We start from the raw sequence: 72,089 nt of genomic DNA, 5'->3' as shown, positions 1-72,089 counted from the left end.
TTAGAAACACTTTAGGGGTTTTAAAGTCATCAGCTGATGGTTGAATTAATTCAATTCAATTCAATTTTATTTATATAGCACTTTTCACAATTGTTAATTGTTGCAAAGCAGCTTTACATGAGTAGATGTAGAGGAGAACACTGAAAATCAATACATAGTATAAGAAGTAGAATAAAGCGGCTATGGATAAACCGTGTAAGCGAGCGTATTAATAATGTAACGTATACAGTAAAGTGCTAAGTTAAGCCAAAGTTGGCTGACTCTCCCTGGGACTAAAAAACCCCCTTAGGAGAAAACCCACTGGGAAAAAATCCTAGAAGGACAAAAAACCCTAGGGAGAGATAAATATATATATATATATATATATATATGTATATATAGACACGGTAGGGATAGGAAGCGGGTAAGCAGATTAAACTGGTTCAGCCGGTGGTCGTTGGTCGCGCATCGGCTGGGCATTACGTTGAAGGACAGCCAGTAGATAAATGGTGCGATGACCTTCACAGCAACAGGAACTTGGTCTGTTTGTCTCATTGTCCTCGGGGTCGAGGATGAGACAGGGAGAGAAAAACAGAAATCTTATTAGCATAGGGGCCATTCGCATGTAATGCAAGTGTCATACATTATAGTGGTTTAAGTCAGCTCGGTTCAAGACAGGCTAACTATTGCGGCAAGAGTAAATTACCCATATGAGGTATGTGAGTGCTTTGTTCCAGACAAAATAACTACTGCGGGGAAAAGTACATTTATTGGACATTCTATGTGAATGCTTTGTTAAAGAAGAATGTCTTAAGTTTAGATTTAAATTGCTCGACTGTGTCTGATGCTCGAACATTTTTTGGTAAATCATTCCAGAGCTTAGGGGCCAAGTAGGAAAAGGATCTACCACCTTTAGACACTTTTGATATTCTAGGGATAATTAAGTAACCAGAATTTTGTGATCGCAATTACATGATTTCTGTCTGACACATGTGAAAATGCATCAGTCTGAATTCTGCGTATTGTGCGTATTGTAAAAAGAAGAAATAGTTGTATGAGAAAATACTAATGCAAGTATTGTGTTAACATGTACATGTAAACACATTAAAAAATTTGTATGATAAACAACAAATTCTTGGAATTGTCTGTGTGTTTTCTGGAAAAAAAATATTTTAATCTCTGCAATGCTATTTGAATGTCCAGCCTCGGATTGTAAACAAAATTTTAATATAAATCAGTCCTACAATCTTCAACTTGAAGAGACAGATTTTACATAAAAGCCTATTCATCATGATTTGTGTACGAAATCAAAACCAAAATGTAGAGATTGATCTTGTGAGCTTCAGTCCTGACTGTTGATGTATGAATGTTCTTCTGTCATTATGCATACAAATTGTTCTTTTTAAATGTGTTGGTCTGATTCAGCATGTTCTTTCTACAATTAACAAATGCAGACCTTCTCTAAGGAAAGCATGCTTTCTATTTGCTTCAAGCCAAAACACAAAGTTCCAAAAAAGTCAAATCTGTAGTTTGGTTGAATCATTAGTAAACATAATCTCAAATGTTACAGCACTTTCAGGGCAGACGTTGTTCGAGCAAAAGTAAAAATGAAAATTTTAAAATGAAATACAACCATCTTTCATTGTGTTTATGTAGGTGTAGTTATGTTGTGACAACCAGAAAAGTTAAATTCATGTTTTTGTTGCCACATAACTTTCTGACATTGCCGGAATTTGGACACTGCTGACATGATACTACATTCTGTAAGACACATGCAATAATCCTCAAGAAATGCTTTCAACACAAATCAGTAGAAAATAACAAAGGGTTTAAGTGAAATATATCAAATATGTAAACATTGGTTATGAAGAACGATATGTTATTTTGAATGTCTTAAACGATATGGCGCATCGCAGCCACCACACTTGGCAGGAGTTACTTTCTGCTCCTTATGTGGGTGGCTAGCATTGAAGTCGCTCCCATCAGATGCTTTTATCTGAGGGCAGAGCTGCATGTTTCAGACTTCACCGGTGTTTCATCAACTGGCCCACTGCACCTTCATGGGCTTGACAGCAGAACCAGCGTCCTGGAACTGCTCCCTCTGCCATTCAGGAGTTCACCAATCAGCTCTGCCCCCTTCTGCCAGCCTGGTTTAGCCACTGCTCACTCCTCTTTAACCACAGCCATCTGGATGCTGTCTTTGCCTGCTTGGATGTATTGTTCACCAGATTATCACGGGTTGCCCCCTAACCTCTAGCATCCCCAGTGTTTTCAAAGTGACTGTCCCGGAAAACCCCCTGCAACCCACCTCCACCGATAAATTCCAGGCTCTCCAACCCCTCTGCTGGCTCTCATAAATGAGGGGACTGGTACTTCCCTAGCTTGCGTTCATGTGCCTTCTATTAGGGCGTTCAGCTCTATTAGGGCCACCTGCATTGTTTCTTGAGACCAGAGTCTGATATCTGGTCGGAGACTGGTGACAGCAATCTTCTCTTGGAACTTGAGTTGCCATCCAAGATCAACTTTCATTTCCCAGTCCTCTGCTGTACCAAGGATCCCTAAGCATTTGTCCTCCTTGCCTGCCTTCTCCCCAGGCCTGAGGAAGCCAATGAAGTGGGGGCCATTGTCTTGGGCCTTGGTTATTTTCCGCTTCCTATCCTTCTCCACTCCATCGACCAGTTGCGCCAGCACCTGGTCATGGCACCACCTGAACCTCACTTCAGTCAGGCCTGCCCGACAGGATGACAGAATGTGCTTCAGGTTTGTTCATCTCTCACACAGCACACAGAAGGGATCCTCTGTCAGTCTCCATCTTTGGAGGTTTGTTGGTGTTGGCAGCACATTGTACATGGAGCTATAGATGAACTAACTTTATCTGATGCCCCTCCATGTTCCAGATGTCCTTCCAACTGAGGGATCTTCCTCTGACACCTTCCCACCGAGTCCAGCTGCCTTGCTGTTTCATGGCTACTGCCCTGGCTTGTCTACTTTCTCACTCCACAGCCCGAATCTCTTTCTGCACCATCTCTTTCCAGTCCTTTGCCCTCACCTCCATCCAGCTTGCTCGGGTGATGAATCCCAGGCCCAGCCTCCCCTGAGTCACTGTGCCAATAATGTCTACATGTTGTAAGCACCCCTTTGCTTCCCCCAGAGCTCCGCTAGCTTTCCACTTCTGCCCCATCTTTATTACAATATTCGTCTGTTGCACAGCCTGATCATTACTGTCACTCGACATTATTGCCAGACGAACTTTGGCTGTCTTAAATTCCCTTACGACTGATGTAATTGGCAACTGCAGTTTGCTCCCGGAGCTATATAGCCCTATAGAGCAAAAGCATTTGGGGACAGACAGCCACCTCCTTAGAAAGTTTAAGCAGGGGCCTAGTGGTTCATGTAGGTTGTCTACAAACCGGAAGGGACCAAGTGTCGAGGTGTCCTTGAGCAAGACACCTAACCCCAGCTGCTCCCGACGAGCTGGCTGGCGCCTTGCATGGCTGACACCGCCGTCGGTGTATGAATGTGTGAGTGAATGGGTGAATGTGAGGCTAATTGTAAAGCGCTTTGGATGGCCATAGGTCTGTTAAAAGCGCTATATAAATGCAGTCCATTTACCATTTACCATTTTATAATTCTCCTTTCCAAAGCCTCTACTATTGTCAAGGGAACCTCGTACGCAAGCAGAGGCCATGTTGATAGCCCCATATCTTGTACTTGCCGGGCAGGCCACTCCTCTTCAGGGCTTTCAGTCACTTCTCGCGGTTCGAGGCCCGTCACACTGTAGTCGTGCCCCATAGCGTCTTGTACCCAACAGTAGCGTGCCAGGCACCATTGCAGAGGTGGGCTCGGGCGTGGTTACCTTGTGCTCAGGCGCATAATGTGCAATTGATCGCAAATCAGCTAAAAGGATTGTGCGACCACTCACCTTGATCCTCCTTCATAAAAGCCTTCTGATGTGCGCAGCAGGGTTGCGTAAATGTCTGATCTGCGTCAGATCAACTTATATAGGCATGTGAGAGGGCTGTGTGTCATTGTGCCCCAAATGACTCAGAATTCGTTCCCTAGCTCTGGAGGCAGTGAATCAGTCTATTGTGTATGCAGGTTCAGGCACTGGTAAGGACTTCTAGCTCACTTCATATTAGAACATTGTTCACTTATTTTCCTGTGACATGGGTGCTTAAGCGCGTTGTGATCATTCACATCTGTTATTCATCAACAAGTGTAAAAACCAACATCTCTCAGACACATGTTAAAGTATATAATGAAAACATTTTCATTATTCTCGTACATATCCATGCATAAATTTGGACGAATATTACATTTAAATATTAAGTAGATTGTGGTCCCTTCCTGTCTAGCAATGCGTGTTTATATTAAAACTAAAACATTTGTCTTTATAAAAGGTAATTAAGTTGGCTTCTGCAATTTGTGGTTGGAGAGCTTTAGAAAAGGTCAAGTGACTTCCGGTAAGGGAACATAGGGACCATCAATGCTCAGTGGTTTTTGCGTTGTATTGTGGGAATTTTTGTGGAACACATGTTCCAGTGCACTGGAGGGATTTTGCGATTGAGAAAGCCCTTAAAATGTCTGACTCCCTGACTACTGAACAAAGGAGCGGTTTGATACACAACCCATGACCGGTCAAACAGCCAATCCCGTTTCCTTCGATAAAGCACTTATGCTTACAGCACATGCACAGGCACCTAAGAACAGCTGGGTGTTTTTTGTTATGGTACCTCATATGTACAGAGTTTGTTCAAACTTATACAGCTCACAACAATTAAAGCAATAAAAGAAATATTAAGAAAAATCTGGGTGTATGAAAATCGATAAGTAGTAAATTATTCTGTAAAGTGGAACAGTCATTCCGGATCGGCTGCTTCTGGCTCTCGCACACATTCATCTAACCCGCCAAACTACTGTAAAGTGTAAATTGCAGACTGTATTTAACTCAAAATTGTCTCCTCTTACTTTTAAAAACACCAAAATAAGAGGAGCAATGATGAACAATCGCCACAAACTTTGTGTAAAAAAATTACAGATCCCACACTGTCTGTATGCTCTTGATGGAAAGCACATCCATAGAGACAGCAACTTACCAGAAACGGTTATAAAGCAGGTTAGCTGTTCTTCCGATGGCAGCTTGATGCTTATTTATATTTGTTTTGGTACTTAGGACAACTTTGTTTTGCCCATTTTGACCTGAAGAAAGTTTTGGACCAGGGTCTCTTAAATGTTCCTTCTCCAGAAAAACTTTTCATTTTTGATGTTGTGTTTTTGGCAGATGACACAAACCCATTGAAAACAAATCTCTTGAAACAGTGATAAAAATACACTGAAATATGTAGCAAATGGCTCGGAGTCAGATTGGGGCCATTTGGCATCTGGATTTCAACAGCCCTAAAATTGTGATAATTAGATAACCCTGTCTCCTCTATCACCTATCAAGGCTGTAAAGTGGGCGACAATTAAAACAAATGCCGTCGTAAAAGGAGGTTCAAAGGAGTTACATCAGAGCCGATGGAATGACGACCGCCAGAGACACAGCAGGGGGCACAGACTATATGTCTGTGATGAAACCACATTTAAAGATCACAATGAGCTGTTTAAATGTATATATATTTTATATCCCTTTACTGCATGATCGTGTATGTGTGATGTAACTGTGTGTTAACACTTTAGTTAGATTTTGTTCACTGTAGCATGGTTCATATCTTAGGTATGAAATTATTATTCAACGTGATCTCAAACCCATGTCTTGTCTAGTATCAAATTAATCCACTCTTTATTTCCTAATCATTTCTATGTATCATATTACCATAAGCCGCATCAATGTCATTTAATATCGATTTGAAGAGTTATGGAAACAAACTTTTATCATTTGGCATTTACGCAAATGTGATGTCTGAAAGAACAAAGGCTTGTTTCCCGCGCGATCGAACACTTCGCACATTGGTCATTTCACCTAAAATGGGCTGGGCGCGTGAAAGGTCAAAACGGCCTATCGTCCAAGCTCAGTTGCTCAGTTGCTCAGCGCTCAGCGCTCAATAGCTCAATTCGCCAGCGCAGTTTGGAAACTCGCTGAGACTCACCCAGAGTCCCTCGGATTCATCATATTTTCTCTGAGCCCTGTCCTACTCTTCGGGACAGTAATTTCCTGGCTTGCACTTTGCACTTCGAGTTCGGACAATTTACGCGGAACACTCCGCCATACGGAACAACCAAACGGACTTACGAGCACACCTGGATTATCTCTCTCTCTCTCTCTCTGCTCGCACCCGCGCGCACCAGAAACTTCGTATTACATCACAAAGAGCCAAATGCAAGTATTAACCTTGTTCTACTCGCTGATGTTTAAGCTTTACCCCTTATGAAAATTAAGGCGATCCTTAGAAATTTTCCGATGGTTTGTGCAGATGTTAAGCAATAGTGTTTTTGCCAATCTTTTACTCTCTCTCTAGCTTTTCAGTCTTTTCTTTCTCATCTATGTTTTATGTTATTGTATATGCGTATGTTTAGTTAGTCGTTGTGTGTACTTCGTTTTGTAGTCAATAAACCGGTTTTGCATTTTCACAATTGAATTGTTTCTGTGTTCAATGCTCACGAAATTAAAGTCACTATTTCTGCCTTTTGATCCAGCTACACGCTGCGAGTAGCACTGTATATCAGTAAGAAGGTTAATTTTAAAGGCCATGAAATTAACATTTCTTAGACGTTAATATACGATTATGGATATATGTCTTCGGTGGACGAACATATTAATTAATTGTTATTATTAATTCTGCTACGCCAGGTAAAACCTGATAAACTTGTATAATTAATTACAGTTAGTTATACATAATATTCCCTTTTGAGCTAAAATCTAAGATTCCCTTGGGAATCCCCGTAGTATTACAGTCGGAGGTTTAGTGTTTCAAATAACTTTATTCCCCTCCTCCCGCTGAATCGCTACAAATATTTGAACTGCAGCACATAAACTTACTCTCAAACATTTTTCATGAGATTATATACAGTACTTGTATGAGTTTCAGATAAATTAGCTTTTTCTGTCATGTTTATCTTCTCACAGCATGATGATCCTGCTCATATCCTGATCTGTAGTTTGATTGTTTGTTTGTGTTTACAGTAAACAAACGCCATCTTGCATTGTATTGTAACAGCTACAGTAAACTGTTACCTGTGTTCCCTACTGTGATAGTTGAAATTTTACTCCCTGTCATTAGAGGGCACTAGGGAGTCATTATAGAGAGATTTCTCTAGGTTAGAGAGTAAAAGGAAGGAGGAAATGTGAGTGAAGATACCGATCGTTGGGGGGTAGCCCTGCGTTCCAGTTAGTTTTTTTATGAACTTCCCTCGCTAACTTCCCTCAGTCTCGTTCACTCGGATGTACGTCATTGCTTACGTTGTACGAGTGCCCACTACTGCTAGAACACTTGAAGTGGGTTCAAATGGATCGCCCTAAGCCCTTGATCACATGGAAAGTGGAGACCGCCCCTCCATGTGCAAAGCGCGAGTTGCTGAAGTGACGTCACAATCGTGTTGCATTGTGGGATATGAAGCTGCATGAAGTATACATATGAAGCAGACTCGCTCCCTCGGTCAAAATCGAGGGAGCGAGGGTCTGTCCATACAAACTTCCCTCGTCCACTTGACGAAGTGGAACGCACTTCAAAATTGTGACAGGGATTCCCCCGAGGGGAAGTGCTTAGGGAAGTTCGCGAGTGTGTGTCTAAAACTGGAGTGGATCGCACCCTAGGTCGGACGGGCGCGCTGCTTCAAAACAAACCGCGGATATATGGTAAAATCTTTATCAGGACGTCAGTTCAATCAACGTGAATGGTCAAATGATCCAGAAAGTAAGAAACGATTGGATGTGGACAGTCAATTAAGAGGATTAACTAAAATGGAAAAGAAGAAAGAAAGGAAGAAAATTGTGGCGAGTCGGCTCAGCTATACTGTGAATGAACCTGAGTTTAAGTTTTTGGGAGGGTTGTTTTGATTCCAAAATGAATTGGAGTGAGCATATTGATAATATTGTAAACGAATGCAAAAAGGTGTTAAATGTTATGAGGTGTTTAACCTGATCAGCATGGGGAGCAAGCACAGGTGCATTTAAAGGCACATATATATAGCATTGATTAGATGAGTGTTATATTATGGGAGCATCTATAATATCTTTACAAAAGTTAGAGGTTATACAAGCGCAAGGCTGAGAATGTGTTGTGGTGCAATTAAGTCGACTCCTGTTGATGCTCTTCATGTGGAAATGGGGGAAATACCAATGTGTTTCCGACAGGAGCAGTTTATGATTAATTATTGGGCAAATTTAAAAGGACATACAGAGGCTAGAAACCCAGCCACCAAGGTATTTCTCCCTTGTTGGGAGAGTGAGAGAGTCAAAAATAAATGTTTTGCTTGGATTGCAGTGGATATAGCAAGGAAAATGTGATTTGATCGGGTAGCATGCATCCCTACAGTCCCATTGACAGTAACTGCTCCATGGTTATTTCCATATGTTTTTGTTGACTTCTATCTATTTGAAAATAGTCATCTTTTTAAAGATACAGGAAATCTGCCAAGTATAGTGGAGGAAAGAATTTGTTTGTTTGTTTTTGCTGTGTCTAGAGGTTTTTTTGGTAACACTTTACAATAACAGTACATGAATAATCATGTACTAATACATAAATTAATAATCAGTTTAATATGAACAAATGATGAGTTAAGCTATTTACTAATCAATAACTAACCGTAACTATGTCATGAGTCATATGAATTCATGCATGAATTACACCCACCTTAACTACACATTAATACATGTTTGTTAGTTAATGCATTAACTAACACTTTGCGTACTCCATATCAAACAAGCTCTCTAGAAGAACGAAAATAACTTTTGTTAATGCAAAATGTTTAGGTTTGTAATGCAAAACTGTTTATATATTTGCTCCTGCAGCTGAGCTAAAAACATTGAATGGCACTGGATTTCTTGCAACATTTACAGTTAACCTTAATCATTAAATGTGCAATTATGGATTAATAATTAAAATTAGTTCCACTGCTGCTATTAAGAGTGACAGACGCTATTCTTTCAAAATTTAAATCAGTGTTAGCCTACAGACGATGGTTATTGTGTGAACTGGCTCGTCTTAATATCAAAATGCACATACAGTATTTGTTTTGTTCTTCTTTTAAGCCATTATTACCCCTTCCAAATGTCTGCCTAATTTTCACATTTGCTCCTCTCCTTTAAAACCACCAAAAATTTGGATTTTGATGAGCTGAATTTGTATAGAATGTGTAATTGATAACTTTTTAACAGTTTACCCCTCCAAGCAAAGTCATTGTGTAGGGCCTACACAATAATACATTAACAAGTCATGAATTTATGTTAGTTTATGAGTAGTTAACGATGAGTTAATAATGATGTGCCCCTTCAAGTAAAGTCATGACCTAATCATACATTAACAAATCATGAATTTTTGTTAGTTCATGAGTAGTTAACGATGAGTTAGTAATGATGTGCCCCCTCAAGTAAAGTCATGACCTAATCATACATTAACAAATCATGAATTTATGTTAGTTTATGAGTAGTTAACGATGAGTTAGTAATGATGTGCCCCCTCAAGTAAAGTCATGACCTAATCATACCATAACAAATCATGAATTTATGTTAGTTTATGAGTAGTTAACGATGAGTTAGTAATGATGTGCCCTCTTAGTAAAGTCATGTATAGGTGGGCATCTATACATCTGCGGGCCAGAAAAATTCACATACTTTTTTTAACTTGCGTTAATTGGGAAGATAAAATGACTGTGTTTTTTCCGTCAGTTTTGTACATTTTAGATGGAATTACGTTATTCAATCTAACTGTATTACAATCGGCCGTCTCTCAAACAGAAGGCTGCATCCTCCGGAGGTCGGATATGCAGGCTGCATACGTCATTAAGCTTGGTTTATTTCAATTAAATAAGCATAACATTCGCAAGTCATAAGCATATTACAACGATTTACGATTAACTATTTAAGCATTGAGCATTTACTTAGCTAAACGCCCGTGGCTTACCTAAGCACTGGTTCTGAAACAGAGGACCCAGAAGCAAAAAATATCAACACTGCTTTATTGAAAATCAACTTAAACAGTCCAGTCGGGCCGTCGAGTCCCGAGCCACCAAGAGCGAGTTAACTTTAGTGTTGCTGGTGTACACCGTTTTTATTTAGAAGTCTTTTCTTTACCGCAGTGATCCACACGTTCACACACGAATCTGCTACTCAGTGCAATCTAACCTACCGCACTCTCTTCAAACCCGCCTCTTCCGCTCTAGATGACAGCAGCGATTGGTGGACGGAAAGCAAGACATTACCGTAATAAACCATATATTGCCAAAAAGTGCAATTTGTTTTCTTTAGGAGCAATTCTAATTTTTTGATAGTTCAAATGGTTGAAGAATTACGGTTTGAATGAAAAAACATAATGTATTTCCATGAATCTGATTGGGTGGGCAAGCTGTCAATCCACCCGTAGATCCGCCCCTGGCTGAACGCTGATCCTGATACAATGCGAAAAATTAATTAAACAATAATTAAAATAACATAAAGATAACATTTTAATAGCTTTCACAAATAAACTGGTATGATTGACGGTTTGATGGTCTTTATATGAAAACTATACATTTGGCATTGTGACTTTGGTTAGCATGTTTGTCATTTCTGAGGAATAGTCAGAATGATTTTAACTGAAATATTTTGACAGCGCCAAAAGCAGCAGACCACAAGTGTAACGAGCGGACAGCCTGTTGTAGGCCGTAACGTTTACATCCACCTTCCTTTTGATTTTGCAATCTACATTGACAAGCACACAAAAATAGAGAACAATTATCTTACATAATAAAATACTTTAACTACCTGCTATCTTGGTATTGTGAGCACATGAATTTGAAAAATATCTTTTGTTTCTAAAATTATAAGTGGAACATTATATGCATCTTTATTTGACCTCAAACAAAGCATCAGACCCTGCAAACCGTTGGGAACCACTGTTCTAGAACATGTTTGATTTCGGTTACCCAAAGTGTTAATTAATGCATTAACTAACAAACATGTATTAATGTGTAGTTAAGGTGGCTGTAATTCATGCATGAATTCATATGACTCATGACATAGTTATGGTTAGTTATTGATTAGTACATGGCTTAACTTATCATTACTTCATATTAAAGTAATTATTAATTTATGTATTAGTACATGATTATTCATGTACTGTTATTGTAAAGTGTTACCGTTTTTTTATCTACTTGATTTTGAGGACATCTCATCAACGTTTTGATTTGTGTTTTTTTCAAATAGGGATTATATATAAGGTCCTTTACAAACTTTGGATTAACATACTGTATGACTGGGAACTACAATCTCATTCTCACAACATCTTAAACATCTACACTGGAGTGAAGACCAAGGACATTTGTGGTAACTCAGGACTGTAACGTTGGTTGGACATTCATGAGTACTTGTTTTTAATGGTGAAAAGGTTCACAATTGCTGTATGTATTGTTGTCGAGACATTTGTAAAAATTCATATTTGACAACAAGGGAAATGCAATGTTGTATTAAGTGGTGATTGATCCCTCCTCATTTTTTATGTGACTCCTGACTTAATTGCTACAGTATAACGATAACTAACACTAACTATAACGATTACTATATTTGAGTCCACATCTCCTGACGCTTTTGATAACTATATGCAAAGCATTAACCTTTAATGGCATTAACTAAAATTGAATATTTCCTTTAGTAAAAACGTTTGTAATTGTTCATATGTCATTAAATGTGTAAAAAGTTGTTCTTGATGCATTTACAGCAGCTTTATAACCAGCAGATGTCCTCAACACACTGCGTTTCTCATATATCTAAACAGTGAAGTTTGTGTAATCTAATATCTTACCTTTACAGAACAAAAGTGATAAATAAATAATACTGAATAAAAAATAATGTTTTAGTCGTCACTATGATTTGTTAGAAGTATTTATTTGTTGTGTATACATACTTTCAATTTATTTTAGCACAAATATCTCCACCAAACAAATGAAAGTTGTTGAGTGCTTAATGGCTGCTACTATTAGTTATTAATTTAAACTGTTAAAATCATTTAAATTTACCCGTTATAACCCGCAATTAGTTAAACATTGATGTACTGAAAAAGTGTAGAATTTTTTTTGAAAATAAAGTTTAGATTTGTTTATGCATAGCAGAAGTCAAAGTTCCCCAGTTTACTGAAATGCAACCACAGTTTTATATTTATATAAATATATAGACTAATTATTTAAAAAGGTTAAAGGTCATAACAATATGATACATTACTGTACAGATGTGCTAGTAAATGTTATAAATTAGAAGGAAGTTTCCTTTCCTCAGCAAGCGTAACTAAACCCCTTGGTATTTAACCCAGGAGAACCCAAGAAAATTTTGTGTAGCAGCAATTAACATTGGCCAAATTTGACCCTGTGGGTTCTCCACGGTTAACAAAAACAATGCTGAACTCACAGCGTATGCCCAAATTTATGAGATGGTCCTCACTGCAGAACACAACATCCAGAGAGCGAGGTTGGATCTAGATCCAACTCCTCCCACTTTATATTTGCTCCGCCAAATGAACCAGTATATTCGTGTTGTTGCAGCCTGCAATTAGTTGCAACCTGTGGTCGCCAACGTTTGCTCTTATCAATTTAAGTCTATGTTTGATTAATAATATAGTCGAGAAAGATTCATAATTTAGTAATTATTGATCACAGTTAAGTGTAAGGGGCACGTTCCCGACAGGGTGAAATCACCGGTGACCCGGTTGGCTGTACATTATCCCACTTATTACAGGGCTATTTCTATATGAGTAAATATAAAAACACAATTTTATTTGATATCTTTTATTAGCACATTTGTAAGAGAAGTAAACCTACTGCAAGTGAAATATGTTAAAATACGCGTTAAAACAAGTTCAAAGTTCATACAAGATAAACACTCAATTTATATATTCATAGGTATTAAACTGTGCATGGTAAGATTACTCATAGTAGCCGAAATGTTTTACTCCAAAACATTATACCAAAAAAAACCCTACATTTGACCTTAAAGGCACTAGTTTTACAAACAGTGTAAATTGATTATAATGCTTCAGATCTATATGGGTCCACTATACAGATGTACAAGATTAGTGTTGAAGTTAATGCAACAATAAGGTATTGATACAGTATTAGTTCTGAACACCTACAGTATTGTTAAAAAAAAGAATCACAGAAGGAAAGTTGAAATAAAATAAAAGTTAGCAACAGAAACACAACAACCACAGGCAGTCTAAGTTAAACATCAACTGTAAATAACCCACCACATGAAGACTAACTCACTCAAGATCTCTGAAGATTCAACACCATAACCAGCTTCACTTATTTCTGTTATGTCAAAGCTCTCATTAAGAATGATTAGTTAAGACTTATTATTTGCATTTTGTTAGTTGGAAGTCACCAGTATGTCAAATAATAACAATGTAATCTTCATTCGCTTTTTCTCCAGCACTATCTTCATGTTTCAGCTACATTTTCTTTTAGTATAAAATTGTGTTTGTGGAGTCGTTTAATCCTCCTCTGGTGAGATCTTGAGAGATTTACTGTGATGAGCTTTTATTTGAAGCTGTGTGATATTAGTTTAAGTTGTGTTTCTTGTTTTTTAGAAAGTGAAAACACAAAGTTAAAAACAATATAATATTGTAACAGTGATTAAGTGCCATTACTATTTTGATGACATTTTAACATTTGAGTATTTGCTGGTTCATTGTATAGTGTTGACACATTTTTTCATTGGTTGCTTGCTATCTTGGTAATCTTGCTTATCTGGGTTATATTTTGGTGAGAAAACATTTCCATCTGGTTGCAGTCTCCAAGATAATTTTGTGTTCTCCATCCCATTATCCTTCAGTTTCTGCTTTATCTGAAGAATAAAATCAATCATTATTACTGATTTCTGCTGTTAGACAATGACAATAACTCTGTCTAGATAAACAACACTACTGACACTTTACACTAGTACGCTACAAAATAAAGCCTAACACAAAAATGAATAACTTATTATTTTAACAACACATTGAGACTGAATAAGAGACACCTACTGAAAGAGTAACTGGTCAATTAGCTTTCCTATCAAGTAATCAGATGATAACTGACTGGTTATTCAGATTTATCTTAATATTTAAAACATTTGCTGGAAATTGATGCACATCTTTAGTCATATTTCAGTCATTCATAGTCCTTTTTTCATTGCTTGAGTCATTACATACAAAAAATGTTGAACTAGTTGAACCCCGAAAATGTCTCCTAAATTGAACATTTTCTGAAATGATGTGGCCAGCCAGCGAGGAATGTCTGGATTTGCAAGAATGGTTACAGTACTATATGTGTTGTTTGTTCAGTGTTTACAGTTGTGCACAGCTCTACCCAAAGGGAGTTTATGTTTGTTGTAAATAAGGGTGTATTTTTTCTTTTGCACAATGCTGTGAACAAATTAGAATTGCAAACAACATATGCTGTAAAAATGTGAAACATACAAATTCAGTGTCTTGTACTCAGTTACCTCACTAAATACAGTACTGTGTAACTTTACTGTATTTTTCAAATAGCTGTGCAAATAGTATATAGTGTAGTGCTGTCTTGAGTATTTTCAGGTAGTGTCATCAAGATCGGACTTTTTGCATCGGAAAACATTTATAGAGTAAACTGTCATAATGAAAACATGACAAAGCCATTTGACTCTCTTGTTCATAAACAATGGTGTCAGGACTTTTCATCTTGATGACACTGACACTTTCATTGACATGAATACTTGCTTTTGAGGAATGACCTATCCATTTTGAAGTGACACGCTTTTGCAGATTATGAACAAGACTTTGCAGTTTGTACTAATTGTTTTGAGAACTGCATTAACTTTTGTGCAAATGTAAATAGTGATGCAAATTACATTTGATCATTAGGTGTCTTTCCTGGGTATTCATTTCATGGATGCTTGTGTGCGTTTGTGTGTGTGTGTGTTTTGGATAGTGCAGCATAATAATAAAGGTTACTACTTACCAACTTTAAGATGCTATCCAACACTGCAGGGTCATTCAGATTGTTGTCAGATTTGACCTCCACTCTCACGATCTCTTTCATTGACTCCGCTAAAAACATCACAAGTTGAATTAATTGTTGGCTGCTGAAATGTACAGAAAACAACAATAAACAAGTTAAACAAATCTGTTGATAATTTAATGAGTCTTCATAAAGAGGGGAAACATAAATATACGATGATATGGGTTGGATTAACATAAGGGCTAGATGGGGTTGAAGCTTCAGGGCCCAAGAAAGGAGCGAGCCTGTGAGAAAAGAAAAGCTAAACTTATAGCCAAACATTCAAAACTGAAAACAAGACTGTGATATTGGGTGCATTTATTCTCAAAAAGCAGAGCTCAATTATTGGAGCACAGTCCAGCTTAATCTGCATTATTGTCTGTGGGATGTCCTTAACTAACTAAACCTAAGGGACTCGGTCTCGACTCAGACTTGCTTCCTCAAAGACTCGGTCTTGACTCGGACTCGACTGTATTTGAACAGCAACGGACTCTGTCTCAACTTGGTCTCGACCCTTCAAAGACTCGGTCTTGACTCTGACTCGGAATAGGCGGTCTCGTCCCCATCACTAGTCATTGGCCATTAGCATATATTATAAAACCTAAACTTACTATCCATGCAGATGAAAGGAACGGTTATCACACAATCTTCATCTACTAATAGACCCTTGGAATTTCCAGCACCACAACCTTGGTTCACCCCGGTAAAGTTAGGGTCTCCAGGTCCCCATTTAATGGAGGATGTGGAGAAATTTGATCCATCTGACCACTTCCACGAGTCCCTAAACAGACCAGTCCATGCTTCAGTGATTGAACTTGCTTGCATTATTTGTACGAGTAGGTCATTGTCAGCTTGAGTCCAAATGGTTGCCAGGTCTGTGTAATGTTGTCTGCAGTAGATCTGAGCTTGACGCCAGGTCACCGCATTGTTGATTAAAACAGACCTGTTTGCTCCTGTTTGAGTTTCTATAAAAAATATAAAAAAATCAAAGAATTATATTACATTTTTACACTTTGTACTACTTCATGAAGTAGGTTCATTAGTCTCAAGGTCTGATAAGGTGAATTGTCAGTAATGTGTTCTTTTCTGCTAGTCTAGACCAGTTGTATGTAAACAGATTATTTTAAAGTAGTCGGAACGTAATTAAAGTATTTTTTTTTTTTATTAAAACGACAGGCCTGATGAATGCTTTTTTTCTGATTGGTTAAGAAACGTTTTAACGGTGTTGATTATTTTTCAATAAATGCACACCTGACCTGTTAAATGTCTTAAAATAACCACCAGAGCAATGATTGTGGTAACCGTGGTATAAGAGTAATAACCAGAGTTGTATAGTACTTAAGTATTTTTACTTTCTACATAAAAGTAAATTTTCAATTATCCGTATTTTATTAGTGTTTTTCTTTGGAAAACATACATTCCAAAACATACTATCATAATTTTTACTCCACTACATTTCATAATTTCAAGTTTTTGGTTTATATTTAATATTTAAGTACATTAAACATCTAGTATTTTTTTGTACTTTTACTTAAGTAAAAATTATTTTCGTACTTTTACTCAAGAAAGTAAAAGTACACAATTTTTATGTAATTAGGCATTAAATCAATTTTAATATGCAATATATAATGAATACACAGTATGATTCTATGCTTTAGAATGTAGTGAACGTCTTTTAGTAAAGAAAAGTAAATTTTTTCCCAAGACAAACATTCTGATAAAGCACATATGCTTGGAAAATGTACTAAAATACTTGAGTATTATACACCTCTGGTAATAATACATTTGCATATTTTTTTATGTTTTTTTCAGTTTCATATGTTTATTAATTGTTATGCATGTTGTTTGTTTGTTTTTGTTTTTATTTGTATGTCTCACTGTAAAATCAAATAGTATACCTTACGTTAAAAATGCTAGTATGTTTACTTGTTTTTAACTAAAATGTTGAGTTTACTTAAAATTGCTAATTGTTGTTTAAATGTTAAAATTCACACAACTGAAGCAATTTAAGTAAAGTGACACAAAATATCCAAGACGTTCTATTGAGCATGCGCATTTGATCGCAATTGCCCTCCTCCACACCTGTTTCTAAATGGACATTTACCACAAAATGTATCACATTAAATCTCCAGTTTGTGTTTTTGTTATGGGTTCATCTGAAGTCACCATTTTCGTAATTACTGTTGCCTTTAGTTAGACATTTGTCCCTTGACATTCACTGAACTAACTCTCCTCTTTTAGCAATTGCAACAGTGTTTTAATAAAACCATTAGTTCATTGCTTGATGTAGGAGATAAGCCTGTCAGATCATCTGGGGTTAATTTAATTATTATATTGTACCAAGTTGTTAATTAAACATTTGTTTATAAATAAATGGTAAAGAAAATAAAGCACATAAAAATGCTGCTCATATCGCACTTTTCCAAAATAACACCGCTTTATGGTGTTTTATTGATGCTTAAAGCTCCACTGTGTAGGATCTACTCCCATCTAGCGGTGAAAGTCTATATGACAAGTAACTGAATATTACTTTCTAGCCCCCCCCATTCGGAACGCGTTTTAACTCGTACAGTGGCCCAGCCGTGTCATGCCAAGGTTAACATGGCTTCCAGTAGCTACAAAGCAAAAGCAATGAGAAAAAATGAACAATTTGTAATGTCCTTTGCCTGTGATCCATCAAAGCACACAGATTTATGTTTAACATGAAAAAAGTCTGATTGTCATGATATGTCCGCTTAAAATCACATACAAAAAGCAACCATGACGGGTTTAAATGGACGCGAACTAATATAATGTCAAAGTACAATGCTTATGTTTTAAGTAAACAATACATGTCCGTGTATATGTAAGAGCTTTCTCTCATATTGGTGAAAAAAGATCGCGCAACATTCACAAGCTTGTAAAATGAAACGAAAGACGCCCAGATCACACGCTTTTATCAGAGTATTATGTCAGACATTATGTCAGAGTACAATGCTTATGTTTTAAGTAAACGTTACATGTCCGTGTATATGTAAGAGCTTTCTCTCATATTGGTGAAAAAAGATCGCGCAACTTTCACAAGCTTGTAAAATGAAACGAAAGACGCCCAGATCAGACGCTTTTATCAGAGTATTATGTCAGACATTATGTCAAAGTACAATGCTTATGTTTTAAGTAAACGTTACATGTCCGTGTATATGTAAGAGCTTTCTCTCATATTGGTGAAAAAAGATCGCGCAACTTTCACACGCTTGTAAAATGAAACGAAAGACGCGCAGATCAGACGCTTTTATCAATGAAAGGCTAAAAATAGCGCTGTCACCGTGTGTTTGTGCTAGAGGTCAGAAAAGATGAAAAACATTTATCTCAGTACCTCAGATTACATAAATGGGCGGAGAGACGGCGTGTGTCCGTTCGGACACATTAAACCACATGCATGTTTACACTAACAAGTGTTATGCATAATCATGCTAAAGTTAGCCAAGGAACTATAAAACTTCAAGTTTACAACATGGACTGTATAGATGTAAACGAATATGCTGAATTACCTGTGGAGAATATAGAAAGTAAACTTCAGTGTCCCTTGAGCCCCATCTTGGAAAACTAACTCCAATATTGACTTTGGTCTTTATGTTTTTCCTGTCACGTTGTCGTTTAAAATCCCCGTTTCGCTTCCTTGGCGGCTTGTTTTAATGTCCTCGAGAATATGTCTTCAACAGGCTTTCAAATCAAAGCATTAGATCGCAGGTTCATCACGGTGTGCGGTTGTTGTAAAATCCGAAGGATTCAGCTACGCAGGTCACAGGCTAGATACGTCATCAAGCCTGGTTTATTTAAATCAACTGAGCATTACATTCGCAAGTCATACGCATATTACATCAATTTACAATTAACTAAGAATAATTGTCAGCTTTATAATTGTTAATATTCTGAAATAAGACTGTCTTGATGACGTATACCGCCTACACATGCAACCTACGGAGGCTACAGCTATCGGCCACCTGAGTGTAGAGTGAAAGCGCGAAAGGCGGAGCTTGAATTTCAGGAATGTCCCTCGTCGGCGAATGTATTTCAAAGATGGAGGCACAACATGGATTCAGCCAGAGAGCGCTTCGACGGTATGCATTTTAAATAGCAGATTCCCTTTCAGTCGGTCACTACGACGTCACGTCGTGACCGACGAATTGGGAACTCGCTTAGAGAGACCAATCTGCTTCGAATACTACTAAAACGCCAATGAACTTGGCATTGAGATATTTGCATAATGCTGGCGCCGCCCCGCCAGGTGCGTATATAAGCAGCAGGTGCAAATGAGGAAATTAGCTTTTTATCGCTTCGAAAGCCGGCAGTATCTGCTACTGAGAAGCTACTCTACTCTGGTGGGATTCGATTGCTGAAGTTGGTTGGACTAGCAGTACCACAGCGGACGCTTCGCTTAATTCCACGACTCTACATCTTTATTTTGTTTTGAGTTTAGTGTGTGCGTTGCCTTCCTGTGCGCTCATCAACTAAGCATCTGAGTGAATTTCCCTAAAAGAGTGATACGAGAGAGCTTTGTGCCTTGTTAAAGGCAGCCACTCTCTCGTATATCCGGACATCAGCGTCCTTTTCAGGATGGCTTTTCGTCCGTGCGATCTTGGGTGCGGCAAGTACATGGGTCCGAAGGACGGTCACGAGCGTTGTCTTTCGTGTTTGGGCATCGAGCACGCAGAGGCAGCGTTCGCTGGGGGTAAGTGTTCTCACTGCGAGAACATGTCCCTTGTGGATTTGCGCAGACGGTTGTCTTTCCTCCGGGAAAAACACAACCCTCGTCATGCGAGTGCTGAACGCCGCCACGGTGCGGCTGTGAAGCTCTCAAAAGACGACCTGCGCATCACTGTGCTGAGCCGAGCGGGGGATTCGTCCTCAGGCTCTCAGCCTTCTCGTCCACAGCCGGTTGATGTGCCGATGGAGACTTCAGCGTCGTGTTCTACGATGACTCTAGAATCCATCGTGCCGCCCTCCGGGTCCACCGACGCCGCAGCATCCGAGGGTGGGCCTCCTCCCCCTGACGTGGACCCCGACGCCCTTCCTCCCTCTGGTCGGGTTGGGACGCCGGAGTTCGATCCAGAGATGGTGGCCGTGCTCGCTCGAGCGGCGGAGACCGTAGGGTTAGAGTGGGTTCCCCCCCCTCAGCCCGAACCGTCCCGCCTGGATGATTGGTTCTTTGGAGCTGCCCGGGTTTCACAACCCTCTCCACCGGTGCCTTTCTTCCCCGAGGTGCACGAGGAGCTGACTAGAACCTGGAAGTCGCCGTTTTCCATGAGATTACGGCCGTTTCAGCCCTCCCCCCTCACCTCCCTCACCAGCGGAGCCGCTAAGGGTTATACGGGGATCCCTCCCGTGGAGCGTGCCGTCGCGATGCAGCTGTGTCCGGCACACGCTCCCTCTTGGAAGGACCGCCCAACCCTCCCCTCTCGTGCCTGCAGACAGTCCTCCGGTTTAACGGGCGCTGCCCACCAGGCATGTGGAGAGGCGGCCTCAGCCCGGCACGCAATGGCGTTGCTGCAGGTTCACCAAGCCAAAGCCTTGAGGGATCTGCACGAGGGAGGACACGACTCGCCTGTCCTTTCGGAGCTCCGGGCTGCCACTGACCTGGCTCTTCGCGCTACGAAGGTGACAGCGCAGGCGATTGGTCGTGCCATGTCCACGATGGTGGTCCAGGAACGCCACTTATGGCTATGTCTGGCTGACATGTCGGAAGCGGACAAGAACAAGTTTTTGGACGCTCCAGTGTCACAGGCTGGCCTCTTCGGTGGAGTCCTTTGCCCAGCAGTTCTCCGCCGCCCAGAAGCAGACAGAGGCGATCGCACAGATCATGCCCCGGCGCAAGCGACCTGCATCTCGCCCTCCAGCGCCGGCGGGCCCGTCTGCTCCTCGCCGAGGGCGCCCTGCGGCGGCTGCCTCCGCCCCCCCCACTAGAAGATCTTCCAGGCCACGGAAGGGGAACAGCCGTCGACAACCCGCCCCGCCCGCCCCACCCGCTTCCCGTGGCAAACGGAAGACGAAGCGGCCCTGAGACGGGCGACCTGGGATTGGATGGGATCACTCTACGGGAGACGGTGATGGCATCGCTCCCTCCACCGGTAGAGGGCCGGGTGGAGAATCCTTGGTTTCCTTTTGTTTCTGTTCCGCCGGCTTCTCAGCCGGCACCCACAAAACCACAAAAAGAGTGCATTCCTATTCCTTCTCCAGGTCTTCAGAGGATCGAGAGAGATGTGAGCGGGCATTCACATGCTCTTCCTCCCTCTCCTCTATCGCCAGCGGGTGTTCTGAGGAGTTCCAGCTCTCCGCTGAGGAGACGGGACCACCAGCACCCTCCTCGGAGTCTGTGCTCTCCGCTGAGGAGACCAGACGACCGTCACCCTCAGCGGGCTCAGGTCAGTGTCACACACACACATACTGTAGATACTTATGCTGCCTCAGCAGACGTACCGGCAGTACCACCTGTCCCGCTCAGCCGCCCCACCGCGGGTACCCCGACAGTGCCGTTAATTCCCCTCGTACGGTCCCTGGGGGCGTGGCTTCAGCTTCCCAGCCCGTCTCGTTGGGTTTTACGCACTGTTCGCCTCGGTTACGAAATTCAATTCATCCGGCACACACCCAAATTCTCGGGCATTCGTTTCACCACGGTGAAAGCGTCCGATGCACACGTACTGCGTGCAGAGGTCGAAGTCCTGTTGGCGAAGGACGCGATCGAGCCGGTCCCTCCAACCGAGATGAGATCGGGCTTCTACAGCCCGTATTTTATAGTACCCAAAAAAGGCGGCGGGTTGCGACCGATCTTGGATTTGCGCGTTCTGAACAAATCTCTGCAGAAGAGATCCTTCAGGATGATAACACCGAAGCAAATATTCAATTCAATTCGCCCCCAAGATTGGTTTGCGGCAATAGACCTGAAAGACGCGTACTTTCATGTGTCCATAATCCCTCGTCACAGACCGTTTCTCCGGTTTGCGTTCGAGGGACGGGCATACCAGTACAAAGTTTTACCGTTCGGGCTATCCCTCTCTCCCCGTGTGTTCACGAAAGTAGTGGAGGCGGCGTTAAAACCCCTCAGAGAGAGCGGCGTTCGCATATTGGCTTACCTCGACGATTGGCTTATAATAGCGCATTCTCGACGGACGCTGTGCGAGCACAGAGATTTAACGCTTCGGCATCTCGCCCGTTTGGGTCTTCGGGTCAACTGGGAAAAGAGCAAACTCTGCCCCACGCAGAGGATCTCTTTTCTCGGGATGGAACTGGACTCGATCGATTTATCGGCGCGTTTGACAGAAGAGCGCGTCCAGTCAATTCTGACTTGCCTCGGTTCATTCCGAGGGAAGAATGCGGTCCCGCTGAAACAATTTCAGAAGCTCCTGGGGCATATGGCTGCAGCAGCGGCCGTGACACCGCTCGGACTGCTCCATATGAGACCGCTTCAGCGTTGGCTTCACGATCGAGTCCCGAGGAGAGCGTGGCGCGCCGGCATCCATCGTGTAACCATTACACCTGCGTGTCGCCTAACATTCCCCCCGTGGTCGGACCCCGCGTTTCTCAGGTCCGGTGTGTCCATGAGACAGATCGCTCAGCATGCTGTTGTACACACAGATGCGTCCGACACGGGCTGGGGTGCCACGTACGACGAGCTTACGGCTTCGGGGGTGTGGACAGCACCCCAGTTGCACTGGCATATCAATTGCCGAGAGTTGTGGGCAGTATATCTGGGACTCGTACGCTTCGCTACGGAGCTGCGAGGAAAGGATGTACTAGTACGCACCGACAACACTGCGACCGTTGCGTATATCAACCGTCAAGGCGGTTTGCGCTCCCGTCACCTGTCGCATCTCGCTCGTCATCTCCTCCTTTGGAGTCAGAAGCATCTGAGGTCCCTTCGTGCCATTCACATTCCGGGCTCGCTCAATACAGCAGCGGACGCGCTTTCTCGAGCTGCGCGCCCCGGCGAATGGCGACTCCACCCCCAGACGGTCCAGCTAATTTGGAAGAAGTTCGGTCGTGCGCAGATAGATCTGTTTGCGTCGCCGGACGATACCCACTGTCGCCTGTTTTATTCACTAACCGAGGGCAGCCTCGGCGTGGACGCATTGGCACACAGCTGGCCTCGGGGGATGCGCAAATACGCATTCCCCCCAGTGAGCTTAATCGCACAGACACTGTGCAAGGTCAGGCAGGACGAGGAGAACCTTTTACTGATCGCCCCATATTGGACGAGCAAGAATTGGTTTCCAGAGTTAATGCTCCTCGCGACAGCCCCTCCCTGGCGGATTCCCCTGAGGAAGGACCTTCTTTCTCAAGGAGGGGGCACATTATGGCACCCGCGCCCCGACCTGTGGGATCTCCATGTGTGGTCGTTGAGCGCGCGCAAGGTTTAAGTGATTTACCGCAAGCGGTATCTAACACAATCAACGCGGCACGCGCTCCGTCTACGAGACGGGCTTACGCGTTTAAATGGAACCTTTTCGTCACCTGGTGCTCTTCGCAACGCGAGGACCCCAGAGAATGCCCTATTAACACCGTGCTTTTATATCTTCAACATAGGTTAGACGGTAGGCTGTCACCCTCCACCATTAAAGTTGATATCGCCGCTATTTCTGCTCATCACTCACTTATTAACGGCAGAACAGTTGGCCAGCATGATTTGGTTGTTAGATTTCTAAGAGGCGCTCGTAGGCTAAACCCCTCGCGCCCTCCTTCTATTCCTCCCTGGGACCTGTCCATGGTGCTGAAAGCCCTGCAGGCCCCCCCGTTCGAGCCTTTGCAGTCTGTGAGTCTGAAGCTTTTATCAATGAAAGCTCTGACCCTGCTAGCATTGGCCTCAGTGAAGAGAGTAGGGGATTTACATGCATTCTCTGTTGACGACTCGTGCCTTCAGTTTGGTCCTGCTGCCTCAAGTGTAACATTGAGGCCCAGACCAGGTTACGTGCCCAAAGTTCCCACTACTCCTTTCAGAGATCAAGTGGTGAGCTTGCAAGCGCTGCCTCCGGAGGACGCAGACCCAACCGTGGCTTTGTTGTGCCCCGTACGCGCACTGCGACTCTACGTGGATCGCACGCAAAGCCTCCGGACCTCAGACCAGCTCTTTGTTTGTTATGGTGGCCAGCAGAAAGGGAAAGCTGTCACTAAGCAGAGGATGTCTCATTGGATAGTTGATACTATCGCCCTGGCTTATAATCTGCAGGGTATTCCTTGCCCCTTTAATTTGAGAGCACACTCCACACGGAGCGTTGCCTCATCTTGGGCTCTAGCTCGTGGTTCCTCGCTAACAGACATCTGTAGAGCTGCTGGTTGGGCGACACCTAATACGTTCATTAGATTTTACAGTGTTCGTATCGAGCCTGTATCCTCTCGTGTTCTTTCCTCACCAGGGGGAGCACGGAGAGCAGACTCGCAGGTCGGCTTGCAGCCTCCAACTGATGCTTCATAACTGTGTCAGTATGGAAGGCCTTCAGAGCAAGAATGCGTAATGGTTTGAATTGCTCTTCCTCCGCTGCCTTGGCAGCCTTTGTTGCGGAGCATTGGCTGTCAGCCTTCACTAGCTGCATCCTCGCGAACCTATGTGTTGGCTCGGGCTCCACATTGTGTCCCACCGGGTTCCTTTGTGAGTATTTTTCCGTGGGGTTAATCCTACTAGCCCACGTTTCCCTTAGCAGAGCACTGCTTTGCTTACACAGCCACGGCTGTCATTTTACCTCAACTACGGTTGACTTTCGCCCACCATTAACCCTTAAGACGGGTGGTGGCTTCCGCAGCGTTCCTATCCCGCTCAGGTAGGGCGCTTCCCAGTCGCTGGCACTTCTGTGGGGTTAAAGGAACATCTAGTGCCCGGCCTTCTGCCTTAAAACCTAATTCTCCTTATCCTTAAGTGGAACCGGAGGGCTTTACGCAGACACTGGAAGAGGTCAGCCCCTAGTGGCGTTTTGGTAGGGATTCCCAATTCGTCGGTCACGACGTGACGTCGTAGTGACCGACTGAAAGGGAACGTCTCGGTTACGGATGTAACCCTCGTTCCCTGAAGGAGGGAACGGAGACGTCACGTCCCGTCGCCACAGGTGCTGCCACCTGCTGTTACGGCCGGTCACACTTTCCGGCTTTCTCAGCGAAAAAGAAGCTAATTTCCTCATTTGCACCTGCTGCTTATATACGCACCTGGCGGGGCGGCGCCAGCATTATGCAAATATCTCAATGCCAAGTTCATTGGCGTTTTAGTAGTATTCGAAGCAGATTGGTCTCTCTAAGCGAGTTCCCAATTCGTCGGTCACGACGTGACGTCTCCGTTCCCTCCTTCAGGGATCGAGGGTTACATCCGTAACCGAGACGTTCTACACTTACGAGAATACTTTGATTAGTGGGTGGGAAGTAATTACACATGAATGAGCACATACTTTTGAAAGAAAACATGGGTTTTTGTTAAGAATTAACTCAATAAAGTACACAGTAGAGCTTTAAATGAGACATCATGATTTCTGATACAAATCTCAATGATGGTGAAGATAAATGGTAAGAAAGTTGCACAATTTTGTCAAGTTGCAATGCATGATGGGAGCTATGAATGAGTAAGTTAACCTTAAATTTGCCTTTTTAGTTTGCTTTGGAAAAATATGGGCAATCGGTGTCCTTAGTTTTTTTAAGTAAACTGAACATGTTAGAATTTACAGTGTACGAATGGAAGTTAGCATTGTGCTAAATCCGACATATTTATGTTAACTTTGATTTGTACGTTCATTAATATACATTGTCCCATCTAAATAAAATAAAAAAATATGAAAATAAAGACGATCTGAGAGATAAGAAGCTGGGAGTAAAATCTTCTCGTATGAAAAACTATAGGAGATCCCACAGTATTTATTTTAATGTTTGTTTAATAAATGCTTCCTCTACTCAGAATATTTCCTTTATCAGGTTGTGTTTGTATCATTTCTTACCATTCAAACAAAAAAAAGGATATACCCTCATGCAATTCTTATCTGTCCATCCGAAAACAGCTGATAACATAGAACATTCCTCTCTTCCATCCCAATTGTCTGGTTCTCCAGGACCCCAGTCAGAGTATGTAATGTTCTCATTTTGATGAGACCACCGCCAGCTATGCATGTCATTGTATATTCCAATCCAGGACAGTGAACTCATTGTATTGTATTGCACTATTTCTTGAAGACGTGTCCAGTTTTCATTGCTTTGAACAGTGGCCAGATCAATGTGGTTCTGTCTGCAGTAAGCTTGTGCATTATACCAGTTCTTGATCTGCCGGATCAAAATATACTCGTACTGACATGAGATGCTCTGGGTGAACAGACAAAGTCCTGTTGAGATGAAAGAATAGAAAGAAACAGGGATGTGTTGAATTGAGGGCCAGCTTTAACCCTTGTGTGGTGTTCGGGTCTGTGGGACCTGTTTTTAATGTTTACCAAAAGAAAAATTATGCAATTAATTGTTGTTTCAACCTCAGATTCATTGGCCTTGGCTCATCTTCTATAACGAAAATAAAAATAATCAACTTTATAATGACTGAACACCGTACAACCCCCTACACATTTATATTACATATGTGGTGTTCGGGTCCACTGGACCCGGGGGTAATAAGAGTGTAAAAATTGAATGTGCTATGTAACTTTACTCTGTTTTTCTCCTCTCTGGGACTCTTGTGAGTGCATGAGTGTGTTTGTATACATGTCTGTACATATGTGATGGATGCATGTCAGAGTTTTGTCCTTCTGCACTTGCTGTAGCAGCGCAAGGATACAACATGTTATATATCAAGCATGAACACTTGTCTGCCCCCACTGTCCCAAAAACTTTACCTTTTGTCTAACAGGAACCATTCTACATTTTACCATTATATCCCTTACAAAAAATAACCATGGTTGTATTATAGTAAAAGTGTAGTAATCATGGTAAATTGGTGTATTGATTACCATTTGTAAAACCATGAGTTTACCACAAAACCTATGGTGTGTGTGTGTGTGTGTGTGTGTGTGTGTGTGTGTGTGTGTGTGTGTGTGTGTGTGTGTGTGTGTGTGTGTGTGTGTGTGTGTGTGTGTGTTTGTGTGTGTGTGTATGAGTGTGTATGAGTGTGTGAGAGAGAGTGAGAAATAGAGAAAGTAAAATTTCATATCCAAGCATTTTCATAATTTTAGGTTGTAGCCAATAGCAACACATTGTACTGCAGTGTGTGTGTGGACATAAGATGGACAGGAAGACACAGTATACGTCTATAAAACACAAGAAATGCACATGCAACACAGCTACACAGTAAAAATCTGCTTCTTATGTGTTGTGCAGGCTGTCATGAACAGATTATGTGTTCAGTGTGGATAATGTGTTATGATACCGCATCTTTTCAGATGAGGCTTGTGCTGTATAGACGGACACAAATGTGTACAATTTCAAACTAAGTTCAAAGAATTAAACATAAAAGTGATGAAAAACTTATTTGAGATGAAAAAGTGCTGAAAATACTTATTTTAGAAAAACATCTGGAGGAGAATAGAATTTTCTTCTCTTATTTCATATTATCCCCAAAACGAATAGCACTTTAATCTATAAATAGTCCTCTACCAGTGGTAAATGACAAACATTAACCAAACATTCTGTCTATATTACTTGCAATAAGGCTTAAGTAATCATCTGTAAACAATATTACATAAATTTGTATGACTGCATTGGTTTAAAGATACGAATAATACAGCGGGTCCACTAGACCCACAAACATTTTCTAAGTAACAGAAATATGAACACCACACGAGGGTTAATGGTTATGTGCACTTCCATCTTGTAATTATACAACAACACAGCATCATTACTTATTATTAAAATTTGACAGCAAAATGTCTCTGTTCAGAAGCCTTAACTGAGTCAAATGAATGTTTTGTGTTTTTGCACATTGGTGTGTGAGCCAGAACTGGAACAAGGAGCCACTAACTGAGACAGAAACTGACTTTTATCTTCTAACAATAATGTGTTATCTAAACGTTGTCAAACAAGTAGCTTTCTTCCTGTAAGCTTAAAACTGACAAACTGAATTGTGGATCCGTCAGCATCATGTAACTGGCATTGCTCATGGCAGAAGTTGAACATTTCTCAACTTTTCCATCGCCAATCAGATCATCTAGATAAATAACCTAGTGCAGAGCCAGCCAATTGTTTATGCAAGACTTGTAAAACTTATTTAAGCGTACATGAAACGATATTAAATATCATGAGATGCAATAAAGTCAAATGACCCAAACCTTTCAGCAGCAGTAATCTCTTAAAACAACACTGACCTAAGAACAGCAGCAGATGAATCGATCTTTCCATGATATAATCGATCTGAAACATTGAAGACAACATCATGACAAACACATATGAACACAATGACTGAGCGCACACAAGTCAATAATAACAAGAAAATCTTCATGTTTACCTGAATCAACAGTCACGACTGAACATCAAGCAGTCTTTGTTTCTTCAGTCTTAACGTATTGACTTTTATTTCCTATACGACTTTATGCAAAACCTGTTTCAGTCTGGATATACGTAGACAATTCAGATTTTGTTAGCAATGATGCTTTGCATTCAAATAACAGATTTTACATCCAGAAAGCACAAATACAAATCAAGATATAAAGATCTCGAAAGATCTCAATAAAGATCTCTGTTAAAGAAACAAATAAAAAAACAATAAAACCATTACAGAAAATTCTAATGGTTTCCATTAAAATTCCAATAGGAACCATTAGCTTTAACTATTAAAACCACTACGCTGTAGTGTGTTTTGGGCCATATTCCATTAGAACAAATACAATTCACAATAAAACCAATAGAATTTCTGTGATGGTGTCTCTTGTTTTTTTAGAAGAGTTGAAAAGGAACTAGTAAAAAGACTTGAAAAACATTTCAGGTCATTCTTCATTAAACAGCACATCAGTTCTGAAACCTTAAAATAATAGGTTATCTATCCATTCAATAAGTTTTTAAAACAACGTGCATTATATGGGTAAATATGTCTATAGAAAATACATTTTCAGGGGTAAATGTTACTCCTTAAGTTTTAAAACGCAATTCTAAAGACCTTTATTTCTTTTTTATATAATGTTATGTTTACTGCATGTTACACAAACACCATGGCTCTTACTCTTACACATTTACAGACACAGGTGCAACAGGTTTACATCTGAGGCAAATTCTCAATGTAAATGATATGAATTACAGCCACAGGGAAATAAACAATCCGTAGCTTTAGTTCACAAGAAAAAAAAATGTTTGATCCCTTCATAGCTTGCATCCCAATTTCGAAGGCATCAGGATGCTGAATTTAAAGGCGAGACCACATTTGTCTCCAAATTGGAATGAGACCACTTCTCCATTTATATCATAACATACAGCCACTGGTCATTTTTCTTGAACCGGTTGAGCCCTACGGTCACTCACACATCTGTTCTTTTTTCTTAGTATAACCAGCTAATACCATGCTATAGCGTAAATCAGTGGTTGAGGTTATCCTCCCAAGCCCTATTCCATTCAAAGATCAGAGCTTTTGATGTGTACTTTTTTTGTGTTTTGTGTCTCATAGCGTGTCTAATTAAAACACACTTGGCTAATAAAGTTGCAAGTTGTTTTGAGTTTGGACAGCTCTTACACTTATTTCAGTTAAGGACTAGTCTAATCCCTGTCTGGGAAACCACCCCTAAGGGTTTTAAAGTCATCATCTGATAGTTGAATTATATGATTTCTGTCTGTGAAAATGCATCAGTCTGAATTCTGCGTTTTGTGCGAGTTATGTTACAAAAATGAAGAAATATCAGTTGGATGAGAAAATACTCATGCAAGTATTGTGTTTACATGTAAATATAAACACATAAAACATGCTTTTTTTAATGATAAACATCAAACAAATTTTTGGAATTGTCTGTGTGTTTTCTGGAAAAAAATATTTTAATGTCTGCAATGCTATTTGAATGTACAGCCTCGGATTGTAAACAAAATTTTAATGTAAATCAGTCCTAGAATCTTCAACCTGAAGAGACAGATTTTACATAAAAGCCTATTCATCATGATTTGTGTACGAAATCAAAACCAAAATGTAGACTTTGATCTTGTGAGCTTCAGTCCTGACAGTTGATGCAGGGAAACTAGAATGTTGTTCTGTAATTATTTATTGTTCTTTTTAAATGTGTTGGTCTGATTCAGCATGTTTATTCTACAATTAACAAATGAAGACATTCTGTAAGGAAAGCATGCTTTCTATTTGCTTTAAGCCAAAACTCAAAGTTCCAAAAAGTCAAATCTGTAGTTTGGTTGAATCATTAGTAAACATGGTCTCAAATGTTACAGCACTTTCAGGGCAGACGTTGGCCATTGGTTATAAAGAACCCTATGTTATTTTGAATGTCTTAAACAATATGGCGTATCGCAGCCACCACACTTGGCAGGAGTTATGTCCTGCTCCTTATGTGGGTGGCTAGCATTGAAGTCGCTCCCCTCAGACACCTTTATCTAAGGGCAGAGCTGCATGTTTCAGACCTGCTATCTTCACTGGGTTTTCAAGTGGGCTACTCACCAGTGTTTCATCAACTGGCCCACGACACCTTCATGGGCTTGACAGGGGAACCAGCATCCTGGCACTGCTCCCTCTGCCATTCAGGACTTCACTACTCAGCTCTGCCCCCTGTCCCCTCTGCCAGCCTGGTTAAGCCACACACAAATCTCTTTCTGCACCATCTCCATCCAGCTTGCTCCCGGTGATGACTCCCAGGCCCAGCCTGGCCACAGGAGCCTTGAAAGGATGCTGTGTTGATAGCCCCATACCTTGTTCTTGCTGGGCAGGCCACTCCTCTTCAGGGCTTTCAGCCATTCTTCGGCTTGGTTGAGCACCTCCTTCATGCTTGCTTTGTCAGTCAGATCAGCTCTGGACCTGGCTTCTCTGTGACTGTTGCCATGGTATCTTCACCAATCTTATACCGGAAGTGTTCCTGTACATGGCCCCACTTTAGGACCAAGCTTCTTGATTTCGAGGGTTTGAACTCCATCCTAGCTCCTGTGGTGAGTCCCATTCGGACTGGTTGCCATGACACAGGAAGGGCATGAGGGCCTCTGTGTGACTTTCCCCAATTGCTCTGCTCCTGGGAATTCTGGAGAGGGTCCGGTAGCACAGGCACAGCTGTTGCTCGTAGCCCCGTGTTGGCCAACCTGAATGTGGTTTTCGGACCTGTTCTCCCACCAAGACGGCTCCCCATTTCAGGGGCCGATCTGGGGGGATCAGTAGTCTCAGGCGAGGGGCACTGTGTTTTCCCCTGCCTTGAGTTTTTGGGTCTGGCCTCTGAGGAGGACAGACTAATAGAAACGGGTCTCTCAATCGTGGTTGTGCAGACTATTTTACATTCCAGAGCTCCCCCATCAGGAAATTATACGCATTTAAATGAAGACGTTTTATTACATAGTGCCAAGAGCGCTTATATGATCCGGTTAACTGCCCCTTTGGTACAGTTCTGTAGTTTTTATAGGATCATTTTTCAGCAGGGCTGTCTCCTTTGACCATTAAGACTTATGTGGCAGTTATATCTGCCTTAGTGGTTGGCCCCTCATTGAGTAGAGATCTATTCATGCTTTTCCTGTGTGGCACTCGGAGGCTGAGGCCTGTGAGTCAATTTAGGATCCCTGTGTGTGATCTGTCTGTAGTCCAGAAGGTCTTATCAGGTGGCACAATTTGAGCCATTGATACTATTTTAAAAAGTTTCTTACTCTGGAAACTATATTTCTCCAAGCTATTACCTCCCTTTAGAGGGTAGGAGTTGAATTGTCTCTCTCGGTTTCACTTAAATGCCTCGAGTTCGCTCCAGGCATTGTGAAGGCTTTCTACCCTAGGTCGGGTTACGTGCCTAAGGTTCGGAATAATATTCCACACCCCATAATATCGCAGGCTTTCAGCCCCCCACCTTTGAAGGATTTAGCCAGAGGGCGCTTAATTTGCTATGCCCAGTGCGTGCACCGGACATATATGTGCATAGTACTGCCCGGTTCAGGTGAACAGAGCAGGTATTTACATGCTTCGGTTTGCCCGGAATGGGTTCCTGGTCACCAAGCAGACTTTAAGTAGATGGATAGTTGAGGCTATCCCATGTGCTTATGAAGCCCCTTGACGGGCCATTCCTTTAAGCGTTAGAGCACTTTCAACTCAAGGTATGGCAACATATAGGGCCCTGTGGGCAGGGGCCTCAATCCAGGATATATGTGGTGCGGCATGCAGGTCCTCACTGCTCACTTTTAAAACTCAACTCTACTCCTGGGGATTGTGTATTTTGGTACTTGCAGACAGGCACTTAGTTGTCTGGTGGATTGGGTATAACGTTTCCCATAGCATCAGCTCTGACGCAGCGTTAAAGTTCCCTCGAAAGGAAACGTCTCTGGTTACGTACCTAACCCTTGTTTCCTGAGAATGGAACGAGATGCTGCGTCTCCCTGGTCATACTTCCGGTGTGCCTGTACAACCGCTTCAGCATATGCCAGATGAAGTGGACATTCCTTTCTTCAGTATTTATGCTCTCTGGCTTCCGTATAATTCAATTCAATTCAATTTTATTTATATAGCGCTTTTCACAAAAGTCAATTGTTTCAAAGCAGCTTTACATAAATAGAAGCAGTGAAAAGCACAGAAAACGACAGATAGCACAACAGAATACATGATAGCATGAGCAGTTAAATTTGCTGCGGCTATGACTCAATATTATAATTGCACGTATTACTAAAGCAACGTATAGAAGAGGAAGCTAGGTAAAGCCCAAAAAGGCTGCCTCCCCGGGGTGAAAAACCCCCTAGGAGAAAAAAAAAACCCGGGCTTTTATCCGAGGAAAAATAAGTCCTAGGAGGGAAAAACCCTTGGGAGAACGGAAATGGAGATTTAGCGGAGATTAAGCGGTTCTGCCGGTGATCGTTGGTCAGGTATCAGCTGGGCATAACGTTGAAGGACGGCCAGTAGATCAGAGGTGTGCCGACTTTCACATCTACCGGGACTGGGTCTGTTTGTCTCGTCCTCGGGTCAAGGACGAGACAGGGAGAGAAAAACAAAATCGTATTAGCGTAGCGGCCGTTCATATGTATTGAAGTGTCACACAGTGATGTGGTTTAACTCAGCTTAGTTCCAGACAGACTAAATATTGCGGCATAATTATGTTATCCACAGTTGAGGATTTAGCAAATTGGGGGCCCAATGCGAGGGTATATATGGTAAATAAGGGTCACCTTCCGATCTTTAAGAGAAAATGAAACCTGACGACCCGTTTGACTAAGGCCTAAAGCCCCACTGTCGTCGTTAATGCAGGTTCAGTGGCAAACGGGTCTATATTGTATACCATTTACAGGACCAGGAGAAAACGCCAAAACCATCGCAACCCGACCATACGTGTTAACCCGTTTGACTAAGGCCGGAAGCCCCACTGTCGTCGTTAATGCAGGTTCAGTGGCAAACGGGTCTGTATGGCATACTATTCATAAGACTTACGATAGCGCCAAAATCGCAACCCGACCATACATACCAACCCGTTTGACTAAGGCTTGAGGCCCCACTGTCGTCGTTAAATGCAGGTTCAGTGGCAAACGGGTCTGTATGGCATACTATTCACAAGACACACGAAAGCGCGAAAAACGCAACCCGACCATACATACCAACCCGTTTGACTAAGGCTGGAGGCCCCACTGTCGTCGTTAATGCAGGTTCAGTGGCAAACAGGTCTGTATGGCATACTATTCATAAGACACACGAAAGCGCGAAAAACGCAACCCGACCATACATACCAACCCGTTTGACTAAGGCTGGAGGCCCCACTGTCGTCGTTAATGCAGGTTCAGTGGCAAACGGGTCTGTATGGCATACTATTCACAAGACACACGAAAGCACCAAAATCGCAACCCGACCATACGTGCCAAACCGTTTGACTAAGGCCGGAAGCCCCACTGTCGTCGTTAATGCAGGTTCAGTGGCAAACGGTGGCAAACTATTTAATGCAATTCATTTTAAGTGTTCATGCAGAAAAGGTTTTTATTTATTTATTTGGTTGGTCTGTGTTATGACCGTGAGTGCTTTGTTCCGTGAAAATAACTATTGCGAGTTAAGAACCTTTACTAGACAAATTATGCGAATGCTTTGTTGAAGAGAAAAGTTTTAAGTCTAGATTTAAAATGATCGACTGTGTCTGATTCTCGGACATCGGTTGGTAAATCATTCCAGAGCTTAGGGGCTAAGTAGGAAAAGGATCTTCCACTTTTAGACACTTTTGATAGTCTAGGGATAATCAATAGGCCAGAATTTTGCGACCGTACACTCTTAAAAAAAATGGTTCTATATCAAACCAGAAATGGTTCTATCACCCGCTTCATATATGGAACCCCCAAATGGTTCAATATAGAACCACTTTAATGGGTTCATTAAAAAGAACCCCAAATGGTTCTTTGAATCAAAGTTAGATGGTTCTATTTAGAACCATTAAAGGTTCTTTATAATTATGAGTAATTTATTATTGATAAGAAATTATAACCGATCCAGAAAATTATAAAAGTTTACTATTTATTAATTGTATTATACAGAAATATAAATCTATAAAAATTACTTAAAATCACATCTCTTTATTCTGTATTAGACAGCAAAACATTTAGTTTACATTTAAAATGTCTCATTTCATTCAACCATTTACTTATTTAATTATTTCCATTAAGCATTTTCACTTTTTAATAAACATACATGTGATATATATATATATATATTAAAATTGCATCTCTGTATTAAACAGCTAAACTCTTAATTACACTATACATTCAAAAATTTTGTTCAAGTTATTTCCCTTACGCATTTTCTGTTTTTATAAACAAAGATACTGTACAGTATATGCAGTACTCATTTTTAGTAACTTTTACATGTGTCTGAAATGATGAAAAGAAATCACAATGCATTTAAAGACAATTCATGAACAATCTATTAAATAGAATGACAATTTACACAAGTTGATTGTACATTTGTTTTGTACAGGTATTTAAATTTAAGCATACATTTTATAAATTAAAGTCACTGTGTGCTTAATGGCAAAAGGGTATTGAACATTGAAGAGAAAAAAACCCGCAAACAGTCATTCCACAGCCTGTGATGTCAATGTCTTCCACATATTATGTTCACATTGTCCATTATAAAGTTGATACTTTCAGCTTTGAGAGGATCAGGAGAGCCGTTGAACACTATGGTTGGTGTGGGACCTTTGGGTTCCTGTAAAACAAACATTTCACCTTTTAAGTGCTTTTTACCAATTAACAGAAGCCATCAAATACACTTAAAATTACCCCATAATAACACAAATAAAGTATGACAACTAGGGAAGCGACACTCAAGAACCAACAAGACTCATAATAATTGATGTGGAGCTGTATGCTATTTAAGGGTAAACAGAGTAATATTTTTATATTTGCATTGAATGTTACTTTAAATTAAGTGCCTCAAATGCTAATGAAATTACAGAAGACTATACTTACACTATTTACACATTAAAGGAAGCTGGGATTTTCTTAAAATAATGCTTGCAATAACATAAGTGCAGCATTCCTCACCAGACCTACAAAGATAAAAATTATTGTACATTAGGTACAGAAATCAATTACAGGGACATTTTACTCAAAAAAGAAAACTCATTCACTCACTCGTTATTTCAAACGTCCACGGCTTTCTTTCTTCAGCAGAACACAAAAAGATTTTGAAGAATGTCTGTAACCGAACAACGCTGGTAGCAATTTAATGGTCACAAAACCAATGCAGGTCAATGGGCACCATTGTTGTTCGATTACCATACTTTTTTTAAATATCTTCTGTTGTGTTCTGCTGAAGAAAGTGACGACAATTTTCATTTGTGGGTAAACTTTAACTCTTTCTCAGCCAGCGTCTCTTTATTAACAAGTTAACTCTTCAACTGCAAGGAAAAAGTTTATACTAACATTATTTTCATATTTTCACTTATACAATTTATAGGTGCTAGAACCTTTACATTGACAATGCAAATAAGGCTACTTTACACTGGGCAAAGAACAAGCATATGATGTAGTTACCTTCTGTGGTTTCCTCTGCTGTTCCAATGAGATTGGCGTAGAGATGTTTTTTACTTCATTCTTTTGCACTCCTGATGATGGTTGGGGCCATTTTATTTAGAGATGTTTCCATGTTCTTCACCAAGTCTGTTCCAAACCTCATTGTCATTCCATGCAGCATCTTAAAACACAAAATCTTTATATATACACTTTCAGACAAACAAGTTCCTTAAAGTCTACATTAACTTGAGGTTGCAATTGACTAGTGATGTATTTTTCAAAACACAATGTTCAATAAAAAATAGTGTGAAATATACAGAATTTAAATTAAGTCCTCAAATACTTTACAGTCTTTAATGCTAAATTCTAAATGAAATACATAAGAATTATCATTAAAGCTACAAAACACAGATTTCTTTTATTTTGCTCTTTGATGAACATTAGTGACAGAAGTCAGGTTTACGAGGTCCCTTTAAGCACCTTACCTTTTTGCATCAATGGGGTTTATATTTTAAAGCCAGTGACGTGTCATTACTGACGATTTATTAACCATGGTTATCTGTGAGGGGAAGGAAAAAGCATAAATTAGCCTACACTTCACAAACCAAATACGCATAAAAACCTGAACACGTTTGGTTTTTAAAACATTTGAATGCTAAATGTAAGTGTCTTAACAGCTACCATCAGATTAATTCATCATTTTGTGCATCACAAAAAACATGCATATCTAACGTTAGACTTGTTGCGGATACGAACGCTGCACTGCAATCGTGCATTTATAATACAGACCGGCAGAAATTTCCCAACTGTGGCCACCAGTTTACTTTTTTCTTCAGAGTTTAACTCCAACCCTGATAAAACACTCGTGAACAAACGAAAAATACTCACGGAATATGTGTAAAACTGCGACAAACATTTACATATCATTTCCCTTCCACCCGGTTCCCTTGACCACGCGCTTCATTCGTCTCCTTACAACACATAGCTGTCTTATTGTGATTGGCAATTTAATCTAAAATGACAAAGAAAAAAAGCAGGACTGTAACGTAATTCATTAAATCCCGGAACAAAATGTATTTAACAGAGCTTTTATAACTGACGGTTGACGAAGCCCGTCAGTGCTTTAACGTTCCCAGTTGTATTTTTTTAACTGAGGTAAATATTATAAATGTAGCTTCTATTACTATTTAGCACAAGACCTCTTACAAAATAAATATTAACTAATTATACTAAATATTTCAGTAATATCGTTTCAAAAATGTAGAAAGTTTACTTACCTCAGGGTACCAACAAGCAGAAATGCCGGTCCGGAGTCCGAACTCCTCAGTTTGAAAAGAAAAAAAACTGTCACGTCTGGAGGCTCATCTTCGCTTATGGTGCAACGCATATATACGCCACCAGAGGGCACTTTTGCGATTATTTGTTTTAAATGCCCCTTCAGGTTAAATTAAACATTGACAATATAGAATGTACAAATATAAAGAAAACACCTGGTTATTCACCAAAAACGCAAACTGCACTGTAAGTTTTATGCTAATGTACAAACTTGCATAAAAAAGCTCACAGGAAATGAATCATACAATAAATATAAATAGCCTATTTGTTGACTCTCTCTTTATTTGACCACAGCCTATTGAAACAAAAAGGTTTGTGAATGAGTTGTGTAGGTCTGTAATTATTGTGTAATCTTTAGTTTACACTTCAGTCACAAACGTGAATTATAGAACCATTTTAATAAAAATGGTTCTTTGCCCTCCAAGGGCTCTAAATGGAACCATTTTTTTGGTAAAAGGTTCTATTGGCCAAGTATAGAACCCCATGGTTTTATATAGAACCTCAAGGAACCTTTTTTTTTAGAGTGTAGTGTGCGTGATGGATTGTATTCTGATAGTAATTCTCTAAGATATGAGGGTGCTAAGCCATTTAAAGCTTTGTAGGTGATTAGTGATATTTTAAATTGGATGCGATATTTAACTGGTAGCCAGTGTAAAGATGCCAGAATTGGGCTTATGTGGTCATACTTCTTAGATCGAGTAAGTACCCTTGCAGAAGCGTTTTGAACTAGCTGAAGCTTGTTGACCTGATTTGAATGGCATCCCCCGAGTAGCGAGTTACAATAGTCTATTCTAGAGGTCATAAAAGCATGAATAAGCTTCTCTGCGTCAGATGTAGACAGTATATGGCGTATTTTTGAGATATTTCTAAGATGGAAGAATGCTGTGCGGCAGACGTTGGCGATATGACTATCAAAGGATAAGTTGCTGTCGAACATCACACCTAAGTTCCTAACCGTGGAAGATGGCACCACAGTACAGCCATCTATGTGCAATTTGTAATCTGACATATTATGTTTGTAGCGATTTGGTTCAATAATAAGTACCTCTGTCTTATTGGAGTTGAGCTTAAGAAAGTTATGTGCCATCCAGTCACTAACATCGCTAATGCAGTCTTTTAGCTTAGAAAACGTGTGTGTTTCGCTGGGATGCGAGGAGATGTAAAGCTGGGTATCATCCGCATAGCAGTGAAAACTTATGTTATGTTTCCTGATAATGTCTCCTAGGGGTAACATGTATAACGAGAACAGGATAGGACCTAAAACTGATCCCTGCGGTACACCGTATTTAACCAGGGAGTGATATGACTCTTCCTCATTTACATAAACAAAGTGATAGCGATTGGTTAGATATGACCTAAACCAGGCTAGCGCCTGACCACTGATACCAACATAGTTTTCTAGTCTATTGAGTAGGATTCTGTGGTCTATTGTGTCAAATGCTGCACTAAGGTCTAGTAATATAAGAATTGAGATTTCACCACGATCGGATGTTAATAGGAGGTCATTTGTAACTCTAAGCAACGCTGTCTCTGTGCTATGGTGGGGCCTGAATCCTGATTGGAACTTTTCATATGTACTATTATTTGTCAAGAATGTGCGTAACTGGCTTGCCACTACCTTTTCTAATATTTTCGAAAGAAAAGGGAGATTTGAGATTGGTCTAAAGTTATTAAGTTCTCTTATATTAAGACGTATAAGACGTCACGCCCCACAATTAGTCAAATTTGATATACATACTCAGACGCCGTCACGCTGTAGGCATTCCCCATAGCGTCAGCTCAGACACAGCATCTCGTTCCCTTCTCAGGGAACAAGGGTTACATAAGTAACCTCGAGACGTTTCTCTCTAAAAAAATACATGTTCAATATGGGGCACCGAAAAACATTTAAACACATGCAAGGATATAAGAGAGCACAAAGAGATGGCTCTCTTTCCTGTTCTCTTGTACTGTGTTAGGGTGTGTAACAACAGTACCGTGCCTGGGCACCCTTGCAGATGTGGATCTCGGGCATGGTTCACTTGTGCTCAGGCGCAGAATGTGCAATGTGATCACTCAAAATGATTGTGTGACCGCTCACCTTGATCCTCCTTCATAAAAACCTTCTGATGCATGCAGCAGGGGTAAGCTTTTCAGTTTTGATGTTGTGGTTGTTAGAATATGTTCATAATGTCCTCAGTTGTTCTGTGTTATGCATATGAGTAAGCCACAAGAGGGCACCAAAGTGTAAGCTATGTAAAACGCGTTCATGTTAATGTTTGTCCCCTGTGGGTTACGGTAGTATTCTTCTCAGTGTTCATCAGTGTGTGTGAGAGCTGCTCCGACCGTGAGAATGATGTGTCGGCAGCCTGTTAATAAATATACTTAAAGATTAATCTCCATCCTCATCATTTACCTCCGAATGCATCGCTAGCTGCAAACAGTAGTATTGCACAACTCAACAGGTTATGGGCCCAGGAGTTGTTCGGAGGAGCTTGTTTTCCACTGTTAGAAAGTCGCAACGGACCGCGTGCTAACAATGGCGGATGAACAAAGAAGGACATACAATATGCCTCAACTAATGTTCGATGGAGATGAATCAATGGAAAGAGATTTGGAAAACTAAAATGTTGGGAAACACTTTCATTTATCTCAACTCAACTCAACTCAACTTTATTTATATAGCACCACTAAAAACAACGATTGTTGACCAAGGTGCTGTACATTAATCCACAGTATAAAAAATAAAATGAAACTAAAAACATCAATTACACCAAAAAAGACAGGACAGAGACATAAAATACACTCCACACACCACAATATCAACTACACTTGTAAGCCAAGGAAAACAAGTAGGTTTTGAGTTTAACCTTAAACTCATGTAGTGTAGTGGCAGTTGTAATAACAGAAGGTAGACTGTTCCACAGTTTTGGTGCAGCCACAGAAAACGCTCGATCTCCTCTAGTTTTTAATTTGACCCGCGGAACACTTAACGTTCTCTGATTGGATGACCTAAGTGATCTTCCAGGATTATGGATGGAGATTAAGTCAGCAATGTATTCAGGAGCCAGCCCATTCAAGGATTTAAAAACCAACATCAAAACTTTAAAATCAATTCTAAAACGTATTGGGAGCCAGTGCAGAGACTTAAGCACAGGGGTGATATGCTCTCGTTTGCGCACACCAGTAAGGAGCCTAGCAGCTGCATTCTGCACCATTTGCAGACGATTAAGATTTGCTTGAGTGATGCCTAAATACAAGGAATTGCAATAGTCAAGCCTTGTCGAAATAAAAGCATGAATCACCCTTTCAAGGTCCTTAAAAGAAAGAAAAGATTTAACTTTAGCTAGGAGTCTGAGATGAAAAAAACTGGTTTTGACTACCATGTTAATCTGTTTGTCAAATTTAAGAGTGCTATCGAAAACCACGCCTAGGTTCTTCACAAATGGTTTTACACATGGAAGTAGAGACCCAAAATTTATGCAAGGGGCGTTCACTGCTACTGATGATTCAAAAACAATAATCTCAGTTTTATTTTCATTAAGGTGGAGAAAATTTAGGGACATCCAAGCCTTTACCTCTGCCAGACAAGCCAACAGAGTATCTAAGCCCATGTTGTTTGATCCCAGGGGTAGGTAGACTTGGGTATCATCTGCATAGGTATGAAAGGAGATTCCATATTTTCTAAAAATTGACCCTAGGGGAAGCATATATAAAGAAAATAAAATCGGCGCAAGGATGGAGCCTTGAGGGACCCCACATGTAAGAGGTGCTGCATTTGAAGTAAACTCACCAATTTTAACAGAAAACTTTCTGTTACTCAGGTATGATTGAAACCATTTAAGAGCATTTCCCCGAATGCCCACCCAGTGCTCCAGACGTGAAATAAGAACAGAGTGGTCAATGGTGTCAAATGCTGCACTCAGATCTAACAGCACCAACACAGCAGACCGGCCAGAATCAAGGGTCAATAAAATATCATTTAAAACTTTAACCAAGGCTGTTTCTGTAGAGTGATTTTTCTTAAAGCCGGATTGAAACACCTCAAAGATCTTGTTTCCATTCAAAAAACTCTGGAGTTGGTAAAACACTATTTTCTCTAAAATCTTAGAAATAAAAGGAAGATTAGAAACTGGTCTAAAATTTGTCAGAACTGTCGGATCTAAATTTGGCTTTTTCAGAAGTGGTTGTACAATTGCATGCTTCATGTCGTCTGGTACCATTGCAGTTTTAAGGCAGCTATTCATGATCATTTGGACAATAGGCCCAATCACCTCAAAAATGTTTTTAAAAAACCATGGAGGAAGAACGTCATATGGGGATCCTGAAGGTTTGAGCTTGCCAACAATATCTTGTAACACAGTCAAAGTTACAGGCTCAAATTGACTCAGGAAACCTGTACACACTGGCGGGATAATAGACTCACAAGATATAGGAGAGATATTTTGTCTAATGTTACTTATCTTATCCACAAAGAAATTTAAAAATGTGTCACACATAGCCAAGGACTCTGTGAGGACAGAACCAACAGAGGGGTTAACAACAGCATTTATGATGGAGAAAAGAGCTCTTGGATTGTGATTATGTTTTTCTATCAAATCTGAAAAATATTTAGACTTTGACTTTTTTACCGTCTTCTGATATTGTATCAGATTGTCCCTTAACATTTCATATGAGACTTGCAACTTGTCTTTTTTCCACCTTCTTTCGGCCCTTCTGCAAACCTGGCGAAGAGCACGGGTATCATCATTGAGCCAAGGCTCAGACATTGGTTTGTGTTGTTTGGCTTTTAAGGGAGCCAAGGAATTTAAAATATCATTGGAGGTGATATTAAAGTAATTAAGAAAATCTGCACCACTCCAATTATCACAAAATAAGTCTGCTGATTGAGACACTTCCTTAAAAACAGTTGTGAACTCGGTACAAGTAGTTGTTGTAATCTTACGAGACAGTCGAACAGCATTAATAGGTTTTGTGATATTAACACTAATAGGCATTCTAAAAGTAACAGGCTTATGATCAGAAATAGCATGATCTTCTATTAACACATCACACAATGTCAGGCCGTGTGAAAGCACCAGATCAAGAGTGTGACCCTGAATATGAGTAGAAGCATTAACATACTGTACCAAATCAAAGGACTCGACAAGACTCAAAAATTCCTTTGCCAATAAATTAGCTGGACAACACACGTGTATATTAAAATCCCCAATAATTAACAGTCTATCAAAATTGGGGATAATTCCCCCTAAAAAGTCTGAAAAATCATTGATAAAATCTTTATAAAACTTAGGTGGACGATAAATAACTGAAATCACCACTGAGCTGTCTAGTTCCAAAACAAATGTTTGCGATTCAAAACTCGAATAAACATCAGTCGCTAACATTCGACAATAATAGTTCTGTTTAAAAACAGAGGCCAGTCCTCCCCCTCGGCCAACAGAACGAGGGGAATTAAAACATGTACAGTCAGTTGGTACAAGTTCAGAGAGTGGGCTCCTATCCCCTGCGTTAAGCCAAGTTTCCGTGATAAAAAGAAAGTCTAGGCTGCGTGAAGTAAAAAAGTCATTGAGGATGATAGTCTTGTTAACCACTGACCTGGCGTTGATCAAAGACATCCTGATCTGCCGCGGCTCGACGGTCCGCTGTGTAACCCGGCATAGCGGACGCAGGTGGCTAGCACAAACGCCGCCGCGGCGCAAACGGGGTGATCGGCTCTTTGGACGTTGATCCAAAAGATCACCTACAATTGGTGTATTCCAAACATGCAGTCGTTCCAGCGATCTCCTCACCACAAAGCGGCCACAGGCTGTTGCATAAGCGCGGAGGCCCGTAATGCGCGGGGAGACCGATTCAGACATCAGGAGGAGCTTGAACTTGACTGCTAAACCTCCACGTCTTCCCCGTCTTTTCCGGCGCTTCCTTCCAGGCAGAGGACAATGGAGGCAGCGCAGATAGTCAGGTATAGTCACCAAAGTTGAATGAAACTGGGTACCATACTGGATATCACGAAATAAATCTTCAGTTGTGTTTTTAATATCAAACAGCGTTTGGCGATCATACGTTAAAAATGATGAAACATTTTGTAAAATAGCAAACACAAAACACGTTAAAACAGAAAAACGAACAAGTAAAACAGACAGCGGACGGCAAGCCCTGCACACCGGCGCCATCTCGCAAAAACTGGACTAAAAGACACGGTGTTAAAAGAACCGCAGTCAGAAGCTGAGATAGCAGCGGACGCAAAAAAAAAATGCAGACGCATATGCACAACTCATTTTAATGTTAGATGATAAAAGTCTATCATTAGTTATGAGAGATGCGCCCAACAACGGAAGAAAAGCTCTAGAAATACTGAGGGGATATTATGCAGGGAAGGGAAAGCCCCGTAAAATAAGTTTATACACGATGTTGACGTCGCTTCAAAAAGCAAACGATGAAAGTGTGATGGACTATATCATCAGGGCAGAGATCGCCATTACGGCACTGCGTAACGCAGGTGAAACGTTAGGAGATGGACTGCTAGTGGCTATGGTCTTAAAAGGACTGCCTGAGAGTTTTAAGCCATTCGCAATACACATGGTGCATACAGATGACAAAATCACGTTTGCTGAGTTCAAGACTAAACTACGCGATTTTGAGGAAACTGAAAAGATAAAAGCTACTGAGTCGAGGGACAGTGTGATGAAAACTCATGGGAAAGCTGGACGACGACCCGCAAAGACGAACGCACGTGAGTGGAACAAAGATGATGCAGAGATAGTGTGTTTTAAGTGTGGTAACAAAGGCCATAGAGCTAGAGCATGTCGACAGAAAGTGTGGTGTAGTATATGCCGAAGAGACACACACAAAGACGCAACATGTAGGCGTAAGGACATTAAAGACGTTAATGGTGTAGGGACATTTAAGAAGATGTCGAGGACTATGCTTTCAAGATGAAAGACAGAGAGACCCGTACCCAGCGGCAGCCAATGTGCAGCATCAAGGAAAATGGTCTAATGGTGGACATGGGGGCTACGTCTCATATCATCACGGACCTAACTATGTTCAAGAGTTTCGACAACACTTTCAGGCCTGAAACACACAGCATCAAGCTGGCAGACGGCACTCGATGCAATGGAGTCGCTCAGCGGAAGGGAAATGCTGAGGTTTTCCTAATCGACAGCGAAGGGCAGCAACGAAAGTCAGTGCTAAAAGACGCTTTGTTTGTGCCATCATACCCCCAAAGCATCTTTTCAGTGAAGGCAGCGACCGCAAATGGGGCTACAGTTGTTTTTAAAGAAAACAAAGACACCCTGATAACCAGAGACGGTAAAAGATTTAACATACATGTTTACGGCAAGTTATATTATTTGCATACTGGAACTGAATCTAATGATAAGTGTAAGGCCTGCCATGACATACAAACGTGGCACGAGATCTTAGGTCACTGTCACTATGAAGACATTGTTAAGTTGCAGGATATTGTCGAAGGCATGCAGATCAAAGGTAAAGCTGGCAGACCCGAACAAGAGTGTGAGGTGTGTATTCAGGGAAAGTTTGCCCAAACCAGAAATCGGGACCCTGATGCCAGAGCAAAGACACCATTACAGATGGTACACACAGACCTTGCAGGACCAGTAGCTACAGAATCGATGGACGGTTACAAATATGTGCAGTCATTCACTGACGACTATTCGAGCGCAGTGTTTGTATATTTCCCAAAGAAGAAAAGTGACACCGTACAGGCTACTGAAAAATTTCTAGCGGATGTATCCACTTATGGGAAAGTGAAGTGCATAAGATCCGACAACGGAACTGAGTTTACGTGCAATGACTTTCAAGCATTGTTGAGGAAAAACAACATCAGGCATGAAACGTCAGCTCCGCATTCCCCGCACCAAAACGGAACCGCAGAAAGAAACTGGCGTACTCTTTTTGAGATGGGAAGATGCATGTTAGTTGAAAGTGCATTACCAAAGCAACTATGGCACTACGCAATACAAACAGCTGCAGTGGTACGCAACAGATGTTTCAACAAGCGTACAGGACAGACCCCTTATGAGTTGATAACTGACAAGAAGCCAAATGTGTCAAAAATGCAAAATTTCGGATCTGTATTCTACACTTACAAGCAGGAAAAAGGAAAATTTGATTCCAGGTGTGACCAAGGTCGTTTTGTAGGCTACGACAAGAACAGCCCAGCGTACTTGGTGTATCATCCAGATACAAAGAAAGTACAAAAACACAGACTAGTCAAATTTGTGAGCAAAGCGGCTGCAGAAAAAGAGACACAGACAGGTGAGCAAGATCTAAGTGATGTTTATGTCGGAGTGAAACCCAAGACTGGTGAGACTACACAGAGAAGGAGTACAGAAAATGCTCCAGAGCCAAGTGTACAGAGTAGAAGTACAGATAGTGATAGTCTAAATGAAGCAACCAGGTCCAGTGATCGCAGTCAATCACAAAATGTGACAAATGGTGAACCCGAGAGTAGACGATACCCGACCAGAGAGAGAAAAACACCGAGTTACTTGGATGACTTCGTAACTGAAGACAGTGATAATGATGAGGTGAATATCACAATAGATTATTGCTGCAGAGCGGTGTGTGGCATTCCACAGACTTTTGAGGGAGCAAAGAGGTCAGCTAACTCAAAAGAATGGATAAAAGCCATGGATGAAGAAATCCAGTCTCTAAACGAAAACAAAACGTTTACCCCGACGATACTGCCCATCGGCAAGAAAACAGTTGGGGGTAGATGGGTCTACTCTATAAAGACTGATGTAGATGGAAATGACAAGTACAAAGCCAGGTTTGTGGCCAAAGGTTACAACCAGAGAATGGGAATAGACTATGGAGAGACATTTTCACCCACTGCGGATTTGACAAGTGTAAGGGTCGTGCTACAAAAAGCTGCACAAGAAAATTTACTCCTACATCAAATGGACGTGAAAACTGCATACTTGCATGCTCCCATAGACTATGAGATCTACATCAATCCACCAGAGGGTTACCAAGAGAAAGAGGGTATAGTTTTCAAACTAGAGAAGTAACTTTACGGTTTGAAGCAATCCGGGTGAAACTGGAATAAGATTTTGCACGATTGTCTTTCTGAGAACGGATTCACACAAAATGCAGCTGATCACTGTGTTTATGCCAAAGAGTCAAAAGGAGAAAAGGTGATCATAATTACATGGGTTGATGATTTAATCATTGCTGCGAGCAATCATCAGAGACTGAAAGAAGTGAAAGAGATGCTTGCAGAAAAGTTTAAGATGAAAGACTTGGGTAAATTGAAACATTTTCTGGGTATTGACTTTAATCTGTCAGATGGGTGTATAAAAATGACACAGGAAAAATACACTAACAAGATACTACAGCGTTTTAATATGCAAGACTGTAGAATCAGAGAAACACCATGTGAACAGAAATTAGAGTATACTAAAAATGTTGTAAAGATGAAAGATGTAAAAATGTACTGTTCTACTGATAACATGATTGCTGATATAATGACCAAACGTGTAACTAAGTTCAAATTAAGTAGGTTTGCAAGTGTTCTTTTTGGACATTAATATGTGTTTGACAAAAAGGTCTACATGTATTTATATCTTCTATTTTTGTTACATAACAACCTGAGTACAAGTGGGGGTGTTAGAATATGTTCATAATGTCCTCAGTTGTTCTGTGTTATGCATATGAGAAAGCCACAAGAGGGCACCAAAGTGTAAGCTATGTAAAACGCGTTCGCGTTAATGTTTGTCCCCTGTGGGTTACGGTAGTATTCTTCTCAGTGTTCATCAGTGTGTGTGAGAGCTGCTCCGACCGTGAGAATGATGTGTCGGCAGCCTGTTAATAAATATACTTAAAGATTAATCTCCATCCTCATCATTTACCTCCGAATGCATCGCTAGCTGCAAATAGTAGTATTGCACAACTCAACAGTGGTGTTTGTGGGAGATGAACCATTTGAGAACATATCTTATGAAACACTAAATATAAACAGTAACTGGGTTATAAAAATACACTGAAATGTTTGAAGTGCGGCACTTAAACTTACTCTTAAACATTTTTCATGAGATTATATACAAGTTTCAAGTAAATTAGCTTTTTCTGTTATGTTTATTTTCTCACAGCATGATCATCCTGCTCATATCCTGTTTTTCATATCATGTTTGTTTGTTTGTTTGTTTTTACATTAAAGAGTAACTAAACCCTAAACCAACTTTTTTAAGTTAATGATCTGTAAGAATGGGGTTTTATTAGTGCTGTTCATTGATTTTAGTACATTTTTTGACATTTGGGTATAAAGTGTTTCAATACTACAATATATGGTGTATAAACGTCTGAGTGCTGCCCTCTTCAGGTTGAACGATGGCTACTGCACTTGAATTTTCCTATTGGATGTTGGGTCCAAAAAAATACCTTGTGATGTAAGCAGGTTCAAGCTCACCACGCCATTGTTACGATCTCACCACACACTTGAGTTCGTCGTCCCCTCTATCTCCGTTGGGATCTGCCCACTTTTCTTGCATTTTTCAAATATTGCCAGTGGGTGGAGTCAGGCTCTGACCAGGGGTTAAGTTACACTTTAAACAAACCCCACCTTGCATTGTATTATGATAACTAACATTAACTATAGCGTAACTATATTTGAGTCCCCATCACTTGACTATAATGATAACTTTATGCAAAGCATTAACCTTTAATGGGATTAACTAATATTGAATATTTCCTTAAAATGATTTGTAATTGTTCACATGTCATTAAATGTGTAAATATGCTGTTCTTGTTGCATTTACATGTAGAGTGGCTATATAACCAGCAGATGTCCTCAACACACTGCATTTCTCATATATCAAAACAGTAAAGTTGGTGTAATCTAATATCTCACCTTTACAGAACAAAAGTGATAGATAAATAATACTGAATAAAAAATAATGTTTCAGTCGTCACTATGATTTGTTAGAAGTATTTATTTGTTGTGTATACATACCTAAAATTTATTTGAGCACAAATATCTCCACCAAACAAATTAAAGTTGTTGAGTGCTTAATAGCTGCTAATATTAGTTATTAATTTAAACTGTTGAAATCATTTAAATTTACCCGTTATAACCCACAATTTTTAAATATGTATGTACTTAAAAAGTGTAGATATTTTTTTGAAAATAAAGTTAAGATTTGCATAGCAGAAGTCAGTTCCCCAGTTCACTGCAATGCAACCACAGTTTTATATTTATATAAATATATAGACTAATTATTTAAAAAGGTTAAAGGTCATAACAATATGATACATTACTGTACAGATGTGCTAGTAAATGTTATAAATTAGAAGGAAGTGTCCTCAGCATCACCTTCATGATTCTTAACATCTCAACCAAAGTGATGATTTGGAGGAAAACTCAACATTATGTATCAACATCGCTTTAAACAAGCATTTAAAATTGGATGAAAGCTGAGCGCACACACAAATAGAAGTGACATTGACTGAACGCTAATATTAACATACTTAAAGGGATTCATAGACTCCACTTTCAATTCATAGACTAAGATGTCATTTTGTTGTTTTGACTGAGTTAAGTCAGGTATAAACTGTGCAATGGTTCTTAATTTACTTTATTTTGAGTCAGGCCAAATTTCTGCTTTGTCATACAGTGTACTGGGGAAACAATATGGCAACCGATTAACCTCCAACCAGCAACCGGATCGTCAGATTAATAATTTTGACAGCCCTTGTGAGGATGTTGCACAAGGTTAGTAGTAGTCAAGTCACACCCTAACAACCAGATTGTAAATCAATGTTGTGAGCTTTGGCTTTACATTGCATGCGATTCACTTGTATAGCCAGGCTTGGTATTTAACAAAAACAATTCTGAACTCGCAGCGTAGGCCCAGATTTATGCCAGAAAACAGTGTACATTTATTATACCGCTTCATGTCTATATGGGTCTGTAGGACAGCTGGTATACAATACATTTAAAGTTATTCATGAAGAGACATGTAAAACAATAAAATCTCAGGTGGTGTCGTTAACTCAGATTTGACCCTCAGGATAAACTGGTTACAGAAATGAAACTCTTTGCTCCCCTAATCTCTTAATCACAAAGGCTTTTGCACTGTTAGCCTTCAGGCTCACATCATTGGGTATCTGTTGAATATATATTGCATTATGTATATATGTTGTTCTGAGATTGCAATTTTATATTCATGTGTGGTTTCATTTTAAAGGTCATGGTGCGATGGGTAAAAAGGTCCCATTTCCAAAAGTCTAAGATAAGATGGATAAGATGGTTTTAGAACTTAAGATAGAAGATGCATTTCTTGTAGAGGTGGGTTTTTTGCCATGATACTTCTGGCTAGTTTGACCAGGTGTCCTTTAGGGTCACTTGGAAAAGGTCAAACTGGACTTTTATCAAGGGTGTCCTTTAGTATCACTTGGCACAGGTCAAACTGGATTTTTGTAGTTTTACGATGTCTTTGTTCTTGTCAGTATTTAAGGTACATTGGCAAAGAATTTAGGGAGGCATTCTGCAACAGTATTCAAACCTTATGGAGGCATTCTGTAACCAGAAGCTCCCACACTATGTGTGTTTAAAACATGGGGCGGCCTGACGTAAAAGTATTAGTTTACGCGGGAACCTCTGACTAAAATCAGACTGCCAATTTTGTGTCCATGAGATATACGCAACGGCCGGCTTATACTCTGTGCAATATCGGGTCCCTAATGAACGAATAACTAAGACTATGGGAATTTATAAATAATCAAATATCTAAATTATGATCAGCAGATAATTGGTATAATGCACTAAAGTATTAGTATATTAAATTATAGTCAGATTATAATTGAAACTTATTGAAATTAATTTAATCCTGATAAATGGAATTGTTATTTTAGAAGTGCCAAGACACGAAGGAACACAAGATCCCTTCACCCACGCCATTGGCTTCTGTCGTTGGGCCAATGGGTGGCTCCTTACAGCTTGGTGATCCCGACGTGATATAATTAATTATTAGTATTAATTAAAAGAGATCTTATCATCACCGTATGAACATGATCGAATTCTGTCCTTTCGGCGCAATATTCGTATTTGCCTGGAACAAAAGGATTTGGATCTTCCCTTCTCATTCTCCAGCTGGTGGTTAGTCAATTTTATTGCCTCTTAGAAATGTTAACAGAGAGCATAGACGCACCCAAATAATAAACATTTGATAGAATATGTCAGATATACGCAGAAATCCGTTGGGGCTAAAGAATTAGATAAACCACATTATCAGAGAAATAATAGCAGCAGTGTAGATGAGGAGAAATGACCTTTTCAGCAAATCAAAGAGCTTTTGTTTGTTAAAGCAACAAAAGATCAATTTAAAATTGATTCACATTTTATGCTGGTTCTCAAATAAGGGTAAACATTAAATAATCAACGTATAAATAATCAAACATCTAAATTATGATCAACAGATAATTGGTATAATGCACCAAATTCTTAGTATATTAAATTGGAGTCAGATTATAATTTAAACACAGAGGTCAAAGAAATTAATTTAATCATGATAAATGGAATTATTATTTTAGAAGCGCCAAGACATGAAAGAACAAGAGATCCTTTCACCCACGCCATTGGATTCCGTCGTTGGGCCAATGGGTGGCTCCTTACAGGTCCTATACAGATGTACAAGATGAGTGTTGAAGCTAATGCAACAATAAAGTATTGATTAAGCATAAGTGCTGAAGACCTACAGTATTGTTAAAAAAGAATCACAGAAGGAAAGATGAAATAAAATTAAAGTTAGCAACAGAAACAGAAACAACCAAATGGAGTCTAAGTTGAACATCAGCTGTAAATAACCCACCACATGAAGACTTCACTTATTTCTGTTATGTCAAAGCTCTCATTAAGAATGATTAGTTGAGACTTATTATTTGCATTTTGTAAGTTGGAAGTCACCAGTATGTCAAATAATAATAACAAGCTTCCTAATGTTATCTTCATTCTCTGCTTTTTCTTCAGCACTATCTTCATGTTTCAGCTACATTTTCATTTACTATAAATTGGTGTTTGTGGAGTCATTTAATCCACCTCTGTTCAGATCTTGAGAGATTTACTGTGATGAAGCTTTGTTCTATTAAGTTACGTTTCATTTTTTGAGAGTGAAAACACGAAGTCGAAACAATAAAACATAACATTGATTAAGTGCCATTACTATTTTAACATTTCAGTATTTGCTGGTTCATTGTATAGTGTTGACACATGTTTTCATTGGTTGCTTGCTATCTTGGTTTTCTTGGTTATCTGGGTTATATTTTGATGAGAAAACATTTCCATCTGGTTGCAGTCTCCAAGTCAATTTTGTGTTCTCTATCCCATTATCCTTCAGTTTCTGCTTTATCTGAAGAATAAAATCAATCATTATTATTGAATTCTGCTGTTAGACATAAACATTATCTCTGTCTTAATAAACAACACTACTAGCACTTTATACTAGTAAGCTACAAAAAAGCATAAAACAAACAAAAGAGTATCTTAAGGTATTTTTACCACACATTGAGACTGAATGTGAGACACCTACGGAAAGAGTAACTGGTCAATTATCTCTCCTATCAAGTAATCAGATGATAATTGACTGGTTTTTCATATATTACAGTTGTTAATCTCAATCACTTTGGTGCATTTCTCACAACACTATTTTCATTTGCACAATTACAGTTAGTTCAACCTCCACAACATTTAGTCATTTGTGTACATCATAGTAAGTAGCAGTTTCTCATTCCATTGAACAAATTGCAAATGCTTTTGGACATGCATTAACTGCTTTCATACAACTCTCAGCTGTTATGTCAGTAAAATTCATTCCATATAAATCTAACAGTCATTGCTTGAGTCATTACCTACAAAAATGTTGAACTAGTTGTTAAAATAATTTTTTCCCCTGAAAACGTCTCCTAAATTTTTGAAATTATATGGCCAGACAGAGAGGAATGTAATATGAATGATATACTATGTGTGTTGTTTGTTCAATTCCAATATGTACTGCAGTATTGTTTACAGTTGTGCACAGCTCTACCCAAAGGGAGTTTATGTTTGTTGTAAATAAGGGTGTATTTTTTCTTTAGCACAATAAGGGAACAAATTAGAATTGTAAAGAGCATATCCTGCAAAAATGTGAAACATGGATATTCAGTGTCTTGTACTCAGTAACCTCATTAAATACAGTAATGTCTAACTTTATTTGAATTTTTCAAATAGCTGTGAAATCGTTTATAGTGCTGTCTTGAGCATTGTTTAGGTAGGATCACCAAGATCTGACTTTTTTGCATTGAAAAACATTTATAGAGTATAGATAGATGGATGGATGGATGGATGGATGGATAGATGTAATAAAGGTTATTACTTACCAGAGCATGTGAGCGGTGCGGAGCTGGAACGGAGCGTTGTGGGTGCGGTAATATTTCCATCAGAGCACAGAGCGCATTTCCGAAAATTCCGCTCCGCTCGCTCAATACGCTCAGCACCGCTCGCTCATCCCAGAATGCCCTTTGGTAATTTGCTAGTTCGAGAATCTGTAAAAATGGCTAGCAATAAGTTATGGAGTTCAAATATTGTTTTAATGAAGTCGTCACCCTTATATATAAATGAAAGAAATGAAACTAAGATGACAGAATAACTGTAGCGTCGTCTGCATCTAGATACAGCTTTAAAGATTAAAATAACTTTAATCAAACTGATCAACACAAATACAAATATATTTGTACATAATATAACTGATTGCTTACCAGCATTAAAACCACTTAAAATAAAAACATTTATAGTTCTTTGTGTATGTACAGCGGCCACTTCGTGGATGAGGAAGCTGTAGCCAAAAACGCCGGTGCATTTAGTATTAACTGACTGAACACTTGACTTACCTGGACATTTAGATATTAAATTTTTTCATCAACAGTATCTGCGTGGAACATTATAAACATTGATGATAATCTGCCGACTCGACTGATTCAGCACGTCCTCTATTTTACAGAGAGTCCGCTTAATTAACGGCTTTTCGTTCGGTCCGCGTGACCTAAACATTTTTGTTCTGTAATTTGTTCTCGTATAGGCTATATTTCTACATATTTTCGATCATGTAACATTTGGGATAAAATGTAAGTTGTTATAGATAGCATTTAAGCTTGTTCTTGTACTGAAATGATGAAATGTTTAGTCTGACTAAAATGATCTATCCAGATTAATTTAGCCAAAAAAATGATTTATTCGTTTTCATAGATACATGTTAATTTATCTACTAATATACTATTGAAAATGCCATAAATAAATATTCTGTATTGCATTCGTTTTGTACATTTACAGGTTCATAAATACTGTAATTTTAATTTCTTTAAGACACTGTGTTCTGTTTTTACCGATGCAATGTAAATTCGCACTTAAAAACCTTCTTGTTAAGAAATTGTTCTTCAATTTATATTAGTTTTTTTCAAATAATATATTTATATAATATTATAGCTTGTTACTCTTTTTCTCGTAAGGGAAACGAATTGTTATAATATTTCGTAATTACTTATTACATTTATTATAACTTAAAATTGTGAATTTGTAAAACATGTGGATGTCGTGGAAACAAATTGTTAATTTGAATTATATCCGTATCAGTTAAACTAGGTCTAATAGCCAACACACAACTGTACATAACTGCTATTTATCAGCTAATACGACATTAAATTAGTTTTTTGCCTAAATCCACCACTGTTTGATATCATGATTGTAACCATGTCTTGAACATTGGGGAAGCCAAAACATTCAGGGCTATATATAAATTTGACTATGTTAAAAAACCTACATTCGTGATTATTGGGGAGCATGGGGCAGTCATGTTGATTTCCACCTGTGAAGCAGTGGCGTAGCCACGGGTGTGCCGGTGCCACCCACAGTGACAGCTGGCACCTACAAAATGGATGCAGAATAATTTTTTATTGTCTCAATTATATTATTATCTTTTTTAAGCCAACCCTTTCACACATAAATTAAAAAATATTTTAACTGACCCCTTGTGTCCATGGCGACGCATCATGATTGTCACGTGACACACAGCAACCACAGTAACTAATAGATGTATACTATTAATTTTATTTCGTTTTTCCTTTTTTATTAAAAATATTCACTAACTTGCTTACCATGTCAACTATCTGATATTCCTATTCTTCATTTAAAACCTTAATAAATTATCTTGATCTATAACGAGATGAGCGCTGCAGATCAGACAGTCCTGTCAACCGGATTTATAGCACCTGAATTCCCCAGTTTCTCCCCGTTTTTTCTGCTGCCCTTCCATAGACATCAGTGTGTATTTTACAAGCTACAAAAAAAAACACTGCATATTAGTTGTGATATAGGCTATGACAAGCCTGATCGTGTCTGTCTCTGGCTCAGCGCCAACTAACGCGCAAAAGCAGTTTGAATATTTCTGATTCCGATACTGACCTTATTGTCTAATAAATAGTTGCATTTGAATCTTCCTCTGCCTTCGCACTCATAATATTATGGTATAGCATGGTTGTATGTTTATAGTTAATAATTTTGCACAGTAATATGACAAAAAATGTTGCACAACCAGATTTTCAGATACACACACAGAGTCTCTTTTCTGGCTACGCTACTGCTCTGAAGTGCTGTCATTTGTTGCAGAAGTATCTTAACTTACTATAGATTAATATAACAGTGCCTATACTATCAATTCAATCAAAATAATAAATATTATTTTTGCTTTTTATGTGGGAAAATAGATTGGATTTATATCTGTTTATCTCAAACACATGTATATGCCCAAGGGTAAATGGATCAGTTTTAACCAATCAGACAGCATTCCCATCAGAGTAAATAAATGAAATGAACCATAAGTAAAAAGCCGCTACAGTAGATTATATTTCTATTTTTCTCTTTTTGCTTCGATGAAAATGGTATAATTTTACTTTTGTTGCAGTTAAATGTACTCAAAACATTTTAATAACCAACTTCTCGTCATTATTACACTTGTATTTAAAAAAAAATTGTTGAAGTGTACATCTTCAGATGAAAAAATATTAAAGAACATGATACACAATAAAGTCAAATGACCCAAAGCTTTCAACCAGGATTAATCTATAAAACAACACTGACCTAAGAACAGCAGTAGATTAATTGATTTATCCATGATATAATCGATCTGAAGCGGTGAAGACAACATCATGACAAACACATATGAACACAATGACTGAGCTTACAAGAAAATCTTCACGTTTACCTGCATCAACAGTCACGACTGAACATCAAGCGGTCTTTGTTTTTTCAGTCTCTACATATTGACTTTTATTTCCTACACGACTTTATGCAAAACCTGTTTCAGTCTGGAGATACGGAGACAATTCAGATTTTGTTAGCAATGAGGCTTTGCATTCAAATTAAAGATTTTAAATCCAGAAAGCACAAATACACATCTAAAGATCTCTGTTAAAGATTAAAGACACAAATACTAAAATTCATAATTCACCCCTTGACTTGCACAGGGACTTGAAAAACATTTCAGGTGGAGAGACTTCATTTATTTATTTCTCCAATGGTTTTTCCAACTGATACTTTCTAGAGTTACTCTTCATTAAACAGTACATTAGTTCCGAAACCTTAAAATAATAGATTATCTATCCATTCAATAAGGTTTGAAAACAATTTGCTTTATATGGGTAAATATGTTCATAGAAAATAAATTTTCAGGGGTAAATGTTACTCCTTAAGTATAAAAACTCAATGCTTACTTTTACACATTTACAGACACAATAGATTTTGATGAGAGGCAAATTTTCTATGTAAATTAATTGAATTACAGCCACCAGGATATAAACAATACTTTGCTTTACACTTTTGTTCCTTTCACAGCGTGCATCCCAATTCAAAGGCTCCCTGCTATTTTGCAAGTTCTCCCACTTAGAAATCATGGAGGGGTCTGAAATTGTCATCGTAGGTACATGTCCACTGTGAGAGACATAAGGATTAAGATTCTTAGGATTATTGAGACCCCACAAGTTGAGATCTTGCATGGAGCCCCAATCCGAGGGAGATTGACAGTCATGTTTAACTTCTTCCATTTTCTAATGATTGCTCCAACAGTGGACTTTTTTCACCAAGCTGATTGACAATTTTGTCTCTAGTGTCTTTGGACAGCTCTTTGGTCTTGGCCATGTTAGTAGTTGGATGTTATTGATTGTATGGGGTGGACAGGTGTCTTTATGCAGCTAACGACCACAAACAAGTGCATCTAATTTAGGATAATAAATGGAGTGGAGGTGGACATTTTTAAGGCAAACTAACAGGTCTTTGAGGGTCAGAATTCTAGCTGATAGACAGGTGTTCAAATACTTATTTGCAGCTGTATCATAAAAATAAATAGTTAAAAAAATATTTTTTTTTTTAGATTATGTCTCTCACAGTGGAGGACAATTTCAGACCCCTCCATGATTTCTAAGTGGGAGAAAATGATAAAAAATCATCTTCCCTGCCTTTAAATGCACACCTAAGCACTATTCGGACGGGATTAGTATTCCAAACAACGTTTGAGTTTCAACGTGTCCCCCAGGACGTCTGTGTTTTTATGTACCGATTCGGACGGGATTAAAATGATGCAGGCTATTCCAGAGATTGGAGTGTCTGTTTCTTCATTTGGGTTGCAGAAGAGCACGTGCTCTGGATACGCTTGTTTGTAATGTTTAATATTTTGCTTTAAATGTAAAATTATGACAGAACATGTAGTTTATTAATTTAATTTTAACAAATCAAAATAAAATATACAAATCCTACTAAAGTAACGTTAGCCTACGTGTTTTATAAAACTGTCTGCTTATAATAAACCCGAAATGAAAAAATAATGATTAATAACAATTTAATATCTTTATTAATTAACATTACCATTCCGCAGTTGAACAACTTTGAACGGAGTTTCTTATAACGTTAATGATATTACAGTGGCCAGTCTTGATTTAATTATTTTATTTTGCCGAATGCGAAAAAACATCCATATCTGAATGAATGGGACTCAGGAAATACAATAAACGCGCATTAATAAGACCTTACGGCAGATCACGTTGGCCAAAACACGAAATGAACCGCGTTTTCAAAAGATATTGCGGGCAAACACAGACATTGCATCCGGACGGGATTAAATTTCTCAGAGGACCTCTAAGTTCAGCGAAAAAGAGTAGGTAAATTGCTCTGGAATTCTTACGGAGGTCGTTAGAGAAAAATACAGACATGGCCGATTCGGACGGGATTGAAAACACAGAGGACCTCTGAGAATCACGATTTTCTCAGAGGTCCCCCTGTAAAACTAATCCCGTCCGAATAGTGCTCTAGACAGATGTGTTTTTAATCTGGATTTGAATCTAAATCTAGGGCTGTCATAGTGGTTAAAGATTGGGGCTTGTAACCCAAGAGTTGCCGGTTTGCTGCCCTTCAGCAAGGCACTAATTGCCTCAACTGCCCCCATTTGCTCTCTGTGTGCTCTAGGTATTGCAGTCCACTGGATGTTTGCATGTGCATTGCGTACTTGACAAACTTGTCACACTTTCTGAGCCTCATAGCTTATGCATAAGGTACACAAAAATGGAAACACTTTAGGGCAGGGCTATTCAAATCTTACCCTGGAGGGCCGAGCCCTCCAGAGTTTAGCTCCAACCCTAATCAAACTTACCCACCTGTGATTGTCTAGTGATCATGGAGACCTTGCTCAGGTGTGTTTGATCAGGGTTGGAGCTAAACTCTGCAGTGCTCCGGCCCTCCAGGGTAAGATTTGAATAGCCCTGCTTAAGGGGTTTTAAAGTCATCATCTGATGGTTGAATTACCTCATTTTTGTCTGACACGCAAGAAAATGCATCAGTCTGAATTCTGCGTATTGTGTGAGTTATGTTACAAAAATGAAGGGATAGCAGTTGTATGAGACAATACTTTGCACATTTAAACCAAATGTTTTTTAATGATAAACATCAACAGATTCTTGGAATGGTCTCTGTGTTTTCTGGAAAAAAATATTTTAATCTCTGCAATGCTATTTGAATGAAGAGCCTCGGATTGTAAACAAAATTTTAATGGAAATCAGTCCCAGAATCTTCAACATGAAGAGACAGATTTTACATAACAGCCAATCATTATTTGTGTAGGAAATCAAAACCTGAATGTAGACTTTGATCTTGTGAGCTTCAGTCCTGACAGTTGATGTATGAATGTTCTTCTGTCATTATTCATACAAATTGTTCTTTTTAAATGTGTTGGTCTGATTCAACATGTTCTTTTTACAATTAACAAATGCTTATGTAAGGAAAGCATGCTTTGTATATTTGCTTTAAGCCAAAACTCAAAGTTCAAAATAGTCAAATGTGTATTTTGGTTGAATCATTAGTAAACATAATCTCAGATGTTACAGCACTTTCAGGGCATAAGTTGGCCGAGCAAATGTAAAAATGACATTTTTTATATTCAATACAACCATTTTTCATTGTGTTTACGTAGGTGTAGTTATGTTGTGACAACCAGAAAAGTTAAATTAATGCTTTTGTTGCCACATAACTTTCTGATGCTGCATTTAGTAATATTTTATTGTCTTGTGGGTATTATAGGCAGAGTTTGGACACTGCTGACATGATACTACATTCTGAGCCTTTATGTAAGGGCAGAGCTGCATGTTTCAGACCGGTTAACTTCACTGGGTTTTCAAATGGGTACCCCACCTCACCGGTGTTTCATCAACTGGCCCATGACACCTCCATAAGGCTTGACAGCAGAACCAACCTCCTGGAACTGGTCCCTTGTCCATTCTGGACTTCACTAGTCATCTATGCCAGCCTGGTTTAGCCACTGTTCGCTCCTCTTTAATAACAGCCATATGGATGCTGTCTCTTCCTGCTTTGATATATTGTTCACCAGATTCTTGCAGGTTGCCTCCCAACCCATAGCATCCCCAGTGTTCTCCGAAGTGACTGTCCCGGGAACCATCTGCAACTGCTTCCACCGGTAAATTCCAGGCTCACCAACCCCTCTGCTGGCTCTCTTAGATAAGGGACTGGTACTTCCCTAGCTTGCCTTTATGTGCCTCCTCGATCCTCTCCTCCCATGGTACCATCAGCTCTATTAGGGCCACCTGCCTTGTTGCTTGAGACCACGATATTTGGTTGGAGGCTGGTGACAGCAATCTTCTCTTGGAACTTGAGTTGCCTTCCGAGATCAACTCTCGTTTCCCAGTCCTCTGCCATACCAAGGATCCATATGCATCTGTCCTCCTTGCCTGCCTACTCTCCAGGCCTGAAAAAAACAATGAAGCGGGGGCATTTGCCTTGGGCCTTGGTTCTTTTCCACTTCCTTACCTTCTCCAGTCCATAAGCTAGTTGCGACAACCCCTGGTCATGGGGCCACCTGAACCTCCCTTCAGTCAGGCCTGACCGACAGGACGACAGAATGTGCTCCAGGTTTGCTTGTCTCTCGCACAGCACACAGAAGGGATCCTCTGATCCAATTCAGAAGTGTAAACTTATATTTACATGTGTGATAAACTAGACAAAGCATTAGCTAGGGCTGTGAATCGATAAAAAAAGGAATTGATTTATGTTGAGCCGTTGGGAATCGAGATCTGATTCCAAAGTAGGTCCACTGCCGAGTCAGGCTGATTTTGGTCCACCTGGCGAAATCCGGTAAAACTAAATAACCAAAATGGTGTTAATAATGTTTTCCATTTTTGGTGGAATGATATCATATCATCAAATACAACTAAATCCGCATTAGCATTATTTTTGCTGCCACGCATTCATATATTATTTGACCGTATTTCAAAGTTAAACAAAATGGGGTGAGACAAAAAATCTAAAAATATGTTTTCTTTTTTTCTTAAAGTGACACCATGTAATTTTTCAACCTTCATAATAAATTTTCAAGACCCTTGTGATAGTACATCGACTTTAAATAGGTTGAATGACATGTCTACCATAGCCTGACGGGGTCTGTATCGCTTTTATTCATACTTTAAAACTAAAACTACAAAATTCGACTGCTTTACGGCATACGTCACTTCCTCCACTTCAACACATTTTTTTTAACGTGAATTTTGCTGGAGGCTACTTAACGAGTGTAGAGAGCATCTTCTATTACATGACTCTGTGGCACTGTGTTAATGTTATGGACCTATGACACAGACGACCAGGGTTCGATTCCCCTTTAAAGCAATTTTTTATATAAACTCACGATCTTGATTCATACATGAATGCGATCTTCATTATAAATTACGGCGATTATCTTGCATATAGTTCCCTGTATTCAGATGCTGCATTCACGTGTTCACGTATTTTCCTTTTTTTACTGTCTATGGTATTTACATAACAATCCAGGATGCTATAGCAGTCAAACTTGCTCAAACTCACAGTGTAAAACAAAACCTTATTCATTCACCAATCAGATCCGAGGGTTTCTCTCTTCCTCATTTGAGCATTCTGCTGTCACTTGCGTGACGTATTAAAAAGCGGCAGACCTTAACACATCGGTTTACTTGGATTTGGAGTGACAATTTTAACACAAAAGAGAGGAAAAACGAGCGCCATTGCGGAAAATCCTGGTGGCGAGGGAGAGAGGGACGATGCAACAATATTTTTTTCGAAAAAGGCAAGGAAATACTTCTGATCGTTTGTCAATTGGAAGGCTGCAGCCTCCGGAGGTCAAATATGCAGATTGCATACGTCATCAAGCCTGGTTTATTAAAGCTGTAGTCTACGATGTTGAAAATCGGTTGAGAAAGCCTGAGGCGGTTAGTAAGTTTTAAAAAACTCATCCCGCCCCTCTGTGCTACCTGATCCCTCCCACCGGGAAACGAACTGAACAACGTCACTCATTCAAGCTTTGATCACTGGTAGTAAACATCAGAACAGAGATTTACCGAGCGGTAAACACATAAAGCCTTGAAGGAATGAACAATTACAATTATGATTGCAATTGACGTTATTTACATTCACAACAACGTTTGGCATACGTTTCCCCTCCTGAGCTTCAAGGAATGACTTTGTAAATATAATTACTTTGACCCGTGATACGCGATGCTAAACGGCTAACATTCCAATGCCGACCGGCAGCATGAGCATGTTGTTACCAGACTGATAAAAAGATTTATGTAACACCACACACAATCTTTGTAAATATAATTACTTTGACCCGTGATACGCGATGCTAAACGGCTAACATTCCAATGCCGACCGGCAGCATGAGCATGTTGTTACCAGACTGATAAAAAGATTTATGTAACACCGCACACAATCCTTGAAAATATAATTACTTTGACCCGTGATACGCGATGCTAAACGGCTAACATTCCACTGCCGACCGGCAGCATGTTGTCAGACTGATAAAAATATATTTATGTTACCTCACACAATAAAATTATAAATAGATGCGTACCTGTTCAACAAAAAGTCAGCCGTGTCGGCGTCGGTTTTCAGCCCCAAATCTCCCTGAAGCTTCCTCCAACGGTCAATTGCGGACCCTTTATTGATTCTACTTAGAGTCCGGCGTTTTTCACACTTTTTTTTACCTCTGCTCTTTCCTCTACAGACTTCCCTTTTCTTCTAACCTTTACTGTAGGTACAAGAAGCTTGCTGCTGTCGGTTAGTTTTTTTCCATTAGTGAGATGTTGCTGCTTCGCTAGCTAACATACACTGACACAAATGTCATGTCGCAGGCACGAGAGGGGCGGGGTGGTGAGCGATGGGGTGGAGACGCGATCGCGAGGTGGATTTTCAAGTGTACGGGGATTTGATGAGAGCAGTTAACCAATGTAAGCTGTCCGGCCGGACAGTTTACATTGGTCAATTTATCTGCCGCCGTACACCCAATAGACTGAATGGATTTTTTAAATTCTTTTTTCTCTTCATATTGTTAGGATTTTACTGTAGAACCATAACCAGCATCTAAACGAGTTTATTAATAATGAACAATCTTTGAAATCGTAGACCATAGCTTTAAGGTAAACTGAACATTACATTCGCAAGTCATAAGCATACTGCAACAATTTACGATTAACTTAGTATAATAGTCAACTTTATAATTGTTAATATTTTGAAATAAGACAGTCTTGATGACCTATATGCAGCTTAGAAATACGACATCCGGAGGCTGCAACCTTCAGATTGAGAAATGGCTTCTGCCACGAGTTCCTCATCAGAAAGTTGTAACATGACTGCGTTTCTCCCTGATGCCTTAAAATGTTGATCGTTTAGCGTTTAGTTTTTAAAGGTTAAGTTTAGTTTAGTTTTAAGGTTGGCCAGTTCTTTTCCTTTGCGACAGTGCTGCGGCGCTTGTGGCCTCTAGGGCCGCTAGACATGAAAAATACATGTCTAGCACCCCCTAGTGGCCAAAAAGTTCCACGGTGTGCCTTTAAACACTTAATTTCAGCTGAATTTTCTCACCTCATTGGCAGATAAGTTTGCTTGTTTAACCCTGTAAGACCCAAATATAGAAAAAAAGAGCAAACATTTTTTTGACCTCCCAGATATTGTTTTAGGAGGCCTCTGATGTAGAAATGAAAGAGTTTTCTGATTTTTTACGTTTTAGTAAGTTTTTATAGCCTAGAAATCTAGACGCACCCTAGCGGCCGCAAAATATATTTGCTGCCAGGGTTTAGTCTAGGCACTCACAATACACTTAACAGCTCCAAAAACCAAAATTTGGTCAGGCCAATCACATCGTGTGTAGCGTCTGTGGGGCGGGCTTAACATGATGACGACAGAGCTGCAACGGTTCCTACTTGAAAACAAAGAATGGCTGCTGCTGCTGGCGAACAGCTTTCTTTTGAAGCGGCTTTGGCCGCGACTCTGGAGGACTTAGACTTATGTTTCTCTTTGAGAGAAGAGCAAATAACCCTACTGAAGTCCTTTTTAAGCAAGAAAGATGTGTTTGGAGTTTTGCCGACTGGTTACGGTAACTATGTCACCTTCTTCGTTTCTCTGATTGGTCATAGCGCTATCCTATTGCGTGCAGAAGCATTTTGAGGGACAACCTTATATCACGCCCCTTGCATTGAGCCGTTTGTGTGAAGAGTTGCCAGACCTTACATCTTGATGTAGGTCTGGCTAACCAGGCTAAAGTTTTTAGGAAAATGTTGTAAATTTGCAACATTGGGCATTGCTGGGAGCAGAACTTCTGTGTTTGTACTCACTTTGTCTGAACAGATATACAGAACATTTAAGCATTCATTTGCAGGGTTGATTGCTTACTTAGCCCCATAACAGTATATATCATGAGTAATAACCACACAACAATCATAGTTTTATGAATAAGCATTTATTAATAAAAAATAGTGGAAAAAATATTTACAAAACTTTTCGTAAAAAAAAAACTGTGGTTTGAAGGCAGTCTGTGTTCGCTTACAGTGATAGTCCCTAAAACAGTTATTTTCATCTGTTAAGCACAGGCGAACATTGCACTTGATACACAGTGTGTTTGTGTATCCATTATTGCAGTGTCTGCAACGTCCTCTCTTTGACTTTTCTGGGAAATGTGTAATCATGTCTTTGCGTACATCCAGTTGGGGGTGGTCCGATGACCTCTTGGCTGGGGGACTCACATCTGTTGAGGATGGTCTCTTCTGAGGAACCAAAGGGCTCCCTGATGTCACCGTCTTTGTGAATGTGTTTGTCTTACTTGAAGATGGTCGCCCTCTCTTGGGTGTTGTGTTGTGTTGTGTTGTGTGTGTTCACCAGAATGAGAGAGGATGCAAGTTGTGCCTGAAACTGTCTCCTGTTCAGTATCTCTTTCTTGGTCATCTTCAGAGCTTTACAGTCCCGCTTGTAGAGGAGCCAGGCGTTAATCACAGCAAGGATGATGGTGTGCCAGAAGCTACCCAGTCTCACAAAGTTTCGTGATATAGTCACGTATTTTTTTGATTCTGCTTTTTCCTACTTTTAAACCATTGTCGCTTCGGTTTAGGGTTAGATTTGGTGCTTGCATTAGAATGTCACTTTATATATTGGTTTATACTATTTTTTCTGATTTATTTTTTAATATGTCGCCTGGCGTTGGGGTTAGAGTTGGGTTTGGTTAGGGATGTCATTTTATGTAAATCTAACCCTAAACCGAAGCGACAATGGTAAGAAAATAGGACAAAACAGTTGAGTAACCAATACGTGATAATCACACGAAAACAGGAATTCGTTATACGATCACGAAAAAACACGAAATTTCGTGATAATAGCACGAAAAAAGAATAAAAAAAATACGTGACTATATAACGAAATTTCGTGAGACTGGGCTGGCCAGAAGATGTACAAGTACCAGCGACGCGATTTCATGGGGAACTTGTACTTGAATCTCCCCTTGAAAGGAATCATCATTTCATCCACAGAGTTGTGCTCTTCAGGTACCACCTGCAGGCATCTCTCCCTGAATGAATTCAGCCATGGTCTGAGTTTCCAGAGTTTGTCCTTCTTTTCCATCTCTGACACAGTCAAGTTGTTTACAAAGTGTAATGAAGTCAACAGAGATTGGAATCTGTTGCGGGACATCACATCAGAAACAGGAGTGTACCGTGTGTCTGTCTCCCAATACATGCGGACTCTAGGCATTTGCATTAGGCCCATCTTCAGGTACATGCCAAGCATCTTTTCAATTTCCTTACTATTGGTGTTGACAGATGTTCCACTTTTTTGCAAGCTGTACTCATTTGTGTTTCTTGTCAAAGCCTCAATCATGTCTTCTGTCACAAACTTTTGGAAGTACGCCAGTGGGGTAAGGAGGGAGGTGGCATCATTGGTAATTTCTGAACCAGAGAAATCGGTATTGGGACTGATAAAATACTTTTTCAGCCAGCGAAATCTGCACAGTGTGTTTAATTGGTTGGGGCTTGATTTCCACATCATCATTGGCTGGGCAGTCAATGGGTTGGTGGTTTTCTTTGTCCATTTCACCTGCATCTTCATTCTCTGAGTCACTTGAATCCGTGTCGTCTGAGTCGATTTCAAAATCGCTCTCTCCATTTTGGACAAAAGCAATCACATCCTGCACAATGAATAAAATACATTTCGGCGCTGGTGGCATTCTGAAATGGAAAAAGTAAAAAAAAAATGAAGTTAAATATGTGAATAATACATATGGGTCTTACATTGTAGTAGATAAACTGAAAGAATAGACAGGGTGGTAGACCATGTGGGTAGAAATCTAAGTATTGCCATTAGCATGCCCATAAGTATTATAATTTCAGTGAAGTGATAATCAACATTTCACTACATTCAAACAATACTGTCTATTGCAGCCTATTATGCTCTCTACTTATCATACTAAAGGAACACATGCATCCCCCCAGAGCACTTACATGTTCACATTCAAGACCATTCGCACCTGTCCCTGGACAATGCAACAGGCATCCCAAAAATTCCAGAACATTCAGAATCTGTTTTTCTATCTCCTAATGCTACTAACAGCTGCTTGGGCAACATTGAGAAAAAATGGCTCAGGATCATTTAGAAGTTAAAAAACAAACAAAAAAACTACAAAGATACAGGGAGTTTCAAATACTGCTATAGATGCTGAAGTTTCAAATATCCCATACCATTTTTCATGTGTTTAATAATGGTCTAAGCTAAACTAAGTAAAACAATTAACAGAAAAACACATTTAGAGCTTAGTTACAATTAATCATGTAACACTACATTTCTACTACATTTATTTTTCAATTTGTGATCATTTGAAAAGTGCAGTGTCCTTATGTAATGTGCACAGGGTATTTTGACTACCACTCTGACCCAATGTTGTAGAATTACAACATAGACATAACAAGCTCTAAATCAAATTTGATGAAAGTTTTCCAAAATAACTAAATATGTACATGTTCTAGACATTGTAATAAACACCCAAAAAAATATTTAAGCAATGTTACTTACTTTAATCCTGACAAATCCAGTCATGCAAAAAAAGGAAATGAGCTCAGCGGGAAGTTTGCAGGTAGAGTGAGTTCATAGCCAGATGACCGGACCTATAAACACTTCTTCTATCCAATAGGATTGTGAGGACAAACAATAGGACCCATTAACTATGTAAATGTGGTTTTGAGAGGAAAAAACATTTGCAGCCATTTTTTTAATTGTTAAAAGTGATGTTGTAAATTTGCAACCGTGGGTCTTACAGGGTTAAAGCACAAATTTACTTAAATTGTATATTTTTTGTCTAAAAACTAGAGTTATTTTCTTAGGTCATTTTGCTCATTAAGAAAAGCAGCTTGATTTAAAATTTTTTAGATATTACTACTGAAAACAAGACAAAAATACTATGCAAGAAAGTCATTTTTTGCAGCGTAGTTGTCAAAAACAATAGCAAACATTATAGGTATGTATTATCAAATTGCAGCAGACAAAGATTTTAGATTGTGATTTAGATTTTATGTGCAAAATGGGAGTGGTAAGGTGCTCAACAACATCATATTCTTTCAAAGGGCCCAGAGTGGCGCCCCTGACTGATAGCAATGTTTGCAAATGAGGCGCCATTTAAAAAAAGTTTGTATTTTTATGTTGGATGGGCCCTTAAAGCTCTTTAATTAGCACGCAAATGTTGTCAGAGGGAGTCTGGGCTGTAAACAACATACTTTTTACAGTTTAAATCCAAGAAAAATTCATTCCAAAAATGTCAGCATCGAACAGCCCTAAAAACACATTTTAATACCAGATATAAACATCTGAAATGAAGTGTTGTTACATGCAGCGATTAGAAAAAGACCCTTTAGTAAACATCACGCAGACCCTGAAAACTTGAACCAGGAACAAGAGCTCTTTTCTAGAAACTTGGGTTCACTTTTTAGGCTTTACTTGGAGGTTGTGTATTTGGTGACAGCCGTTGTTCCCTCAGACGCAAGAATCAAGAAGCAAGGTGCAGAACAAATGTGTAGCCTACAAAATGCCTGAAGTACAGGGGACCAAAATACAAACCACAAACAGTTAAATTATATAACCTTGAGTGATCTATAGATAAAATAAAAATAAAGAAATTATTAATATAACGAAATTATAGCCAGAATTCGTTCTTGTTATAATATGACAGCCCTTTAGTATATAACTAGTCTGTTACATTTATCACAACAACATGCTTTGAGATGTACATTTAAAGGCGCTATAGAAAATAAAGGTTATTATGATTATATTTACATCAGTTTCTGACACAACTCAAATCTTCAGCCCTCTGAATAACACAGAATAAAAGTGATAAATAATACTGAATAAAAAATAATATTTCAACACATCATTATTAATTTAAAATATTTATTTGTTGTGTGTATATGTACTTACAATTCATTTTAGCACAAATATTTTCATTGGTAAGTCACCAAGCAAATCAAAGTCTCAGTTGAGTGCTTATTTGTCATTATTAATTATGAACTAAATTAGTAATAAACTGATAAAATAATTTGGATTTACCCTTTATAACCCACAATTATTATATATGTATGCACTGAAAAAGTATAAGATATTTTTAATTAAAGTTTAGATTTAATAATGCATAGCAGAAAAAGGTTCAGTTCACTGGAGTCAACACATATATGTATGACAAATCATTAAAAAAGTTCAAAGGTCATAACAATCTGATCAATTGCTAGTAACTGCATACATGTGATGAAAGCTGAGAGTGCACACAGATGATAACAGTGACATTAAATGTACGCTAATATTATTATCTACATTCTTAAAGAGATTTATTCACTCAACTTGACTTATTTTGTCTGAGTTAAGTCAGGTCTAAACTGTGCAGTGGCTCTTAGTTTATTGTATTTTACTGAAGGAAAGATGAAAAAAGAAAGTTAACGGCAGAAACACGACTACAGCTGACTGACAGGTAAGCTTTAGTTAAAAATCAACTGCAAATAACATTACATGAACATTAATTCACTTAAGATCTCTGAAGATTAAACACCATTACATCTTCACTTATTTATGTTATGTTAAGAAAAGCTCTCATTGAGAATGATTAGTTAACACTTATTATTTGCATTTTGTTAGTAGGAATTCACCAGTATGTCAAAAATAATAACAAGTTTCCTAATAGGGGTCTCTTAAATAATCCATCACTCTATGCTTTTTCCCCAGCAATATATTTATGTTTCAGCTACATTTTCATTTACTATATATGGAGTTATTTAATCCTCCTCTTGTGAGATCTTGAGAGATTTAATGTTGATTTTAAACTGTGCCATATTCATTTAATTTGTGTTTTATTTGTTGGGAGTGAACACATGAAGTTGAAACAACAAAATATTGTACCATGTGCCATTACAATTAACATTTTGCTGACATTTCAACATTTTTCTACAATATTCGCTGATTCGTTGTAATTAGTGTTGACACATTAACAATGCAATTTTTCCTTGGTTGCTGGGTTATATTTTGGTGAGAAAATATTTCCAGCTGGTTGCACTCTCCATGTCAATCCTGTGATCTTTATCCCACGATTCCTCAGTTTCTGCTTTATCTGAAGAATAAAATCAATATTTCATTATTGAATTCTGCTGTTGGACATAGATCTAGATTAACAACACTACTGGCACCTTACACTAGTAAGCTACAAAATAAAGCCTGAAATTATTAGAAAACAAAAATAACATGAGTAAAGGGACATTCACAATACAATGATAACTATAAAAAAATAGTTTTAAAAATCGTTTTTATTTTTTAAAGAGAATAGCGGAGTTCACACCAGAACTATAACGATAAAGGTACAATGAACGGTATCATTGGAATCACTTTCTGTTCCAAACTGTTGGTGGCTTCCCTGTTTGGTACCATAGGAATGAATGGGTGTAGGCTAAATGCTTACACATTCACGACGCGCTGTACAGTGCACGCATTGAAAAAAGATAGATATATATTAATTCGTCTAAGTTGAGGTAATAACATAGTTTAATATGGCAAAAGGGTAGACTATTCCTTTAAGCTTTTCTCCAAATATCAATTTAGCAATTCATATTTTTTGGTTAAAATAACTGTTCCCATCACCCTGATTTAGCCTCTAATGATTTATAAATTGAGATATTGGGCCCTATCTTGCACCCAGCGCAATTGACTTTGTCAGTGACGCATGTATCATTCGTATTTTGCATCGGCGCACAATGGGACACAAAATAAGGCAGCAAAGTATTTTTTACAGTGTGGGACTGAACCCACAATATTTAGCATTATATCAGCATAATAATAAAGATTAATACTTACCAACAGAAAGGTGCTCTCCAACACTTCAGGGTCAATCAGATTGTCGCCAAATTTGAACTCCACTCTCACGATCTCTTTCCTTAACTCCGCTAAAAACATCACAAGTTGAATTAATTATTGGCAAATGAAAATAAGAAAGAACAACAATAAACAAGTTGCACAAATCTGTTGATAATTTGACTTAAGGAACCTTCATAAAGCAAAAAAAAAAAAAAACATGAATGTACAATGTATGAATGCCATGAAACGCCACTAACTCACTCTTATCCCCAATTAGTTGACAGTACTAAAAAATTTGAAAGGAAACCCATTGCACTAAGTCATTTTAGTTTTTGTTTGGTCCGCTTTTGGTGCGCATCAGAGTTTGACTGCTGCATTCTCACCTGCCCAAAGAACCACACCAAGTGAGCCATCGAACTCTGGTACGATTCAACAGATCTAAATAAGGCAGGTGTGAAAGCACCCTAAGTAAACACAATATCTGTCTTTCACTTTACTATGTTGTGTGAGCATTTACCCGATTATAGTTTAGGTCATTCTAACAGAGGAACCAAGTTTTTTTCAGTATTTTCAACAGTGCAGTATTATCTTTAATAATGACAGCAACTGATGTCCATACATTAGTTTCTTTTTGGTAACATTGTTGTGTAGTCAAGAGTTTAAAAAGTGTAAAGTCTTAAAAAAAATTGTTTGTGTTAGGGATGTTCACATTGACCGTTTAACCGTTAACCGAAGGTAAGAATTTATGACCGATTAACATTATCAGTTAAAATAAAAAAAATATTTGTTAATACATGGTACCTGTCCTCATGAGCCGACAGACATTTCACCACTTTTCAATCTTTAATTTGTGAATGTCCTGTAAATAACACAAATGATTGCTGCCCTGATGGTCTGATAAAGTAATCATTTGTATGAGAAATCATTTGTATGCGTGTTTGGAAGCTGAACCGCGCAAGATGACACGGTCCGTCTCGCGCACATCCGGACAGACATTCGCTGATGGCCTCTGACCCTATCCATAAACATCTCTCTTTTTGCACAAACGGAGAAAGACGACGCAAAACCAAAACTTTCTGAAAACCGTCCTGCTTTAGAAATGACCACTATGGTAGATGAAAAAGAGACAATCTGCCCTTTTTGGATATTAATCATCTGGACCGATCGCGTGCTTTTTAATAAGGTAATGTTGCGTGAATATCTGATAATGTATGAATCCTGGTTCTGTTGTTGATCTGTCGCTACTGTTTGCACGTTCAAATTAAATCTTTTGTTTTTACTAGTTCACAGACAACCGTCAACTGTATTTTTACTAAATGACAATTCCATATTAAAATCTTATAAGTTTACGGTTAATGTTCGGTTAAGAAGCTACGGTTTTCGGTCGGGAAAATTAACTGATATGAGCATCCCTAGTTTGTGTTGTTTTACTTAATAGTTTTGAAGCTTGATGTCATTGGTCATTAGCATATGTTATAAAAACCTAAACTTACTTTGCATGCAGATGAAAGGAAAGGTTGTTGCACAAAGTTGATCTACTATCAGACCGTTGGAATCTGCAGCACCACAAGGTGGCTTCATCCCTGTAATGTTAGGGTATCCAGATTTCCAGTTAATGGAGACATCTGATCCATCTGATCCATACGATCGATCTGATCGATCTGATCGATCTGATCCATCTGATCGATCTGATCCATCTGACCACTTCCACGAGTCCCTAAACAGACCAATCCATGCTGTAGAAATCCCACTTGCTTGCATCATTGTTGTTAGCAGGTTATTCTCAGTTTGAGTCCGAATGATTGCCAGGTCTGTGAAATGTCGTCTGCAGTGGATCTGAGCTTCACGCCAGGTCATCACGTTGGCGATTAAAACAAATCTGTTTGCTCCTGTTTGAGTTTCTATAAAAATATGAAAATCAAAGAATGACATTACATTTTTACACTGTGTAACTTTTCATTAAGTAGGTACATCGGTCCCAAGGTCTGATTAGGATTAGTATTGTGTGAATTGTTAAATGGTTGCTAGTCTAGACCAGTCGTATGTAAACAGATTCTTTTAATATATTATTGTTGTAACATAAATAAGGTACTATATAATTTAATGTACATAATGTTTTTTTCTGCGTTATCATTTGAGCTATTCTTGTGCTCCACTTTGTGGCCATTTAAGCGCAAGCAGCTGTAAAATGTGGTCGACTGTGAGTGAAGTCGCTTCCAAATACAAGCACGCCCAAATCCCACCCACAACACTGATTGACAGTTTTATGTGCAGGCATTGAAAAGGGATTTGTGATTTCAGTTGAGTTTTGGTCATGCTCCTTACACGAAGTCAGAAGAAGTGAAATGGCAAATCGTCTCGGTTACGGATGTAACCCTCGTTCCCTGAA

At 39.3% G+C, this 72,089-nt stretch overlaps 2 protein-coding genes and 1 long non-coding RNA gene across 3 annotated transcripts in view; all 3 read right to left on the bottom strand.

Moving 5' to 3' along the window:
- Window positions 1-12,894: 12,894 nt before the first annotated feature.
- On the bottom strand, window positions 12,895-30,973 carry LOC141283004 (uncharacterized). The gene is made up of 4 exons (XM_073816292.1): window positions 30,838-30,973; window positions 15,732-16,085; window positions 15,082-15,170; window positions 12,895-13,948 (listed from the first exon to the last, which is right to left on the bottom strand). Exons 1-4 carry the CDS (start codon window positions 30,971-30,973, stop codon window positions 13,790-13,792), a joined length of 738 nt encoding a protein of 245 aa, XP_073672393.1. The 3' UTR covers window positions 12,895-13,789.
- A 3,515-nt stretch (window positions 30,974-34,488) lies between these two features.
- Window positions 34,489-36,738, bottom strand: LOC135779332 (uncharacterized). Its single transcript, XR_012337783.1, has 3 exons — window positions 36,663-36,738; window positions 36,199-36,358; window positions 34,489-35,711 (listed from the first exon to the last, which is right to left on the bottom strand). It is a non-coding gene; the product is annotated as an uncharacterized lncRNA (long non-coding RNA).
- A 31,321-nt stretch (window positions 36,739-68,059) lies between these two features.
- Window positions 68,060-72,089, bottom strand: part of LOC135752540 (C-type mannose receptor 2-like) — an 18,136-nt gene continuing 14,106 nt past the window's right edge. The window contains exons 4-6 of the mRNA XM_065271037.2: window positions 71,194-71,601; window positions 69,701-69,789; window positions 68,060-68,963 (exon numbers count right to left, since the gene is read on the bottom strand). Of these exons, the coding sequence (XP_065127109.2) occupies window positions 68,841-68,963; window positions 69,701-69,789; window positions 71,194-71,601 (620 nt within the window). The 3' untranslated portion in view covers window positions 68,060-68,840. The remainder of the gene's footprint in view (window positions 68,964-69,700; window positions 69,790-71,193; window positions 71,602-72,089) is intronic.

Source organism: Paramisgurnus dabryanus, chromosome 1 (genome assembly GCF_030506205.2).
Source record: "Paramisgurnus dabryanus chromosome 1, PD_genome_1.1, whole genome shotgun sequence".
Taxonomy (NCBI): Eukaryota; Metazoa; Chordata; class Actinopteri; order Cypriniformes; family Cobitidae; genus Paramisgurnus; species Paramisgurnus dabryanus.
This window is presented reverse-complemented; position numbering and strand designations above follow the sequence as displayed.

What these genes read in the sequence shown, in the direction of transcription:
- LOC141283004 (XM_073816292.1), bottom strand. Translation starts at nt 30,973, where the DNA reads ATGGCTGAAAGCCCTGAAGAGGAGTGGCCTGCCCAGCAAGAACAAGGT. An exon ending in GAGCAAGCTGGATGGAGATG is followed by an intron (nt 16,086 to 30,837) that starts GTGCAGAAAGAG and finishes TATTTTTTATAG; the next exon opens with AAACTCAAACAGGAGCAAAC. An exon ending in TCCTTTCATCTGCATGGATA is followed by an intron (nt 15,171 to 15,731) that starts GTAAGTTTAGGT and finishes TGATGTTTTTAG; the next exon opens with CGGAGTCAATGAAAGAGATC.